The sequence below is a fragment of the Pipistrellus kuhlii genome, unplaced genomic scaffold, assembly GCF_014108245.1.
Source record: "Pipistrellus kuhlii isolate mPipKuh1 unplaced genomic scaffold, mPipKuh1.p scaffold_m20_p_75, whole genome shotgun sequence".
In the NCBI taxonomy this organism is placed as follows: Eukaryota; Metazoa; Chordata; class Mammalia; order Chiroptera; family Vespertilionidae; genus Pipistrellus; species Pipistrellus kuhlii.
In genome coordinates, this window is record NW_023425579.1 from 1 (window position 1) to 65,965 (window position 65,965).

The 65,965-nt window shown below is 66.8% G+C and overlaps 4 protein-coding genes across 6 annotated transcripts; all 4 read left to right on the forward strand.

The window, feature by feature from the left end:
* The first annotated feature begins 6 nt into the window (after positions 1–6).
* Positions 7–4,033, forward strand: TIMM17A (translocase of inner mitochondrial membrane 17A). Its single transcript, XM_045576145.1, has 6 exons — positions 7–100; positions 2,233–2,332; positions 2,442–2,505; positions 2,691–2,819; positions 3,307–3,417; positions 3,752–4,033. The coding sequence occupies exons 1-6, from the start codon at positions 75–77 to the stop codon at positions 3,835–3,837; spliced, it is 516 nt and encodes a 171-aa protein (XP_045432101.1). The 5' UTR covers positions 7–74; the 3' UTR covers positions 3,838–4,033.
* Positions 4,034–6,212: 2,179 nt separating this feature from the next.
* LOC118710533 (arginyl aminopeptidase) lies at positions 6,213–20,367 on the forward strand. 2 transcript variants are annotated; one of them, XM_036423072.2, is made up of 11 exons: positions 6,213–6,683; positions 10,097–10,237; positions 11,316–11,464; positions 12,297–12,413; positions 13,568–13,803; positions 14,943–15,056; positions 16,178–16,290; positions 16,777–16,885; positions 18,051–18,275; positions 18,537–18,679; positions 19,973–20,367. In XM_036423072.2, exons 1-11 carry the CDS (start codon positions 6,252–6,254, stop codon positions 20,129–20,131), a joined length of 1,938 nt encoding a protein of 645 aa, XP_036278965.1. In that variant the 5' UTR covers positions 6,213–6,251; the 3' UTR covers positions 20,132–20,367. The 2 variants fall into 2 exon arrangements, with proteins under 2 accessions (XP_036278965.1, XP_036278966.1); XM_036423073.2 differs by having other exon boundaries at positions 11,316–11,459; positions 12,292–12,413.
* A 2,168-nt stretch (positions 20,368–22,535) lies between these two features.
* ELF3 (E74 like ETS transcription factor 3) lies at positions 22,536–32,632 on the forward strand. Its single transcript, XM_045576144.1, has 9 exons — positions 22,536–22,551; positions 25,536–25,689; positions 26,614–26,835; positions 28,406–28,507; positions 28,774–28,902; positions 29,503–29,589; positions 29,673–29,789; positions 31,329–31,524; positions 32,012–32,632. Exons 1-9 carry the CDS (start codon positions 22,540–22,542, stop codon positions 32,127–32,129), a joined length of 1,137 nt encoding a protein of 378 aa, XP_045432100.1. The 5' UTR covers positions 22,536–22,539; the 3' UTR covers positions 32,130–32,632.
* A 25,178-nt stretch (positions 32,633–57,810) lies between these two features.
* GPR37L1 (G protein-coupled receptor 37 like 1) lies at positions 57,811–62,287 on the forward strand. 2 transcript variants are annotated; one of them, XM_045576149.1, is made up of 3 exons: positions 57,811–58,040; positions 58,071–58,563; positions 61,037–62,287. In XM_045576149.1, exons 1-3 carry the CDS (start codon positions 57,826–57,828, stop codon positions 61,817–61,819), a joined length of 1,491 nt encoding a protein of 496 aa, XP_045432105.1. In that variant the 5' UTR covers positions 57,811–57,825; the 3' UTR covers positions 61,820–62,287. The 2 variants fall into 2 exon arrangements, with proteins under 2 accessions (XP_045432105.1, XP_036278973.2); XM_036423080.2 differs by having other exon boundaries at positions 57,811–58,563.
* Positions 62,288–65,965: the final 3,678 nt, after the last annotated feature.

Sequence of the window (65,965 nt, forward strand, 5' to 3'; positions counted from 1 at the left end):
CCGCTGGGGGCACTTCCGCTTCCGGTTCACGGCTCGCCCCGCTCTCCCGGCGTCGCTCGCGCGCCCGAGTCAAGATGGAGGAGTACGCGCGGGAGCCCTGGTGAGTGGACCGGCGTCCTCCTCGCCGGGCCCTGCCGGTCGCCCGCCGCCCTCCTCGGCCTCCCAGGCCCCCAGGGCGACGACGCCGGCCCGGGAGCCGCGGGCGGAAGCGGCCCCTCGGGTCCCCCCACGCGGGCCTCCCGCACGCCGCGCCCCGCCCCCGTGACCTTGCGGTGGCCGGGGCCGCGGTCCGGGCTCCGGCGGGAGGGAGCCCCGGAGCCCCGCTCCCACCCCGGGCCGCGCCGGCCTTGTGTGTGGGGGTCACACCGGCCCGCCGCCGGCCCAGGTCACCCCGGGCGCGTGTCTGGTCTCCGGGCGCCGTTCCCGGGCTTTGGTGTCGCGATGCCTGCCCGCCGGGCGGGGCGTTTCCCACGATTTTACCCCAAAGGGAGATTCTCTCATTCCCTCACTCACTCTCTCACTGATTCATTCATTCATTCACTCATTCATTCACTCATTCACTTATTCATTTACTCACTCATTCACTTATTCACTCACCCATTCACTCACTCATTCACACACTCACTGATTCACACACTCACTGATTCACTCATTCACTCATTCACTTATTCATTTACTCATTCACCCATTCATTTACTCATTCACCCATTCACTCACTCATTCACTCATTCATTCACTCACTCATTCACTCACTCATTCATTCCCTCACTCATTCACTCACTCATTCATTCCCTCACTCACTCATTCACTCACTCATTCACTCACTCATTCACTCACTCATTCACTCATTCACTCACTCATTCATTCCCTCATTCACTTACTCATTCATTCCCTCACTCATTCACTCATTCATTCCCTCATTCACTCATTCACTCACTCATTCATTCCCTCATTCACTCACTCATTCATTCCCTCACTCATTCACTCACTCATTCCCTCACTCATTCACTCATTCATTCCCTCACTCATTCATTCACTCACTCATTCACTCATTCACTCACCCATTCACTCACTCACTCACCCATTCACTCACTCACTCATTCACTCATTCATCCATTCGGCAGTCACGGAGGGAGGGGTTTTGTTAGGCTCAGGATGAGAGCAGGAGGAAGGCAGGCACACGGGGCGGTCACCGCAGAGGGGGCGATCGCCTTCCCGGGTTGCCCGCGTTGAAGGCTCCTGGGGTCCTGAGTGAGAAACCCCCTTGTTTGGGGTGACTCTCCTGCCCCCTGTCAGGGCAGGGAGGGGTCACCTTCCTGAGAGTAATATGACCTCTCCCCGGCGTTACTTACATTGTACAGGGTCTACTGGCTTTGGCAGGGGCTCCCCCTCACCCCGACTTCTGTTGAATGAATGAGGACTAGGTGTACCAGTTAATAATACGGGTTTTGTCATCAGAGAAGACACGAGAATTCCAAGAGAGACATCCAAAGTGCTCTGTTCGCCCTGGCTGGTTTGGCTCGGTGGATAGCCCGTCCCTGATTGTCAGAGGCAATGACCATAATGGACACCCTTGGCCCAGCCGGTGTGGCTCAGTGGATAGAGCATCGGCCTGCGGACAGAAGGGTCCCGGGTTCGATTCCTGTCAAGGGCATGTACCTAGTAGCTCTCTATCCCTTTCTCTTCCTCTCTGTAAAAAAAGTCAAGAAAATAGATATTTTAAAAAAGAAAAAGAAATGCTTTTTTTTTTTCTTTTTTTTTTTTAAGTGCTTTGTTCAAAGTAATGTCCGTCGCTAGCTATATGATTTCCCCATCTTCCAGGTCATTTGTGGGTACCGTCCCAATAGAACTTTTCTTGTTTTGAGGCAGACCACTCAATTTTCAACTTAGTAAGTTTTGAAGGGCTGCTCAGAAAGTGCGTGTGCCACTTGGAACAAGGGGTCATCCGAAGGAGCAATACAACAAAGCAGCACACACGTCAAATCGCACACATGTCAACATGCGTGCGACTCCATCTATTGGGAAAAATCCGCATCACCAACGGGCACACCTCGCAAAGCGTGAGCCGGCTCCGTGGCTCCCGGCTCCGGGGACTCGGGGCCGGATACGTAAGACTACGCATTGGTCGCAGAGGACCCTGCGGTGTTAGTTAGCAAAGACGCTGTGAGGTTTATGAGTGAGAATGAGAGGTAAGATCTCTCCTTTTCCTCCTTCCCTCTCCCCCGCCCCCAGCCCCTGGCGGATCGTGGACGACTGTGGCGGGGCCTTCACCATGGGCACCATCGGCGGCGGCATCTTCCAGGCGGTCAAAGGCTTTCGCAATTCTCCCGCGGTGAGCCGGGGTCCCGTGTTGTCTCTGCCGTCACTGCTGCCGGAGGCCTGGGCTTGCTGCCCGGGTCACGGACGGCCCTTGGAATACACGTGTGTCTGCTTCTCCGCAGGGAGTGAGCCACAGGCTGCGGGGGAGCTTGACGGCCATTAAAACCAGGGCCCCGCCGCTGGGAGGTAAGGAGGCAGGTGTCCCCTGTGGGCCCCAGACGGTTCCGCTTACGAGAAGGTGGAGCTCTGCCCACTGAGCCACACAGGCGAGGGCGGAACGTGTTGGTTTGTTTGTTTGTTTGTTTGTTTTTTTGTGATGACACTTTAAGATGAAAAGTGAGACCTGGGTGGTTCTGTTTGGACGTGAACAGGCAGCTTTGCGGTGTGGGGCGGCCTGTTCTCCATGATCGACTGCAGCCTGGTGCAGGTGCGAGGCAAGGAGGACCCCTGGAACTCCATCAGCAGCGGGGCCCTGACGGGGGCCATCCTGGCCGCCAGAAGTAAGCGCTGGCGGACACGGCTGGGGGTGCCCCTCTGTGCCCGCTTCACTGACACACACACACACACACACACACACGCATTGCTTGAGTCGGCACAGCACAGCCCAGACTCCCGTGGGCTCCACAGTTCAAGCCAGGCGTTGGGAGTTGGCACACTGCCTGTGGAGTCGGGTAGTAAACGTTTTAGGCTTTGTGGCTCTCGGGGGGGGGGGGGGGGGGGGGCGTAGGGGTGTCTCTGCCACGACTGTGCAGCTCGGCCATCGCCGTGTGACAGCAGCCCCCACCGCACAAACGGGGGGCACAGGGTCCGGAGGAGAGGGAGCGGTCGTTGACACGGACGGGCAGGGAGCTGGTGGGGCAGTTGGCCCGGCCGGGGTGGTGAGAGGGCGAGGGCAGGGGCGGTGGGCGGGCCGTGGACTGCTCTGTCCTTCGCCGCCTCTGCCGTGAGCCCGCGCTCCGCTGACGTGGCCTCTCGCCCGTGTTCCAGACGGGCCGGTGGCCATGGTGGGCTCGGCCGCGATGGGCGGCATCCTCCTGGCCCTCATCGAGGGAGCGGGCATCCTGCTGACGCGCTTCGCCTCCGCGCAGTTCCCCAACGGTGAGCGTCCTCCCCCGTCGGTCCGGGCGCTGGGAACGGCCCCCGGCGCTTAAAGGAAAGGCGCGCTTAAAGGAAAGGCGTTAAAACACGCGCTGTTGGCTGTGCCTGGCTTTGGGGGGCGGGGGCAGTGACTCCCGTCCGAGGCCCCGTGGTTCTCAGGGGAAGGGTTTTCTGAGGGACGGATGGGGGGAGTGACCCTGTGTCAGGGAACGCGTGCCTGGCTGTGAGCGTGATGCGCACACGTGTCGGTCGGCGCACGGGGGGCTTCCCTTCCCGGGGGCTTGTTCCTCGCCGTGCGAGCTCACGGGTTAACGCTCCCCTCTCTGCCCTGCAGGCCCTCCGTTTGCCGAGGACCCCTCCCAGCTGCCCGCCGCCCCGCTGCCGTCCTCGCCGTTCGGAGACTACCGGCAGTTCCAGTAGGACGTCCCCGCCGGGGCGCGGGCAGGAGCGGCTCGGCACGCCCGTTCCCGGCCGGAGGCGGGCCAGCTGCGGCCGGCGGCCTCGAAGAGACAGTAGCGTTTCCCTATTTAAAGGAACTTGGGGTGGGGGAGCGATGATCCACTATTTATTCGCCCTGGAGAGCGCTGGTGATCACAGTAGGCGTCTGATCCCTTTACGAAGAGGCAGGACCACGGGGCTCAGCGGCCAGCGGGGCCACCATCTGTCTCCTCGGGGACGGGTGCTCTCTGTCCAACAATAAACCCCGGAGCTTGCTCCTCCTTCGTAAGCCCCCGACTCTGCCTTCCCCCTCCAACTCGCCCGTGACACAGAGCCTGCGGGGGCCGCGGTCTGGTCGGCGTCTCCCTGGGCGCACGTGTGTGTGTGTGTGTGTGTGTGTGTGTGTGTGTGTGAGAGAGAGGAGGCCCTGCAGGCCGCCGGGTCCTTCCGCAGCCGGTCCCCTGGCCGGCCGGCCGAGGCCACGCCCCCCCGGGAGGCTGCTGACACACACACACACACACACACCCCCGCAGCTGGCCTCCTCCCGGCCAGCCCGGCGCAGGAGCAGGTTTCCCGGCCCCTATTCACGGGAAGAACCACTGCGTCCCCACAGCGGCTGCCGGCCGCTTTCCCAGCAGCTACGCCGGGGGCTCCAGTTTTCACCTCTTTGCCAGCACTTTCTCTCCTTTTCCAGAAGGGTAGCCAGCCAGAGGGGCGAGGGGCTGACTCTTGCTTTTGGTCTGCGTCCTCGTGGCTGCGGGTCTGTGCTTGCTGGCGTGTCTGTTGTCCGTCTGTAGCTCTTTGCATTCCGAGGGGGTGCCGAGGGGCCGGTGCGGAGGAGAGCGGTTTAAAGACGAGGGCGGGAATTCGGAGCTGGTCCAGGCCTAACCCCTGACGGCCACTGATGGTCAGACGTGCGTTCCCTCGGAGTGGATCCTGGCGCGGGGGAGGGAGGCGGGGGATGCGCAGGTTTTCCCATTTTACTGGTTAACTGCATCTTCAGTTCTGCGTGTCTGAGCCGTCCTTGGGCACAAGTGAGTTTCCTGGTTTGAGGGCGGGTGGGAGAAAAGCCGGAAAAGGAGGAAGACCAGCGCTTTCTGCGCGAGCCGGACACCGGCCTGTGGGTTCCTTGCTCAGGAGCAGAGCCTGAAATTGAGCTGTAGCCCGTCGGGGCGGGGGAGGGAGGATGGGCGGGCAGGAGGGAGCTGTGCTGGGCCGATGCTGGAGCAGGTGACACAGGTGCTCAGTGAACTGTGAATCGGGGGCCGCTGTGGCTTCTGCCTGTCCAGCCACCCTTTCCCCGCGGTCACTGCAGTAGGTTTGGGAATTGGGCAGCGGAGCCCTCCCTCTGCCCGTGTTCTCTCTCAGCTGTGGCTCTTCCTTCCCGATCCTCACAGATTTCACCGTGAGCTCGTCAGTGTCTACAGAAAACCTGCTGGGATTCTGTTGGAATTAGGTTTTGTCAGCGTGTCGTCATTTTTAGCACAGACATCCCGCCCACAACATTTTATTAGGTTTACACCTAGGCGTTTCATGTTTGAGGGTGCCGTTTGAAGAGTGCTTTTCAGATTTCGTTAAGTAGAAGTACCGTTGGTTACTACGATTGATTTTCTGCATTGTACCCCGTGACCTCGATGAACTCGTGCTTTTCATCGGTTCTGGACGGTCTCCAGCCCTTCCTTGTGAAATGTTCGAGGTGTGTGACGTGCTGGGCGTTTACAGGTACAGAGCAATGAGGCCGTTTGGGGAGAGGCGGGGTCTGTCCCTGGGGCCCACACAGTGCCCTGTCCCCCCCGGGCGCTGCCCAGCCCCGGGGGCACCGGCACGGCCTTTTCCTATCGAGCCCAGGCCGCGGGCTGTGGGGGGTCAGGAGCCTGGTCCCCAGCACCGGCCTCGGGGCTGCGGGCGGTGCGTGTGCACAGAAGCGCTTTGCCTCGGAGAAGGGGTCGTTTCCAGGCGGGTGTTGAACGCCTGGTGGGCACCAAGCTCTGTGATCAACGCCACAGCCTTCCGAAGCCACTAACCACCCCAAAAGAGAGAAATTGGCCTTATATGGAGTTTTTAAAAAGCCAACAAGCATTGCATAAAATTAAAACTATTTTGACATTGGGAAACATGATGGAATACTGTTTCCTTTTATGAAAAACTCCGGCCTGGGGTGTGGTCCCGGCTCAGATTGCTGGAGGGGGCGTGGCCAGCCGGTCCCGGGGCGTGGCCTGCGCGGGAGGTGTGGCCGCGGCTGCGCAGTGCGCTCGGGGTGGGGCCCGCGGGGGAGGTGTGGTCCGGGCGGGGCCTTGTGGGGGCGTGGCCGCGGCTGCGCAGTGCGCGCGGGGCGGGGCCGCGGGCTCCGGTCGGGTCGGGGCCGGCTTTCCCCGCAGGCAGTCGGCGCCGGCACCATGGCGACCGGCGGGGCTTCGGACGGCGGCGCGGCCCGGCGGGCGCTGCACTCGGCGCGGGTGGAGGACGTGGCCTCGGCGTCCAGCTTCCGGGACTTCGAGGTCCTGCACCTGCACCTGGACCTGCGGGCCGAGCTCGCCAGCCGCACGCTGAGCGGCACGGCGGTGCTGGACCTGCGCTGCCGGGCGCCCGCGGGCGCCGCCGAGCTGCGGCTGGACTCGCACCCGAGCCTGGAGGTGACGGCGGCGGCGCTGCGGCGGGGGCCGCCGGGCCCCGGGGAGCCGCCGGGCCCCGAGGAGCCCGTGGGCTTCCACACGCGGCCCTTCGCGCGCTACGGCTGCGCGCTGTGCCTGCGCCTCCCGCGGCCGCTGCCGGCCGGCGAGCGCCTCCAGGTGCTGCTCACCTACCGCGTGGGCGACGCCGGGCCCGGGGTGAGTTCCCGGGGGCCCCCCGGAGGGGGAGAGGGGAGGCCCACCGTCCAGCCCCCTCGCGCCGCCGCGTCCCCCTCCCTCCGCCGCCTCCTCCAGGCAGGCCGCCCTGGTTTCCTCCCCGGTAGCCCCTCCCGGGACCTGCGTGTCCAGTTCCGTTTCTGCGGGAGGGAGGAACCCTGTCGTGTGGGTTCCAAACGGAACTGGGTGTCCCGGGGCGCTGGGCCCGTTGGTTTCTGCCTGGGGGGCGGCTGGTGACCAGCCCCCGATCCGTGCTGACTCGGGTGGTCAGGGCCTCAGGGGGGCCATGACCTGCGTGGACTTCTGGGAAGTCCTGGTTTCCCTTAACGAAAGGATTTCAAAGTCAGACTTAGAGGGTGAATACCGCGGCCTTCTCGCTGTTGGTTGGCTCCTAAATCTTAAAGGGAGAGGGAGGGGACGAGCTTTGGGACTGAGAGATGGGAGTTGTGTGGCCGGCACCCGTCGGGGCAGGAAAACCAGTGGGCTCTCCGGAGAAGGGGGGCGGGTGTGGGCTCCCCAGGAGGCTGGCTGCCTGGGACCGAGTGGTTTCTCTGCGTCCCCGTCGTTTGCCCTTTGCCCTTTGCCCTTGGAGCAGTTCTGTGTCCCTCTCTCCCCACTCGGGGAATAAATGGGCCTTTAGGGTAGGATGTTAGGCACCTGAGGATGATAGTTTCACATACTTCCCCCCACACTAGCAGTTCCACTGGGGAGCCTTTCACACGGAGATATTATACATTGTAGCAGCCGGAGCCCAGTGCCGATACATTGTATCCGCTGACGCTGCAGTTTCGGGTGGTGATAGAGATGCTCGCTCTGCAGCTTGTCCTTTGCCCCGGGAAGGGCTCCCCAGAGGGCACTGATGTTCGCTCCTCCTCACGGCCCCCCCGTCCGGGAGAGGCCTCGCACCTTAATCCCAGAGGCTGTGCCTCTCCTGGACTGCGGACTCCTTCTGTGGTGTAGTCATCACCTGCCTGCTCCTCCGTTCTCTTTTCTTTTTTTAAATATATATTTTATTGATTTGTACAGAGAGGAAGGGAGAGGGATAGAGAGTTAGAAACACCGATGAGTGAGAGTCATCGATCAGCTGCCTCTTGCACACCCCCCACTGGGGATGTGCCCGAAACCAAGGTACATGCCCCTGACCTGAATCGAACCCGGGACCCTTCAATCCCCAAGCCGATGCTCTATCCATTGAGCCAAACGGGTTCGATTCCGATCCAGGGCAGGCACCTCGGTTGCAGGCTCCTCCCCGGCCCGGGTCCTGATGGGGGCATGCAGGAGGCAACCCACCCATGCATCTCTCTGTCTCTCCCTCTCCCTTCCGCTCTCTGAAAATCACAGGGAACAAGATCCCTCCGGCGAGGATGCAAACACAACCAGAAGCAGAGGTGATGAGTAAGGACTTAGCGCCAGTGCTTGTCAGGACGTGCCGGCGACGAGTCTGTGCTTGAGGGAAGCTCAGTGAGTTGCCTGGATCTGAGCCAGATACAGTGCCTGGTACCCACGGAGTACTCAGTGTGAGCACTTATGGTCAACGCCTTCATTTTTAAAAATATATATATTTTATTGATTTTTTTACAGAGAGGAAGAGAGAGGGATAGAGAGTTAGAAACATCGATGAGAGAGAAACATCAACCAGCTGCCTCCTACACACCCCCCAGTGGGGATGTGCCTGCCACCAAGGTCCATGCCCTTGACCGGAATCCAACCTGGGACCCTTCAGTCTGCAGGCCGGTGCTCTATCCACTGAGCCACACCTGTTTTGGCAACGCCTTCATTTTTTTTTTTTTTTTTCATGAATAGCATTTATTTTTTAAGTTTAGATGAACAGAAAAGCTGAGCAGATGGTAGTTTTCACATACCTCCCCCCCCCCCACACACATACATATACACACACACACACATACACTAGCAGTTCCACCTGGGAGCCTTTCACACGGAGTTACATTGTAGCAGCCGGAGCTCCGTGCCGATACATTGTATCCGCCAGCGGCTGCAGCTTGCTCAGACTTCCTGATCCGTTACTTAGTGTCCAGCCCATGGAGCTGCCCTCTCCCCCGTGCCGTTTCCCAGACGCGCCTTGCTTTTGGCGACCCGGACGGCATTGAGGAGTGCCGGTCAGGTGTGTCGAAGGAGGTCCCTCCGCTGGGATTTGCCTCAGGTTCTTCTCATCACCAGGCTGGGGTCTGGGGTTTTGACAGCCGTTGCAGGTTTATGGCAGAATCGAGTCTAAAGGGCCATGTTGTCCCGTCCCATGGAGGATCTGTGGTGTTGGTGGGAACGTGGCTGTTTGGTGCTGAGCCGTCGCCAAAAGGCTGAGGCAGGGCTGTCTGCCTTCTCCGCTGCTTCTGCTCTCTCCATCTCTGCCGGGGTCTCGTTAAACACTCACAAACACCCAGCACATCCATGGGTGTCCCTGGGCCTCTCTGAAATAGGCCCCCAGTGCCTCTGTGTCCAGAGCCCTCTGGCACCTGCCCAGGCCCCCCCCCCTCCCTCCCTCCCTCCCTCCCTCCCTCCCTTCCTCTCCGCCCTCCAAATCTTGCTGAGCCAAGGCCCATCCACAAAATTTCACTTTCTCTTGACACTTCCTAGAACTCGGTCCTTTCCCGAATTCCCCGTGGCATTGGGCGCCAGCGTGCCCGCCACCCTCCCCATGGCGCTGGCTGGGACGCCCGGGGACTTCCTGCTGCAGGTGGAGACGGGGCTTGCGGGGTGTGTGTGTGTGTGTGTGTGTGTGTGTGTGTGTGTGTCATTCCTGTCAGCCCAGGCTGAAGGCTGAGCGGAAAACAATGCAGAATCGGGTGAAGTGCACTCAGAACGGAGACTCACAGACTCCTTCCCGAGTACTAACTAGCCTCTGCTTTTCGGTCCCGAGTTCAAGTACAGCTGCTATTGTTTTCGTTTTTTTAAGGATACTTTAAATATATATATATATATTTTAATTGACTTCAGAGAGGAAGGGAGAAGGAGAGAGAGGGGACCATCGATGATGAGAATCATGGATCGGCTGCCTCCTGCACGCCCCCTACTGGGGATCGAGCCTGCAACCCGGGCCTGTGCCCTTGACGGGAATCGAACCCGGGTCCCTTTGGTCCGCAGGCCCATGAGAAGGACATGGGAGGAGACAGGGCGACAGGGGCAGAGGCCAGGCCTGGGGTTCTGGAGGTGACCCGTGGGGGGCGGGGAGAGGTGCCTGCCCGGGGAAGCGGGTGCTGCGCCGGGGTGTGGGTGCCAGGGTGGGTGGGACCCGCAGGAGGAGAGGGGGTCCCAGCCAGAGCCCTCAGCCTCCTGGGGGATGGCTGGGACCTCTCTCCCCCACCCCTCCGCCCTGGCCGGGCAGAGCCGGGGGAGGGAGTAAGAGGGGGTCAGTTCTGAAGCGCCCGGCCCTCCCGCAGGTGTGCTGGCTGGCCCCCGAGCAGACGGCGGGCAAGGAGAAGCCGTTCCTGTACACGCAGGGCCAGGCCGTGCTGAACCGCGCCTTCTTCCCCTGCTTCGACACGCCCGCCGCCAAGTGCCCCTACTCCGCCCTCATCCAGGTGAGGGCGCCGGGCCGCGGGCTCTGAGTCCGACACCGTCCAGGAGGGCCCACCGGGCCGCGGGCTCTGAGTCCGACACCGTCCAGGAGGGCCCACCGGGCCGCGGGCTCTGAGTCCGACACCGTCCAGGAGGGCCCACCGGGCCGCGGGCTCTGAGCCCCACACCCCCAGGTGGGCCCACAGGCTCTGAGCCTGACACCCCCAGGAGAGGCTCCCCACCTCAGGAACTTCCCTGCCCCGTCCCCTCATCTAACTCTCCTTACTGATTCCAGAGAGAGAGAGAGGGAGGGAGAGAGAGGGAGAGAGAGGGAGAGAGAGGGGAACATCGTGATGAGCGAGGATCACGGACAGGCTGCCTCCTGCACCCCCCCCACTGGGGATGGAGCCCGAATCCGGGGCCTGTGCTCTGACCGGGAATTGAACCCTGACCTCCGGGGTCCTAGGGGCCAGACTGGCCGGGCTGAATCCCCTTAGTGTAGAGTGAGCAGGATGGGGGTGGGGGTGGGGACGGGGGGTGGGGAAGGGGATGGGGGTGGGGACGGGGGTGGGGAAGGGGAGGGGGTGGGGACGGGGGTGGGACGGGGATGGGGGTGGGGACGGGGGTGGGGACGGGGACGGGGGTGGGGATGGGGTGGGGATGGGGGTGAGGATGGGGGTGGGGGTGGGAAAGGGGATGGGGGGTGGGGATGGGGTGGGGAAGGGGAAGCGGGTGGGGACGGGGGTGGGGACGGGGAAGGGGATGGGGAGGGGGATGGGGGTGGGGATGGGGTGGGGATGGGGGTGGGGACCGGGTGGGGACGGGGGGTGGGGAAGGGCATGGGGATGGGGGTAGGGAAGGGGACGGGGGTGGGGATGGGGTGGGGTGGGGTGGGCGGGTGGGGACGGGGTGGGACGGGGGTGAGAACGGGGTGACGACGGGGGTGGGGACGGGGGTGGGGGGGGGGACGGGGGTGAGAACGGGGGTGAGGACGGGGGTGGGGACGGGGTGGGGACGGGGTGGGGACGGGGTCCAGAAGGACTCGGGGCGCTGCGGGCCTGTAGGTGGCCGGTCCCTCAGCGACGGCCCCTCCGCCCCCAGGTCCCCGAGGGCTTCACCGCGGTGATGAGCGCGGACGTGTGGGAGCGGCGAGGGCCAGAGGCCTTCTTCTTCCGCATGAGCCACCCCCTCCCCTCCTACCTCGTGGCGCTGGCCATCGGGGACCTGGTCTCCGCCGAGGTGGGGCCCAGGTAGGAGCCCGCCCCCTCGTTCCCGTTCCCCGTACCCCGTACCCCGTTCCCCGTTCCCCGTTCCCCGTACCCTGTACCCCCGTACCCCGTACCCCGTACCCCCGTACCCCGTACCCCGTACCCCGTTCCCTGTACCCCGTACCCCCGTTCCCCGTTCCCCGTTCCCCGTGCCCCCGTACCCTGTACCCCCGTACCCCGTGCCCTGTACCCCCGTTCCCCGTACCCCGTTACCCCCGTTCCCCGTACCCCCGTTCCCCGTACCCCCGTACCCCGTTCCCCCGTACCCTGTACCCCCGTTCCCCCGTACCCTGTACCCCCGTTCCCCCGTACCCTGTACCCCCGTACCCCGTACCCCGTACCCCCGTACCCCGTACCCCGTTCCCCGTGCCCCCGTTCCCCGTACCCCCGTACCCTGTACCCCCGTACCCCGTGCCCCGTACCCCCGTTCCCCGTACCCCCGTTCCCCGTACCCCGTACCCCCGTACCCTGTACCCCCGTACCCCGTGCCCTGTACCCCCGTTCCCCGTACCCCGTACCCCCGTTCCCCGTACCCCCGTTCCCCGTACCCCCGTACCCCGTTCCCCCGTACCCCGTACCCCCATACCCTGTACCCCCGTTCCCCCGTACCCTGTACCCCCGTTCCCCCGTACCCTGTACCCCCGTTCCCCGTACCCCCGTTCCCCGTACCCCGTTCCCCCGTTCCCGGCAGGCTGGGGTGCCTGAGCCCTCGCTGGGCCCGGGGGCTCGCTCTGCCTCCCCCTGTTCTGTGTCGGCCACGAGGCCGGCTGGGCAGCCGGCAGGCCTGTGAGCCCGCCCGCCCGCCCGTCCCCAGGAGCCGGGTGTGGGCGGAGCCCTGTGTGGTGGAGGCCGCCCGGAGGGAGTACGACGGGGTGATCGAGCAGTTCCTGGCCGCCGGGGAGGCGCTCTTCGGCCCCTACGTGTGGGGCAGGTGAGGCCTGGGCCGGCCCGCCCGGCTCCCCAGCCCCCCCCCGCCCCGGCTCCCCAGCCCCCCCCGCCCCGGCTCCCCAGCCCCCCCCCGCCCCGGCTCCCCAGCCCCCCCCGCCCCGGCTCCCCAGCCCCCCCCGCCCCGGCTCCCCAGCCCCCCCCCGCCCCGGCTCCCCAGCCCCCCCCCCGCCCCGGCTCCCCAGCCCCCCCCCGCCCCGGCTCCCCAGCCCCCTCTGCCCCGGCTCCCCAGCCCCCCCGCCCCGGCTCCCCAGCCCCCCCGCCCCGGCTCCCCAGCCCCCTCTGCCCCGGCTCCCCAGCCCCCTCTGCCCCGGCTCCCCAGCCCCCCCTGCCCCGGCTCCCCAGCCCCCCCCGCCCCGGCTCCCCAGCCCCCTCTGCCCCGGCTCCCCAGCCCCCCCCGCCCCGGCTCCCCAGCCCCCTCTGCCCCGGCTCCCCAGCCCCCCCCGCCCCGGCTCCCCCCCCCCCCGCCCTGGCTCCCCAGCCCCCCCGCCCCGGCTCCCCAGCCCCCCCCCGCCCTGGCTCCCCAGCCCCCCCGCCCCCCGCCCCGGCCCCCCCGCCCCCCCCCGCCCCGGCCCCCCACCCCCCCCCGCCCCGGCTCCCCAGCCCCCCCCCCCGCCCCGGCTCCCCAGCCCCCCCTGCCCCCCCTGTCCCTGGAGCAGAGCGCCCGTCCGGGGGGGGGGGGGGGGCTGGGGAGCCGGGCCAGACCCTGTCCCTGTGCAGAGCAGTGACTGTCCCGGTGAGTTTAGATGTCAGGACCTTTGCCAGCTCCCCCCCTCCGGTCCCCCCCTAGACCCCCCCCATCTGCTGGAAGCTGCTGGCACCCAGTCCCCCACCCACCCCCACCCCCATCTGCTGGCAGCTGCCGGCACCAGGGCTCCTCAGAACAGCTTTCCAGCCGCCGGCCTGGCTCAGAGGCTGAGCACCCGCCTATGAAATCAGTGAAGACATTTTAGATTAAGAAAGAGAGGGCGATGGCTCCGAGGCCCCCGGCGAGCCTGGGGGTGCTGCTTGGGGGAAGCAGAAGAGGGGACCGGTTCGGGGGCATTTGGGGGGGTCCCAGCGAGCCCTCTGAGGAGGGGGGGAGAGGGGGGAGGAGGGGAGGCGGAGGGAGCCGGGCCGGCCTCACCCCCGCCCCTGCAGGTACGACGTGCTCTTCATGCCGCCCTCCTTCCCCTTCGGGGGCATGGAGAACCCCTGCCTCACCTTCGTCACGCCCTGCCTGCTGGCCGGCGACCGCTCGCTGGCCGACGTCATCATCCACGAGGTGGCCCACAGCTGGTTCGGGAACCTGGTCACCAACGCCAGCTGGAGCGAGTTCTGGCTCAACGAGGGCTTCACCATGTACGCCCAGCGGCGCATCTCCTCCCGGCTCTACGGTGAGGGGGACACACACGCACACACATACACATACACACACATGCACATACACACACACACACACACACACACACACCATGTAGGCCCAGCGGCGCGTCTCCTCCCGGCTCTACGGTGAGGGGGACACACACGCACACACATACACACACACATACACACACACAGACACACACATGCACATACACACACACACACACACACACACACACCATGTAGGCCCAGCGGCGCGTCTTCTCCCGGCTCTACGGTGAGCGGCGGGGACACACACACACACACACACACTCACACACACACACACACACCACACACACACAATACACCACACACCACACACACACACACACACACACACACACACACACACACACGACCTCCCCGCTTCCGGATCCTCCTGCCAGCAGGACCACCGGCCTGAGGGCTGACTGTGTGCTCCGTCCCCACTCTCCCTGCCTGAGGGCTGACTGTGTGCTTTCCCCACTCTCCCTGCCTGAGGGCTGACTGTGTGCTGGTCCCCACTCTCCCTGCCTGAGGGCTGACTGTGTGCTGGTCCCCACTCTCCCTGCCTGAGGGCTGACTGTGTGCTGGTCCCCGCCCTCCCGGCCTGAGGGCTGACTATGTGCTGGTCCCCGCCCTCCCGGCCTGAGGGCTGACTGTGTGCTCGGTCCCCACTCTCCCTGCCTGAGGGCTGACTGTGTGCTGGTCCCCACTCTCCCTGCCTGAGGGCTGACTGTGTGCCGGTCCCCGCCCTCCCGGCCTGCGGGCTGACTGTGTGCTCGGTCCCCACTCTCCCTGCCTGAGGGCTGACTGTGTGCTGGTCCCCACTCTCCCTGCCTGAGGGCTGACTGTGTGCTGGTCCCCACTCTCCCTGCCTGAGGGCTGACTGTGTGCTGGTCCCCACTCTCCCTGCCTGAGGGCTGACTGTGTGCTGGCCCCCGCCCTCCCGGCCTGCGGGCTGACTGTGTGCCGGTCCCCGCCCTCCCGGCCTGAGGGCTGACTGTGTGCTGGTCCCCGCCCTCCCGGCCTGCGGGCTGACTGTGTGCCGGTCCCCGCCCTCCCGGCCTGCGGGCTGACTGTGTGCCGGTCCCCGCCCTCCCGGCCGGAAGGGCTGACCCGGGCCCGGGGTCCCCCTCTCCCGCAGGCGCCGCCTACACCTGCCTGGAGGCCGCGGCGGGCCGCGCGCTGCTCCGCCAGCACATGGACGTCACCGGGGAGCAGCACCCGCTCAACAAGCTGCGGGTGAAGATCGAGCCAGGTCCAGGCCCCGCCCCCGACACCCTCCCCGACGGGATGGCCCCCAGGACTCGCCCCCGGGGCGGGGCCGAGCCCTGCAGCCCGGCCTAGTCCTGGGGGTCCCCCCGACTGTCCCGCCGCCTGGGCGGGCGTGGGGTCAGGCCCGTGGGCTCCTGGACGGCGCGCAGGTGGGGCCAGCGGGGCTGGTCTCTGTTTTTATTTTTTTTTTAATAGGTTTATTGATTTTTCACAGAGAGGAAGAGAGAGGGACAGAGAGTTAGAAACATCCATGAGAGAGAAACATCCATCAGCTGCCTCCTGCACACCGCTCACTGGGGATGTGCCCGCATCCAGGGTATGTGGCCTTGATCGGAATCGAACCCGGGACCCTTCAGTCCGCAGGCCGATGCTCTATCCACTGAGCCGAACCGGTCAAGGCAACTCTTTTCATTAAATTGTTGTTTTATTGATGTCAGAGAGGAAGGGAGAAGGAGAGAGAGAAACACCCATGATGGGAGAGAATCGTGGATCGGCTGCCTCCTGCACGTCTGCCCTCCACTGGGGATCAGGCTCCAACCGGAACACATGCCCTGACCGGGAATTGGCCGTGACCACCTGGTTCAGAGGTCAACCCTCAACCATGGAGCCACGCTGGGCAGGACTGATGTTTTTAAAATATTTTTTTCATTGATTTCAGAAAGGAAGGGAGATAGAAACATCAACAATGAGAGAATCATTGATGGGCTGCCTCCTGCACGTCCTCACCTGGGAGGGAAAGGGAGGCGCGGGGGAATCCAGCCCGCACCCCGGGCAAGCGCCCTTGGCGGGAATCGAACCCGGGACCCTTCCTTCTGCCGCCCGACGCTCTGTCCACGGAGCCGGAGCCACGCCGGCCGGGCAGGGCCGACTGCTTTGTTCTCCTCTTGGCTCCATGGTCATGGGCCCCTTAGGGTGCCTCTGAGGGGCCTGCGGAGGCCTGGGGGTCCGGGTCCTGTCTCGCTGTCCCTGGGGCGGGGAGGGGGCGGGGTCTCTCCCGTCGGCGCCGAGCCTGGAGCCCGGGGGCCACCACGGAAGGGACGGCGAAGGGGACGGTGGGGTGGGGGCTGGGAGGGCTCAGACCCGCCCCGCTGCCCCCCCCGCCAGGCGTGGACCCGGACGACACCTACAACGAGACGCCCTACGAGAAGGGCTTCTGCTTCGTGTCCTACCTGGCCCACCTGGCGGGCGGCCCCGACCAGTTCGACGCCTTCCTCAAGGTGCTGGGGGGCAGGGGGGCCGGGAGGGAGCTGATGGGGGGCCGGGGGGCCAGGAGGGCCGGGCGGGAGCTGATGGGGGGCCAGGGGGCGGAGGGGAGGGCGGGCTCGGGCTGGGGGTCGGGGGGGCCGGGCGGGAGCTGGCCGGGGGGCTGGGGGGGGGGAGGAGGAGGACCAGGGCCTGGGGGCCGAGGGGAGGGTGGGCGCTGGCGGGAGGCCAGGGAGGCCGGGCGGGAGCTGGCCGGGGGGGCCGGGGGGAGGGCCGGGGGGCCGAGGGGAGGGCGGGCTCGGGCTGGGGGTCAGGGGGCCAGGCGGGAGCTGGCGGGGGGCTGGGGGAGGGGAGGAGGAGGACCAGGGCCTGGGGGCCGAGGGGAGGGTGGGTGCTGGCTGGGGGTCGGGGGGCAGGGCGGGAGCTGGCCGGGGGGCTGGGGGGCTCGGGCACAGGGCACCTCCTGGGACTCAGGCCCATCCCCCCGCCCCCGCCCCCAGGCCTACGTCAGTGAGTTTAAGTTCCAGAGCATCGTGGCCGAGGACCTGCTGGACTTCTACCTGGAGTACTTCCCGGAGCTGAAGCAGAGGAAGGTGGACGCCATCCCAGGTGGGCAGCCCGGCCCCTCCCCGCCCCCCGCCCCCGGCAGCAGGGCTGTCTGACCACCCACTGTCCTGCCAGATGCTGCACCAGGCTACCCGGCAGGTGGCGCTGGGGAGCAGACCAGGCCCCAGGCCCCAGGCTCTCTCTAGGTTCCTCCCTCCTCCTTTTCCTGGAACCGGACCACTGCTCACGCACACCCTGGGCTGGGCCCGGGGCCCTGGGGGGAGGAGTGGGGGGGGAGGGGCCGCAGCCCTGCCTGGGAGTGGAGCTGGGAGCTGCCTCCTGCAGGGGGGAAGGCCCAGTGCTGCCCCAGAGAGGGGGGCCCTCCCATCGCAGAGGGGGTGCTGATGGGGGCTGGACCCGGGCCCTGCAGCTGGAACCTGGAGCCCCCCGTCGCGCCAAGCACCCACGTCTGCCCCCGGGTCATGAGCCCCCACGGCCGGTGAGGGTTAGTCACGCTGCCGGCCACAGGCAGAGCGCCCCTGTGCCAGCGTGTTCGGTCCTCACCGCCGCCCGAGGCTCACATGGGACAGGCGTGGAGGCGAAGCACAGCTCAGCTCCCGCGGTGGATGGCCGGGCCGGGATGGGGCCAAGCCGGAATGGGGCGGCCGGGCCAGGAGGGGGCGGCCGGGCCGGGAGGGGGGCTGGTGGATGGCCGGGCCGGGAGGGGGGCTGGTGGATGGCCGGGCCGGGAGGGGGCGGTCGGGCCGGGAGGGGGGCTGGTGGATGGCCGAGCCGGGAGGGGGCGGCCGAGCCGGGAGGAGGCGGCCGAGCTGGGATGGGGCGGCCGGGCCGGGATGGGGGCTGGTGGACGGCCGGGCCGGGATGGGGCGGCCGGGCTGGGCGGGGGGCTGGTGGGTGGCTGGGCCGGGAGGGGGCGGCTGAGCCGGGAGGAGGCGGCCAAGCTGGGATCGGGTGGCCGGGCCGGGATGGGGGCTGGTGGACGGCCGGGCCGGGATGGGGCGGCCAGGCTGGGAGGGGGGCTGGTGGGTGGCTGGGCCGGGAGGGGGCGGCCGGGCCGGGAGGGGGGCTGGTGGGTGGCTGGGCCGGGAGGGGGCGGCCGAGCCGGGCCAGGATGGGGCGGCCGGCCAGGAGGGGGTGGCCGAGGTGGGCCGGGATGGGGCGGCAGGAGCCAGGGGGTCAGCACCTCCTGACGCCGCCCGGTCCACAGGCTTGGAGTTTGACCGCTGGCTGAACGTGCCCGGCTGGCCGCCGTACCTGCCGGACCTGTCTGCCGGCGACGCCCTCATGAAGCCGGCGGAGGAGCTGGCCCGGCTGTGGGCGGCCCCGGAGCTGGACATGCCGGCCATCGAGGCCACGGACATCGCCTCCTGGAGGACCTACCAGCTGGTGTACTTCCTGGACCAGATCCTGCAGAAGTCCCCCCTGCCGCCCGGTGAGGGGGGGGTCGAGGGACCCGCTCCCCCAAACACATCTTTATTGATTGCGGAGGGAGATGGTTGACAATGAGAGAGACTCACGGACCGGCTGCCTCCTGCACACCCTGCACTGGGGATCCAGCCGGCAGGATCACCGGTCGGCGCTCACCACGCCCCTCCCTCCCCGCCCTCTCCCCGCCCTCTGACCTCGGTGAGAAGCACAGGAGGGTGAGTAACGCCCGCAGTTACTCAGGAAGACACGCCCCCTCTCCCCCCAGGGAACGCGAGGACCCTGGGGGCCACGTACCCCCAGCTGTCGGGCGCCCGCAACGCGGAGCTGCGGCTGCGCTGGGGCCAGATCGTGCTCAGGAACGACCTCCGGGAGGACTTTGGGAAGGTCCGGGACTTCCTGCAGAGCCAGGTGGGTCCGCGCCGCCCGGCCCAAGCCCGCACTGCACTCCCGGGGTCCGCGCCCCCGCCCCCCGTCCGCGCCCCGGGGTCCGTGCCCCGCGCCCCCCGGGGTCCGTGCCCCCGTGCTCCCCGGGTCCGCGCCCCGCACTCCCCCCTCCCCGCCCCCCGTCCGCGCCCCGCACTCCCCGGGTCCGCGCCCCCGCCCGGAGCCGGAGGGGAGGTCTGCCCTCAGCCAAGGGCAGGGCGGCAGGGAGGGAGGCTGTCTCCCTGCCCGCGGGCCTGTGACAGGGGAGGGCTCAGCCCTGCTGCCTCCCAGCCCCCGGGGCCGCCCGCTGGGCACGGCCAGCGCCTCTGCTGCCCCTGAGCCCAGGTGGGAGGCCCAGCCCCTGTGGCTCTGGGTCCGGGGACTCGGGGACTCACACTGTGTGCGTTTGGGTCCTGGGTTTTCTTTGTTTTGTTTTTTGCTTTTTAATACATTTTATTGATTTTGTACAGAGAGGAAGGGAGAGGGATAGAGAGTCATCGATCAGCTGCCTCTTGCACACCCCCTACTGGGGATGTGCCCGCAACTAAGGTCCATGCCCTTGACCAGAATCGAACCCGGGACCCTTCAGTCCCCAAGCCGACACTCTATCCATTGAGCCAAACCGGTTTCGGCTGTTTTTTGTTTTTGTTTTAATATATTTTATTGACTTTTTACAGAGAGGAAGGGAGAGAGATAGAGAGTTAGAAACATCGATGAGAGAGAATCACCGATCAGCTGCCTCTTGCACACCCCCTACTGGGGATGTGCCCGCAACCAAGGTCGATGCCCTTGACCGGAATCGAACCCGGGACCCTTCAGTCCGCAGGCTGACGCTCTATCCACTGAGCCACACTGGTTTCGGCAGGCTCCTGGGTTGTTTTTGTTTTTGCTTTTTTTTCTTCTTCTTTTTGGTTAATCCTCACCCAAGGATATTTTTACATTGTTTTTAGAGAACACGGTAGGGAAGGGGAGGGACCGAGAGGAACCTGGGATGTGAGATAGAGGAGAGACACGTGGATGTGTTGGGTGACCTCCCGGGCCCTGCAGAGCTGTGTCCCCGGGCTCTCCCCTCTGCCCCCCTCTTTGCTCTGAGCCTCTGGGGGACCCCCTGCTGCCCCGATGGCGGGGGCGGCGCCTCCATGGTGCCCTGGGACCCTGAGAGGATGCCATGTCTGGGACGCCCCCCACTGGCTGGCCTGTGGGCACCGGCCCGGGCGACCCCAGAGCCGGCCACACGGCCACGCCCACGCGTGCACACATGTGTCCGTGTGTCCGCAGGGGAAGCAGAAGTACACGCTGCCGCTGTACCACGCCATGATGGCCGGCAGCGAGGCCGCCCGGGCCCTCGCCAAGGAGACCTTCGCGGCCACGGCCGCCCAGCTCCACAGCAACGTGGTCCACTACGTGCAGCAGATCCTGGGGTCCCAGGCCAGCTAGGGGCTGTCCTGTCCCGCCCCGCGCCGCCCCTGCCGGCTTCCGGAACACTCCGCCCGGCCCGGCCGCCTCCAGCCCCTCGGAGGTGCGCTCCCTCGGCGGTCTGGTGTCCGGCCCGAGTCTGTGACTCGTGGGGGCCGCTCTGGACCCCGAGACCAGAGACCCCCACGGCCTCAGTGTGGGCTGCTCCGTGGGGCTGGGGGAGAGCAGAGGATCTGTTCCCCGTTGGCTGATTTTTTTAAAAAAGAATATGTTTTTAAACGATTTTTTTAAAGAGAGAGAGAGGAAGGGAGAGGGAGAGAGGAAGATCCACGGTGAGAGAGAAGCATCATGGACGGGCTGCCTCCCGCACCGCACTCCGCTCCCCCCTCCCCCAGGGGGTGGAGCCCGCACCCCGGGCCCGTGCCCTTGACCGGGCATCGAACCCTGACCGCCTGGTCCCTAGGTCGACGCTCCGCCAGGGAGCCCGCGGCCGGGCCCGCGTGCCGGCTCTCGGCACTCAGTTCTCAGGGCGAAGCTGCGTTTCAATAAACCTTTCTACGCAACGGGCGTGTGAGTTGGAGTTGTGGGTCCAGGGGCTTCGAGATTCCTTCTCTTCCGTGCCCCCCCTCCCACCACCACCGTGCAGGTATCCCGGACGGTCCCTGGGGCGCCCTCGAGGGCCAGGGTCCCCGTCCTGGGGGAGCTCCCGCTGCAGCCCCTCGTCCCCTCGTCCCCTCGTCCGTCCGTCCGGGCTGACGTGTGGACGTGCCTGTTTGTCCTTCGGCGCCGCCTCCCGCCCCGGGGCCTCGCCGCTGACCTCACGGCTGGTGACCAGGCTCTGGCCCCCGGCCTCCACCTGGGATCTAGCCTCTAGCGAGTCCATCTGGGGGCGAGGAGGGGAGGGAAGGGCTGCAGATAAGTGTCTGAATGCTTTTTCTCGCTAATCCTCGCCGGAGGATGTTTTCCCGTTGATGTGGTGGGAGAGGCGGAGAGAAACATCTACTTGAGAGAAACAGCTCGATGGGCCCCGGGCTGGGGAGGAGCCTGCCGCGAGGTCCACACCCTTGGCCAGAATTGTGCCGGGAGCCTTTGGGCCGCAGGCCGACGCTCTGTCCACTGAGCAACCTCGGCCGGGGCTAAATACATGTTTAAGTTGCCTTTCTCACATGCAGGGCACCCCTGAGCCTGAGCCTGAGCCTGAGCCTGCTCTGCCCAGCTGCGGCTCTGGCTGTGGCTCTGCCGGCTCTGGCTCTGCCAGCTGTGGCTCTGCCGGCTCTGGCTCTGCCGGCTGTGGCTCTGCCAGCTGTGGCTCTGCCCGGCTCTGGCTCTGCCCGGCTCTGGCTCTGCCAGCTGTGGCTGTGCCGGCTCTGGCTCTGCCGGCTGTGGCTCTGCCCGGCTCTGGCTCTGCCCGGCTCTGGCTCTGCCAGCTGTGGCTCTGCCGGCTCTGGCTCTGCCGGCTGTGGCTCTGACCAGCTGTGGCTCTGCCGGCTGTGGCTGTGCCCGGCTGTGGCTCTGTCCGGCTCTGGCTCTGCCGGCTCTGGCTCTGACCAGCTGTGGCTCTGCCGGCTGTGGCTGTGGCTCTGCCCGGCTCTGGCTCTGCCAGCTGTGGCTCTGCCAGCTGTGGCTGTGCCCGGCTGTGGCTCTGCCGGCTGTGGCTCTGTCCGGCTCTGGCTCTGCCGGCTCTGGCTCTGTCCTTGGGGAGGTGGTCAGCTCAGGTCTCCCCCGTCCTGCCTGGGCTTGGGAGGAGCCAGTGCGGCAGGGAAGAGACTTGTTCGGACTACGACCAGGTCACCAGCCGGAGCATCGGGTGGTCTGTCCACACGGACCTCACAGTGCAAGGCCGCTGGTCTCCGGGCTGCAGGTCGGACGTCCGGGCTGTCCTGACGCTCTGCACCTGCTCATTGGCCCGGACCCATGTGGCTCTTTCATCAGGAAGCCCCATCCCCACCTCACAGCCCCCCTGACCTCTGTTCTGGAAGCTTCTCCCCCCCCCCCAACCCTCCCTCCAAGGCTCTGTCCTGGGCCTTTCCACCATTTCACAGCATCACCGTCTACGAAGGCATAAATCCAGGGCCCTAGGAACCAGGAGGGCACGGCTCAGGGCACAGGCCCGGGTGGCGGGCTCCGTCCCCAGTGGAACCCGGCAGGAGGCAGCCTGTCCATGATTCCCTCTCCTCGTGGATGTTTCTCTCTCTCCCTCTCCCTCTCTGACGTCAATAAAAACATTAAAAAAATAGTCCTTGGAGGGGAGGGGCAGCCCCAGGAGGGCCAGGGCCCTGAGCCCCGGGCGCCCTCCCCTCAGTCGGGCGGGAGCTGGTTCTGCCACATTCCTGGTGACGTGGAGGGTGAGCCGCCTCCGGCTCTGCTCAGGGAGGCCCCCCAGGCGCTGGGAAAGTCCAGAGCCTGGCTCCCCGCCCGCCCGCCCGGCCATGGGGAGACCCCGGACTGAGCCCCCTCTCCTGCCCGGCAGCTCCCAGCACAAGGGGGGGAGCCGGGTCCTGGGCTGGACTCGGTCCTTGGGCTGTGAGTCCGAGGGCAGCCGGGGGCGGGCGGGGCCCTCCCCTCTGAGGAAGGCTGCACCCTGCACCCTCCGGCCGCACTCGGCCCTGGGCGCCGGGGCTGGGCTGGGCTGGGCGGTGACGGAGGAGCCGAAGGAGCCGAGGGCGAGAGCCGGGCCACGTCACAGCTCCTTCAGGAGGCGGGCGCTGGAGTCCAAACCACCTTGTTTTCATTTTTATTTATTTCTTAAATATTTTTATTGATTTCAAAGCGGAAGGGAGAGAGAGAGAAACATCAATGAGGGAATCATGGATTGGCTGCCTCCTGCAGGCTCCCCCCCACTGGGGATGTGCCCACAACCAAGGTACTACATGCCCTCGACGGGGAATCGAACCTGCTATTCTGGTGTGGTCAGGCCGACGCTAACCACTGAGCAAACCAGCTCAGGCAGGGCCTAGAGAGAACCACAGGCTCGAGGACATCACGGAGCGGGGGGGCGGGGCCTGGAGCCGGTCCGTGGCCTGAGCTCTCGGTCCCACCACTTCCCCAGCCCCGTGTGGCCTGGGTTCTGAGCCGCAAAGGGGGGGTAACCGGGCGGCTGAGCGGGTGGCCGTGAGCCAGGCGATCACAGTTCAGGCCCCATCGGGGCGCCTGCCCGGCTTACGGGCTCCATCCCCAGCAGGGGGGGAGGGGGGCGAGCAGGAGGCAGCGGGTCCATGATTCTCCCTCATCATGGATGTTTCTCCCTCTTCCTCCCCCTCCTCCCTGCTCCTCTCCCGCTCCCTCCCCCTCTGCTCTGAAATCAATAAAAATACATTTACAAAAACAGCCTACAGAATGGGGACAAGGGGAGACGAACGGGGACTGGGTTCAAGGTAAACGCGAGGAATGAATCCTCCTCTGGCTTTTGAACAGCGGGCACCACCCTGGTAGCGGGGCTCCGGCCGGTAGCCGGCAGGGACACCGTACGGGGGCTCCGGCCAGTAGCCGGCAGGGACACCGGTATCGGCGATCTGGCCAGGAGAGGGCAGCAGAGGTGCTGTGATCGGCAGGGGAACCGCACCGAAGAGACTGCAGACCGGGTGACGCGGTGACGGTGACGGCGACGGTGGAGGGGGACTGAATGCAGCCCGCGGTTCCTGCCGTCCGCGCCCGGACTGCGGGCTGGGGGCGGGCCGCGGGGCTGGCCTGGGCAGACGGCTACTCTGGTTCTGCTGCCTGGAGGGTTCTGGCCGGCGGGGAAAACGGTGTCGGCAAACGGGCCCTCGGGCTCCTGGGGAGCCTGTCCCGGGCGCCTGAGCCCCGGGTCCTCTCCCCACGGCCCCCCAGACCCCCAGAGGCTGCCCCTCGCAGCCCCTCCCCCCGAGGCCCGGGGTCTGGGCCGTGGCCCCTCCCCGCCCTCCGGCCGCCGCTGCCCAGTGCCCGTGCCAGCCGGGGGGCGCGGGCGGCCGCCTGGCAATCATTAAACCGGCCCGGCCTGACTTCCCAGCATCCCGGGTCGGGGCCGGGCCGAGTGGCACCGAGTATGCAAATCCCCGGGTGCCGGTCCAATGAGCGCGGCCGGCGGCCCTCGCCGGAGGCGCGGGGCGGGGCTCCGGCCTATTTAGGTGCCGCGCCCGCCCCACCTGCCCAGGTCGCTCAGTCCTGCCTCCTCCACCGTCGGCGCCCGCGCCCGCCAGCTGTGCCCGTACCGCCCGCCGCCCCGGTACCGCCCGCCACCTCGGTAGGTCCCACCTGGGCCTGGGCCGGGAGAGCCCGGCGGCCTGCAGGTCCGGGTCCGAGAGCTGGAGGGAGGGGTGGCCGGGGTACGGGAGCCATGACATTGTCAGCCCCACACAAGCGCCCAGGTGACCGGGGACTGGTGACCGGGGACGGGGACGGGGACGGGGACGGGGACGGGGTCGGGGACGGGGGGGGGGGGGGACAGGGACGGGGGGGGGGGACGGGGGGGGGACGGGGACGGGGACGGGGGACGGGGACGGGGGACGGGGACAGGGATGGGGTGGGGGGGTGACCGGGACGGGGGACGGGGACGGGGTGAGGGGGGACAGGGACGGGGACGGGGACGGGGTGAGGGGGGACAGGGACGGGGACGGGACGGGGACGGGACGGGGACGGGGTGGGGGGGGACGGGGACGGGGACGGGGGACGGGGGACGGGGTCGGGGACGGGGACGGGGTCGGGGTCGGGGACGGGGACGGGGACGGGGACGGGGACGGGGGACGGGGACGGGGACGGGGGACGGGGACAGGGATGGGGTGGGGGGGTGACCGGGACGGGGGACGGGGACGGGGGGGGGGACAGGGACGGGGACGGGGGGAGGGGGACAGGGACGGGGACAGGGACGGGGGGGGGGACAGGGACGGGGACGGGGTGAGGGGGGACAGGGACGGGGACGGGGACACTGACGGGGACGGGGACAGGGACGGGGACGGGGTCGGGGGCGGGACGGGGACGGGGACGGGGGGGGGGCGACAGGGACAGGGACGGGGGACGGGGTCGGGGACGGGGGTCGGGGACGGGGTGGGGGGTTACCGGGACGGGGGACGGGGACGGGGACGGGGTGGGGGGTGACCGGGATGGGGGACGGGGACGGGGATGTGGGACGGGGATGGGGACGGGGGATGGGGACGGGGACGGGGACGGGGGGGTGACCGGGACTGGGGACGGGGACGGGGGACAGGGACGGGGATGGGGGACGGGGACGGGGACGGGGACGGGGGGGTGACCGGGACTGGGGTCAGGGACGGGGATGGGGACGGGGATGGGGGACGGGGACGGGGACGGGGACGGGGACAGGGATAGGGTCGGGGCCGGGGGCCGGGGCCGGGGGACAGGGACGGGGACGGGGACGGGGGATGGGGACAGGACCCCGGACCGGGGACAGGGACAGGCCCGCCCTCACCGCCCACGCCCCCAGGAGCTCATGGCCGCAGCCTGTGAGATCAGCAACGTGTTCAGCAACTACTTCAGCGCCATGTACAGCCCGGACGAGCCCGCCCCGGCCCCGGCCCCGGCCCCCCTGCCGCCCGCCGACCTCGCAGAGCCCCTGAGCCCCCCGATGCCGCCCGAGGGCCCAGGTGGGTCTGGAGGGGGCGCTGTGGAGCGGGGACCCCTGAGGCCGGGTGGCGTGGGGTCGGCAGAGGGAGCTGCTCCTGCTGGGGCGTGGCGGCTGCTCAAGGCGCAAACCCCTGTCCCGGGAGGGGCTCCTCATGGCCCTGCCCCGTGAGGGCGCACCCGTCCTGTCCCCCTCCTGTCCGGGGTGGGGGGTCCGTGTGGCGGGGGGGGACCCGCTGGAGGTGGTGGTGCCCGGTGAGGGCGCACCCGTCCTGCCCCCCTCCTGTCCGGGGTGGGGGGTCCGTGGGGCGGGGGGGGGACCTGCTGGAGGTGACGGTGCCGGGTGAGAGTTCACACCCGTCCTGCCCCCCTCCTGTCCGGGGTGGGGGGTCTGCGTGGTGGTGGGAGACCCGCTGGAGGTGACGGTGCCCCGTGAGGGCGCACCCCGTCCTGTCCCCCTCCTGTCCGGGGTGGGGGGTCCGTGTGGTGGTGGGAGACCCGCTGGAGGTGGTGGTGCCGGGTGAGGGCGCACACCCGTCCTGTCCCCCTCCTGTCCGGGGTGGGGGGGTCCGTGGGGCGGGGGGAGACCCGCTGGAGGTGACGGTGCCGGGTGAGGGTGCACACCCGTCCTGTCCCCCTCCTGTCCGGGGTGGGGGGTCCGTGGGGCGGGGGGGGACCCGCTGGAGGTGGTGGTGCCCGGTGAGGGTGCACACCCGTCCTGTCCCCCTCCTGTCCGGGGTGGGGGGGTCCGTGTGGCCGGGGGGGACCCGTTGGAGGTGACGGTGCCGGGTGGGGGTGCACACCCGTCCTGTCCCCCTCCTGTCCGGGGTGGGGGGTCCGTGGGGCGGGGGGGGACCCGCTGGAGGTGGTGGTGCCGGGTGAGGGCGTGCACCCCATCCTGTCCTGGGGTCCGGGGTGGCGGCTGACCCTCGCCCCCCATCCCCCAGAGAAGGCCAGCTGGTCGCGGGAGCAGCCCCAGTTCTGGTCGCAGGCGCAGGTGCTGGACTGGGTCAGCTACCAGGTGGAGAAGCACCAGCTGGACGCCAGCACCATCGACTTCTCTCGCTGCAACATGGATGGGGCCACGCTCTGCCGCTGCGCGCCCGAGGACCTACGGTGCGCCTTCGGGCCGCTGGGCGACCAGCTGTACGCCCAGCTCTGGGACCTCAGTGAGTGCGCGGGCCGGGGGGGGGGACCTCAGTGAGTGCGCGGGCCGGGGGGACCCCAGTGAGTGCGGGGGCCGGGGGGGACCCCAGTGAGTGTGCGGGGGCCGGGGGGGACCCCAGTGAGTGCGGGGGCCGGGGGGGACCCCAGTGAGTGTGCGGGCCGGGGGGACCCCCAGAGAGTGTGCGGGGGCCGGGGGGACCCCAGTGAGTGTGCGGGCCGGGGGGACCCCCAGTGAGTGTGCGGGGGCCGGGGGGGACCCCAGTGAGTGTGCGGGGGCCGGGGGGACCCCAGTGAGTGCGCGGGGGCCGGGGGGACCCCAGTGAGTGTGCGGGGGCCGGGGGGGGACCTCAGTGAGTGCGGGGGCCGGGGGGACCCCAGTGAGTGTGCGGGCCGGGGGGACCCCAGTGAGTGCGGGGGCCGGGGGGACCCCAGTGAGTGTGCGGGGGCCGGGGGGGACCCCAGTGAGTGTGCGGGGGCCGGGGGGGACCCCAGTGAGTGCGGGGGCCGGGGGGGACCCCAGTGAGTGTGCGGGGGCCGGGGGGACCCCAGTGAGTGCGGGGGCCAGGGGGGACCCCAGTGAGTGCGCGGGGGCCGGGGGGACCCCAGTGAGTGCGCGGGCCGGGGGGGACCCCAGTGAGTGTGCGGGGGCCGGGGGGGACCCCAGTGAGTGTGTGGGGGCCGGGGGGGACCCCAGTGAGTGCGGGGGCCGGGGGGACCTCAGTGAGTGCGGGGGCCGGGGGGACCTCAGTGAGTGCGGGGGCCGGGGGGGACCCCAGTGAGTGTGCGGGGGCCGGGGGGGACCCCAGTGAGTGTGCGGGCTGGGGGGGACCCCAGTGAGTGTGCGGGGGCCGGGGGGGACCCCAGTGAGTGTGCGGGGGCCGGGGGGGACCTCAGTGAGTGCGGGGGCCGGGGTACCCCAGTGAGTGTGCGGGGGCCGGGGGGGACCTCAGTGAGTGTGCGGGGGCCGGGGGGGACCCCAGTGAGTGTGCGGGGGCCGGGAGGACCCCAGTGAGTGTGCGGGGGCCGGGGGGGGGACCCCAGTGAGTGTGCGGGGGCCGGGGGGGGGACCCCAGTGAGTGTGCGGGGGCCGGGGGGACCCCAGTGAGTGTGCGGGGGCCGGGGGGGACCCCAGTGAGTGTGCGGGGGCCGGGGGGGGGACCCCAGTCAGTGTGCGGGGGCCGGGGGGGACCTCAGTGAGTGTGCGGGGGCCGGGGGGGACCTCAGTGAGTGTGCGGGGGCCGGGGGGGGGTCCCCGGGCTGGGGCCACGGGAGGGGGGCTGCTCTCAGTCTGGGAGGCTGGGGGGGGTGTCCCTGAGTCCGGGCCCCAGGGGATTGTGGGTGCCGGGATCGGGGGTGCTGGGATCGGGGGTGCCGGGATCGAGGGTGCCGGGATCGGGGGTGCTGGGATCGGGGGTGCCGGGATCGGGGGTGCCGGGATTGGGGGTGCCGGGATCGGGGGTGCCGGGATAGAGGGTGCCAGAATCGGGGGTGCCGGGATCGAGGGCATGGGCGGCCCCATGGAGCCCCCAGGGGAGGGAGGGGCAGCGGGGCCCTGACCTGCCTCCCCCTCAGTGTCCAGCCCCAGCCTCCCGGACGAGCTCAGCTGGATCATCGACCTCCTGGAGCAGGACAGCCCCTCCTTCCAGGACTCGCTGGTGGACCCCGGCCCCTTCGGTGAGCGCCCGCCGTCTCCCCGCCCCCCACCCCCTTCGGTGAGCCCGTCTCCCGGCCGACCTCCCCACTGACCTCTCTGCCCGCCCCGCCCCGCCCTGCCCCTGCCCCCCGGCCCTTCGGTGAGTGCCCTCCGGTCTCCCTGCCCGCCCGCCCCCGGCCCTGTCCCCCGCCGGCCGGCCGGCCGGTCAGCGGGTCACTGGTCAGCGGCCCCGCCCGCCCCGCCCGCTCCTCCCCGGCCTGAGCCCTCCTCCTCCTCCTCCTCCCAGACCAGGGCAGCCCCTTCGGCCCGGAGACGCCGGAGGACGGCCGGCAGCCCAGCCCCTGCCTCTCGGGCGGCTACGGCGCGGGCACCCCCTCCCCGGGCAGCTCGGACGGCTCCCCCGGCTCCACCGCAGGTGAGGGTCCCCCCGTGTCCCCGTGTCCCCCCTTTACCCCCCCGTGTCCCCTCTTTACCCCCCGTGTCCCCGTGTCCCCCCCTTTACCCCCCGTGTCCCCGTGTCCCCCCCTTTACCCCCCGTGTTCCCCCCTTTACCCCCCCGTGTCCCCGTGTCCCCCTCTTTACCCTCCCGTGTCCCCGTGTCCCCCCCTTTACCCCCTGTGTCCCCGTGTCCCCCCCTTTACCCCCCGTGTCCCCGTGTCCCCCCCTTTACCCCCCCGTGTCCCCATGTCCCCCCCCTGTGTCCCCGTGTCCCCCCCTTTACCCCCACGTGTCCCCGTGTCCCCCCCCGTGTCCCTGTGTCCCCCCCTTTACCCCCCGTGTCCCCCCCTTTACTCCCCCGTGTCCCTGTGTCCCCCCCTTTACCCCCCGTGTCCCCGTGTCCCCCTCTTTACCCCCGTGTCCCCCCCTTTACCCCCCCATGTCCCCCCTTTACCTCCCCCGTGTCCCCGCCCTCGGCTCCCGGCTCCCGGCTCTGCCAGGGCCCGGCTGGCTGGGCAGCGTGTCCGCGGCCGCGGAGCGAGTGGGCGAGCGGGACTCACTCGGACCCCCCCCCCAGGGACCTGCGCCTCCGGGTGCTCCCCCTCCGACTCGGGGGGCAGCGACATGGACCTGGACTCCAGGGACAGCAGGCTCTTCGCCAGGGGTGAGCGCGGCCGGAACCCGGGGCTGCCCGACCCCCGCCCCCCCGCCCCCGCCTCCCTCCTGACCCGCCGCCCCTTCCCCCAGCCGACCTCCCCGACTACAAGCAGGGGGACCCCAAGCACGGGAAGCGGAAGCGGGGCCGGCCCCGCAAGCTGCGCCAGGAGCCCCGGGACAGCACCGACGGGCGCAAGAGCAAGCACGGTGCGCGCGGCGCCGAGCGGGCGCGGGCGGGACGGGGCGCGGGGGCTCGGGGCGCGGGCGGGACGGGGCGCGGGGGACTCGGGGCGCGGGCGGGGCGCGGGGGGCTCGGGGAGCGGGCGGGACAGGGCGCGGGCGGGACGGGGCTCGGGGGGCTCGGGGCGCGGGCGGGACGGGGCGCGGGGAGCTCGGGGAGCGGGCGGGACGGGGCGCGGGGGGCTCGGGGAGCGGGCGGGACGGGGCGCGGGGAGCTCGGGGAGCGGGCGGGACGGGGCGCGGGGAGCTCGGGGAGCGGGCGGGACGGGGCGCGGGGGGCTCGGGGAGCGGGCGGGACGGGGCGCGGGGGGCTCGGGGAGCGGGCGGGACGGGGCGCGGGGAGCTCGGGGAGCGGGCGGGACGGGGCGCGGGGGGCTCGGGGAGCGGGCGGGACGGGGCGCGGGGGGCTCGGGGAGCGGGCGGGACGGGGCGCGGGGGGCTCGGGGAGCGGGCGGGACGGGGCGCGGGGGGCTCGGGGAGCGGGCGGGACGGGGCGCGGGGGGCTCGGGGAGCGGGCGGGACAGGGCGCGGGCGGGACGGGGCGCGGGGGGCTCGGGGCGCGGGCGGGACGGTGCGCGGGGGGGCTCGGGGCGCGGGCGGGGGGCGCGGGCGGGAGGGGGTGCGTGGGGCTCGGGGAGCGGGCGGGACAGGGTGCGGGGGGCTCGGGCCGCGGGGACACCAATGGCAGGGCCGGGCCTGGTGCCCGGGAGGAGGGAAACATGCCGGGAGGACGGCCCGGCCACGCCCGGTGCCCCCGCCCCAGCTCCGGGCGGCCTCAGGGGACCCTGGGTCACTCCGTCCGCGTCCGTGGGGGGCTGTTCCCGCCGCCTTCCTTTCTGGGGTCCCTGAGCTGCTGACCGTCAGCTGTCGGGGGCCACGTGTGTCGGCCCCTCTTGTATCTAGAACTGGAGCGGGAACAACCCTGTCCGAGGGGTCGGGGGGCTGGTCACGGGGGGCCTGTGCGGGTCGCCGGCCCGGCAGGCGGGTCGGGGGGATGGGGGGGATTGGGGGGATCAGGGAGGCAGGGTCCCCCGGGTCCAGCAGGCGGGTGAGATCAGGGGGGGTCGGTGGGGGACATGTGCAGGTCGTGGGTCCAGTAGGGGGGATTGGGGGGATCAGGGGGGGACTGGGGGATCGGGGGGGGGATCAGGGGGGGATAAGGGGATCGGGGGGGTGTTGGGGGATCGGGGGGGGTTGGGGGGATCAGGGGGGGTTGGGGGGTCGGGGGGATCAGGGGGGCATTGGGGGGATCAGGGGGATCTGGGGGGGACTGGGCGGATCGGGGGGGGGACTGGGGGATCGGGGGGTGTTGGGGGGGGTGTTGGGGGATCGGGGGGGGTTGGGGGGGGTGGGTTGGGGGATCGGGGGGGGGGTTGGGGGATCGGGGGGGGGTTGGGGGGATTGGGGGGGATTGGGGGATGGGGGGGGTTGGGGGATGGGGGGGATTGGGGCATCAGGGGGAGGCGGCCCCCCCCCCACCGCCATGCTGACGCCGTGGCCCCGCAGCGCCCCGGGGCACCCACCTGTGGGAGTTTATCCGGGACATCCTGCTGCACCCCGAGCTGCACGACGGGCTGATGCGCTGGGAGGACCGGCGCGAAGGCGTCTTCAAGTTCCTGCGCTCGGAGGCCGTGGCCCAGCTCTGGGGCCAGAAGAAGAAGAATAGCAGCATGACCTACGAGAAGCTCAGCCGCGCCATGAGGTGGGCGCCGGCACCGCGGGGCAGGGAGGCACGGCGGGGGGGGGGGATGGTGGGCACCGCGGGGGGATGGGGGCACCGTGGGGGGACGGGGCGCAGCGGGGGGGGCGGGGGCACAGCGGGGGGATGGGGGGCACTGTGGGAGGGACGGGGGCACCACGGAAGGTCAGGGGGCACAGCGGGGGGGGGACGGAGGCACAGCGGGGGGGGGGACGGGGACAGGGACCCTGGGCCGGAATCCAGCCCCGACCTCCCGGTTCTTCGTCGATGCTCAGCCCCGGAGCGCCCCCAGCTGGGCCTCCGTGGCCATTGCTCCACCCGCCCCCCACCCGTGCCCAGTTAGCGGCCGCGGTGCTGGTCTGTGGGCCTGAGTGCGGGCTCCTGGCCAGCCCCAGGCACGGCCGTTCTAAGCTCCGGCCGGGGGCCGGGCTCTCGGGGCGCCCCCGGCCCGGCCCCCCTGACCCTCGCGCCCGCGCCCGCGCCCGCCCAGGTACTACTACAAACGGGAGATCCTGGAGCGGGTGGACGGCCGGCGGCTGGTCTACAAGTTCGGCAAGAACTCAAGCGGCTGGAGGGAGGAGGAGGAGGAGGCCGGGAGCCGGCACTGAGGGTCCGAGCAGACCGAGCCTGACGCGGGACGCGGACCGCGGCCGCGGCCCCGACCGACCGGCCGGCCGGCCGGCGGGAGGACCGTGCAGAGGAGGCAGAGGCCCGGGTCTCCCCGCCGACGCCGACGCCGACGCCGACGCCATCTCGTGGAATGACAAGCCCCGGGAGTGACGGGATTTGCCCTCACTGACCTCGGTGCACGTGTGGCTCCGCCCGGACCAGGCCCCGAGGCGCCCGGACGGGTGCGGGACGGAGGCGGGGAGGCCCAGGGCGCCGGCCAGCCCCTCGCCCAGTGTGTGGCTCCGCGGGCGGGGGTCAGCACGCCCTATTTATGTGCCTTCGATGCCAGCTGTACATAGAGATGTATTTTTTCTAAGACGTCGTCCCCCTGACTGACCGCTCTCGGCCCCGGGGGGCGGGGGAGCCGGACGCTCAGGACGGTCCGGCTCCTGAGCCGGGGGGCTCAGACACCCCCAATAAAGTGCCCTCTGGGCTTTTTGTAGCCGCTGTCTCACTCCCTGTGCGCGATGCGGACGGGGACACGGGCGTGGTGGGCGGAGGAGGGGGGCAGAGGCAGGCGTGGGGGGTGGGGGTGTCCCAGTCCAGGGGGACGTGCCGGCGGGGGCGGGGGGGCGGAGGGAAGGAAAGAGGACCCCGTGCAGGGGGACGAGGTCGAGCTGGGCCTGGTGCTGCCGGGACACGGTGGGCCCCTTCGGGCGCCGGGAGGCGGGTTCAGCAGACGCGGTAGGAGTTCGTGAGGAGGAGGCGGGTCTGCATTCCCATCACGCTGCCGGCCGCTGGCCCTCCCGCTCCTCATGGGCTCGGGGACAGGCTCACGGAGACGTGATCTGAGGAGCGGGGACAGCCGCTGGGAATCCCAGGTGCTGCTGGGCCCATTTCACAGATGCGGAGGGTGAGGCTCTGTGCTCCGGGGACGGCCGCGGGGCTGGGCCTCTGACCTCGTGCTCAGCAGGTCCCTGGCTGTTGCGTCTGCACAGGGACGGCGCCTGGGGCTGCCCACAGGCTGGTCCCCGGCACGTAGCTCCCCTGGGAAGGCCCCTGAGGAGGAGGAGGAGGAGGAGGAGGAGGAGGGGGCGGATTCCAGGGCCGCTGTCAGCCGGTCGGATGCCTGCGAGGCTGTTTTGTCTTGGAAACAGGATTGGCCGGAGGGATGTGGGGCAGGAAGGCCAGGCTGGAGGGGAAGGTGCGGGTGGGTGTGCGTGTGCGTGTGCGTGTGTGTGTGCGTGGGGAGTGTGTTCCAGTGTGTGCGTGTGTGTGGAGGGCAGGGGGGCCTGGCTAGGCCTATGGCAGTGGTCAGCAAACTCATCAGCCAACAGAGCCAAATACCAGCAGCACCACGATTGAAATTTCTTTGGAGAGCCATTTTATCTTATAGATATTTTATTGATTTTTTTTTTCTTTTTTCAGAGAGGAAGAGAGAGGGATAGAGAGTTAGAAACATCGGTGAGAGAGAAACATCAACCAGCTGCCTCCTGCACCCCCCCCCCCCCACTGGGGATGTGTCCACAAACAAGGCGCATGCCCTTGATGGGAATCGAACCCGGGACCCATCAGTCTGCAGGCCGGCACTCTATCCACTGAGCCACACCGGTTTCGGCGAGAGTCACATTTTTTTTTTTTTTAAACGTCTTCTAACGCCATTTCTTCGACATAGACTCGCCAGGGCCGTGGTATTCTGTGGAAGAGCCACACTCACTCAAGGGGCCGAAGACCCGCCGACCACCGGCTGTGGAAATAGGACGGGGGGAAGGGAAGCGGGGTGGGGGGGCTGGACAGAGGGCGGCTGTGTGAACCCCAGGACCCCCTGCAGCCCTCAGAGGGCATGTGAGGCCTCTGAGTGTGCAACCGACTCCCGAGGTGATGGCTTTGGCCCGGGCTCCGGGGACTCCTCAGCAGCGCCCCCCGGGGGCTGGCACCGAGCTCCTGTCTGCACCCACCTCACCCTGGGGTCACCCTTGTGGCCCAGACAGACAGGAGGACGCCCCGGGGACGCGGGCACAGGCACCCGCCCGCCTCCAGCCCCCCCTGCACCCGGGGCGAACGGTGCGCGGGAAATGGGCCGAGGGAGGCCCCGCCCGGCTCCACGCCGACCTTCGACCCCTTTCGGTTTACGAGGTGCTTTCCTCGCCCCAATATCACGGGCGTCCTGCACCCCAGCCCGGAGGAGACGGGCAGGCCCAGGTCACGGCAGGTGAGGGGACCGGAGCCCCGGAGCCGGCTGCCGCCTGCAGCGGGGGGGGGGGGGGGGGGGGGGCAGGGGCAGTGCCCACACCCCCCCCGCCCCCCTCGCTCTGGCCCCCGGAGGGCAGGGGGTCCCCAGCTCCCCCAGAGGCACATGTTTCTTCTCTTCAGTCCTCCCCCAGAGGGTATCTTCCCACTGATTTTTTTTTTTATTTATTTTAAAAAATAATATATATATTTTATTTATTTTTTTTTTTTTTTTTTTACAGAGAGGAAGGGAGAGGGATAGACAGAAACATCCATGAGAGAGAAACATCGACCAGCTGCCTCCTGCACGCCCCCCACTGGGGATGTGCCTGCCACCAAGGTACTGTACATGCCCTTGACCGGAATCGAACCCGGGACCCTTCAGTCCGCAGGCCGACGCTCTATCCACTGAGCCACACCAGGAAAGGCTCCCATTCGTTTTTAGAGAGAGAGAGTGGGGGAGAGAGAAGCATCACCGATGTGAGAGACATCCATTGATAGGCTGCCCCATGCTCACGCTCGGACCAGGGCCCCAGGCCCAGACCAGGGCGGAGCCCAGCCCGGGACCCTTTGGGCTGCAGGCCAGGGCTCTGTCCACTGGGCCACACCGGCCGGGGTGGGACCTGTTTCTTAAGATGCCTCTGCCCTCTCGTCCCCCTCGCCCTGCAGAGCCGGGCAGCACCCTCCCCCTCTGGCCCAGCTCAGCAGGCTCTGCAGGCCCCTCTCCCGGGTGTGGCCGGGCTGTTTCGGTCCCGCCCCAGCAGCTGGTCAGCTCTTATCTGCTCCGGTGAGATCTGGTGCTGCCGGGCAGGTCGCCCGGAGGTCACCGCTCCGCCCTTGGGCGTGGCTGCCCGGGGGCCTCCTCCGGGGAGGATTCCCGGATTCTCTCTCCACCCAGCTCGGCGGAACCAGCCTGACCTGCTCGTGGCCGGTGGGTCCTTCTGGGCTGGGTTCTGAGGGTTCGTGTCAGTCTGCGTCCATCCCGGTCACGTGTGTCCACGCCCCTCCCGCCCCGTCGGCAGCACCTGCCTGGGCCAGGACCGGCTCACGTCCCTCAGCCCCCAGAGCCGGTGCCGGCAGAGACTCAGACAGCCCGTGGCTCTCTGCCCGCCCCCCCAGTGCACTCACACATGCACATGCACAGTCACACACATGACAGTTATAACACGGGCACACACCAGTCCCATCCCCAGCCATACACAGTCGCACATAGTAGTGCACACACGTGCACACTCACACGTAATTATAGTGTGTGCACACACCAGTGCACACGCATGCACACTCGCGCACGCACACTCACACTATAGTTCTAGCATGTGCGTGCACCAGTCACATTCCCAGCCATGCACACTCACACACGTGTGCACACAAATGCACACTCACACACATGCACACTCACACACATACACGTTATAGCGTGTGCACACACCAGTCGCACTCACAGCTGTGCACAGTCGCACACACGTGTGCACATACATGCACACTCCCTCCAGCCCGGCCCAGCCTCGGGGGACAAGGCCACGGAGGAGGGGGGGCCAGGTTTTGAAATCTCTGCCGGGTCTGAGGCGTCTCTGGAGGAACCGGAGGCCGTGGCGGGTCTCCCCGGCCTGGGCCCCGGGCAGCCCCGGCCCCGGGGCAGCTGCGAGGGTTACCGCCTGCGGAGGCCGCCCTGGCCCGCAGCCTGGTCCGTCTGGGTCCCGCTCGGCCTGGCAGCGCCCGCCCACCACGCACCAGCTCTTCCTGTGTGTCTTCCCCGAGCCGGTCTCTGCAGGGAGAACAGACCCTCAACTAGTCCTTCACCATCGAACCCAGGGCCGGGCGGCTCAGGCTCCCAGGCCCAGGCACACAAGCCCATTTTACAGACGGGCAGACCGAGGCTCAGAGAGGGGAGGGGACTTGTTCATCATCACACAGCAGCTCCCCCCTCCCCCCAATTAATTAAAAAAAAAAAAAAATATATATATATATATATATATATATATATATATATATATATATATAGCTGAGACCTGTGTGGCTCAGTGGATAGAGCGTCAACCTGCAGACGGAAGGGTCCCGGGTTCGATTCCGGTCAAGGGCATGGACCTTGGTTGCGGGCACATCCTCGGTGGGGGGCGTGCAGGAGGCAGCTGATGGGTGTTTCTCTCTCATCGATGTTTCTAACTCTGTCCCTCTCCCTTCCTCTCTGTGAAAAATCAATTAAAAATATATATATATTTTAAAAATCACCTGTTAGGAGTGATCATGCACCCCCTTCTCCCTGCCTCCCCCTCCTCTCTTCTCCTCTTCTGTTTCCCCCTCCCCCCTCCCCTCCCTGCCCTCCCCCTCCTGCCCCTGCTACGTGCGGGGCCGGGCCAGGGCGGCAGCCGCAATTAGCCCAGCTCAGCGCCCGTTACTGGAACCTTCCCATCCACTCTGGCGCGGGTCCAAGCGGCCACGCCCAGGCCCCTCGTGACTGACTCAGCCTCACCTGCCGGCCCCACACCTGCCAGCCGCCGGGCCAGGGACAGTCCCCATCCTTTGTGCTCCCTCCTCCTCCCCGGTGCCTGCAAGGCATGCTGGGATGCGGCGCCCTGGCCTCAGGGGCCCAGAGGGGTGCTGGCAAGGCATGCTGGGATGCGGCGCCCTGGCCTCAGGGGCCCGGAGGGACGGTGGGTGCTGGCTGGCTGGGGAGGGCTGGGTCTGAGGAACGGGGCACCCCGAAGGGGACCTGTTTGAGATGTGAGCCGATGCCGAGCCTGGAATAATCTGGCCACTCAGTGTGTGCGAGTGTGTGTGTGTGTGTGTGTGTGTGTGTATTTTAATATATTTTATTGAGTTTTTACAGAGAGGAAGAGAGAGGGATAGAGAGTTAGAAACATCGATGAGAGAGAATCATCGATCAGCTGCCTCCTGCACTCCCCCCACTGGGGATGTGCCCGCCACCAAGGTCCATGCCCTTGACCGGAATCGAACCCAGGACCCTTCAGTGCGCAGGCTGATGCTCTATCCACTGAGCCAAACCTGTTTCGGCTATCTATATCTATATATCTATATCTATATCTATATCTATATCTATATCTATATCTATATCATCTATATCATCTATATCTATATCTATATCTATATATAATATATCAGAGGCCCGGTGCATGAATCCGTGCATGGGTGGGGTCCGGCCAGCCTGGCCAGGGGGAGGGGACGTGGGCGGTCGGCCGGCCTGCCTGCTGGTCGCACTCCTGGTTGGGGGACCATTTGCATAGGAGCCTTTTATTCTACAGGATGGACACGGAGCGGCCGGATGATTACGCGTTCAGGGACCATCGTCAGCCGGCCACTCCGTGTCAGCGGGTCAGCAGCGGGTGGCCGGCCCTGGAGGCCATCGCCCAGGCCCTGCCCCGTCGGTCGGACACGCGGGCGAGGGTGGCACCGCGGCTTGGCGAGGGGCCAGGGCCTCCGCTCCGGAGGTGTCGCCCGCCGGCCCAGCCGCCCTGCCCATCGGGCGCTCCCCAAGGGGACGGCCCCCCAGAGTCCAAAGTCCCCGGGAGCCGGAGAGGACACCTGCTGGGCTTGGGGGCGGGGCTTGCGCGGGGCCCTGCCCACCCTGCCCGCCGCTCTGTCCTCCTGGTCCCGCTGGGCAGGGCTCCCCACTCCAGGGCGTCCCGGTTCTGGGCTCTGGGCTTCTCTCTCCCAGACACGGGGTCCCCCGTCCAGCGTCACCGGGAGCCTCTGCGGAGCCCACGCTGTGCTTCCTTCTTTTTCTTTTCTTTTATTTATTTGTTTTTGTTTTTAAAGATTGAACATGTTATTTATTTTTTATTTTTTAAATATATTTTATTGATTTTTTTTTTTTTTTTTTTTTTTTTTTTACAGAAAGGAAGGGAGAGGGAGAGAGAGCGAGAAACGTCGATGAGAGAGAAACATCGACCAGCTGCCCCTTGCACACCCCCGACCGGGGATATGCCCGCAACCAATGTCCATGCCCTTGACCGGAATCGAACCCAGGACCCTTCAGTCCGCAGACCGACGCTCTATCCACTGAGCCACACCGGTTTCAGCTCTTCTTTTTCTTTTAAATCTATTTTTATTATAATCTCAGAGAGGAAAGGCGAGGAGAGGAGGAGAGGAGAGAGAGATCCCTGATGAGAGAGGATCATGGACCGGCTGCCTCCTGCACGCCCCCTACTGGGGATCGAGCCCACACCCCGGGCCTGTGCCCTTGACCGGAATCGAACTCTGACCTTCTGGTTCATAGGTCAACGCTCAACCCCTGGGCATCAGCAGCCCGGCTCGATGCATTTCTTCCTTTTTTTAAAAAATATTTTTTATTTCAGCGAGAAAGTGAGAGATAGAAACATCAGTGATAGAGAGAGAATCATGGATCGGCTGCCTCCTGCATGCCCCCTACTGGGGATGGAGCCTGCAAACCAGGCACGTGCCCCTGACCGGGAACCGAACCCGGGACCCTTCAGTCCTCAGGCCGGTGCTCCATCCACTGAGCCACAGCAGCCGGCTCCATGCACTTCTCTTCATGCCCCTTGTCCCGACCGGGAGGCCTGAGGAGCGGACCCTGGGCTCGGGGTACACGGACCCCCTGCATTTCCTGGGGCCCCGAACAGAGGCCTCTGCAGTGCACGAACCCTGGAGGCAGGGAGACTCCCAGGGAATCATGGCTGAGGGCCCCCCACCCCCGACATTCCGGGCCTCCTGTCCTCCTCCTCCCCCTCCTCCTCCCCCTCCCCCTCCTCCTCCTCCTCCTCCCCCTCCTCCTCCTCCCCCTCCTCCTCCTCTCCCCTCCTCTCCTCTCCTCCTTCCCCTCCTCCTTCTCCATCTCTTCCCCCTCCTCCTCTTCCCTCTCTCCTCCCCCCTCCCTCTCTCCTCCCCCCTCTCCCTTTTCTCCCCTCCCCCTCCCCCTCCTCTCCATCTCCTCCTCCTCCTCCTCCCCCTCCTCCCCCTCCCCCCCTCCTCCTCCCCCTCCTCCTCCCTCTCCTCCTCTTCTTCCCTCTCTCCTCCCCTCCTCCTCCTCCTCCTCCTCCCCCCTCCTCCTTCCCCTCCTCCTTCTCCATCTCTTCCCCCTCCTCCTCTTCCCTCTCTCCCCCTCCTCCTCTTCCCTCTCTCCTCCTCCTTCTCTTCCCTCTCTCCTCCTCCTCCTCCCCCTCTCCCCTCCTCCTTCCCCCCCCTCCTCCTCCTCCCCCTCCTCGTCCCCCTCCCCCTCCTCCTCCTTCCCCTCCCCCTTTTCCTCCATCTCCTTCTCCTCCCCCTCCCCCTCCTCTTCCATCTCCTCCTCCCCCTCCTTCTCCTCCCCCTCCCCCTCCTCCTCCATCTCCTCCTCCTCCATCTCCTCCTCCCCCTCCTCCTCCTCCCCCTCCTCCTCCTCTCGATCCTCCCCATGGAAAACAAACCCTAACCTGCCCCCTCCCCTCCCCTCCCCTCCGGCGGCCCCACGCCCCCTCAGGCCCTGGCTGAGCCCCGGTGCTCTGGGCTGTGTCCTGGCCACAGGCTCTCCCCAGGGCAGAGACCGGCTGGGAGGGGCGGGGGCCGGGCGGCCCAGGCGAGGCGAAGGGGGGTGGGGGCATGGGGAGCTCGGGGCGCTGCGGCTGGGCTCGGGGGGCAGTCCTGTCCCCTGGAGCCGGCTCCCGCGCTGAGAGGGACCAGCTCGGCTGAGCGAGACGCACACACAGACCCGGCCACCTTTGTCCTCCACCTGCCCCTTGTCCTCTGTTTACATCCTTCCTTCCCGTAAGGGAGTTGGCGGCTGGGCCCCGGCTGGCCCCGAGCCAGACACACCTGCCCGACAGGTTGGGCCGAGGCCTGGGGGTGGGGCCGGGAGCCGCTCGCTCGGAGCTTTCCCTGTCAGCTCGGTTCCAGGCAGCAGAGGCCGGGCGCCTCCGGGGGGCCCAGACCTTCTCCTCAGCCGGCCTCTCCGGCCGGGAGACACGGGGTCAGAGTGGGACCCACTGCCCGGCCCACGTGGCTCCGTGGTGGAGTGTCCACCTGTGAACCTGGAGGTCACAGGTTCGGTTCCCGGTCAAGGGCACAGGCCTGGGGTGTGGGCGCCATCCCCAGTTGAGGGCATGCAGGAGGCAGCTGGTCCATGATTCTCTCTCTCCCCCTCTCTCTTCCTCCCTGAGGTCGACAAAAAATACATTTATAAGAAAAAAAAATTTTTTTTAAGAGCCCTGTCTGGTGTAGCTCGGTGGATAGAGCATGGGCCTGCGGACCAAAGGGTCCCGGGTTCGACTCCGGCCAAGGGCACGTGCCTAGGTTTCGGGCTTGGTCCCTATTAGGGGACATGCAGGAGGCGGCCAATCAGTGATTCTCTCTCATCCCTGAGGTTTCTATCTCTGTCTCTTTTCTCCCTTCTTCTCTGAAATCAATGAAGATATATTAGCTCTTCCAGGTGTGGCTCAGTGGACAGAGCGTCGGCCTCTGGACTGAAGGGTCCCGGGTTCGATTCTGGTCAAGGGCATGGACCTTGGTGGCGGGCACATCCCCAGTGGGGGGTGTGCAGGAGGCGGCTGATGGATGTTTCTCTCTCATGGATGTTTCTAACTCTCCCTCCTTCTCCCTTCCTCTCTGTAAAAAATCAATAAAATATATTTAAGAATAAATAAATAAAAAGCAATGGGAACATGTCCTCGGGGAAGGATTAAAATAAAGGGGAGTGGGGTCCGCCGGCCCCCTGATGAGAGACTCATTGGGACGCCCTGCCGGGCCGGTGGCTGCACTGGCCGGGGCGCTGGGGGTGACAGTGACCTTGCCGTCCGCAGGCAGCCGTGCTGGGAGCCGGGGCAGAAGGGGAGCAGAGCCGGGAGGCAGAGCCTCTGGCCACCCCGGCCGCCCCGGGCAGGCCTGGGTGGGTCAGGGCCGGGGCCGGTGACTCAGTCACCATGGATGCCTCTTCCTCTCCAGGATCCGCGGCCGAGTTCACCGAAGGCGTGTTGTCCGTCCGGCATGGGAGGCTGGACACGCAGTCACCACGGGTCTGCTGACGGGTGCTGCTGACCGCCCGCTGCGCGCCCAGCCCTCGCCTGGGGCCTGGACCTCCCGTGTTCGCCGTCCGTCATCCGCCTGACCTCCCGGAGGCCGGCCCCCGGTCCCAGGCACTCCGAGGCTCCGCCTGACCTCCCGGAGGCCGGCCCCCGGTCCCAGGCGCTCCGAGGCTCCGCCTGACCTCCCGGAGGCCGGCCCCCGGTCCCAGGCGCTCCGAGGCTCCGCCTGACCTCCCGGAGGCCGGCCCCCGGTCCCAGGCGCTCCGAGGCTCCGCCTGACCTCCCGGAGGCCGGCCCCCGGTCCCAGGCGCTCCGAGGCTCCGCCTGACCTCCCGGAGGCCGGCCCCCGGTCCCAGGCGCTCCGAGGCTCCGCCTGACCTCCCGGAGGCCGGCCCCCGGTCCCAGGCGCTCCGAGGCTCCGCCTGACCTCCCGGAGGCCGGCCCCCGGTCCCAGGCGCTCCGAGGCTCCGCCTGACCTCCCGGAGGCCGGCCCCCGGTCCCAGGCGCTCCGAGGCTCCGCCTGACCTCCCGGAGGCCGGCCCCTGGTCCCAGGCGCTCCGAGGCTGGTGACCGCCCGGAGGCCGGCCCCTGGTCCCAGGCGCTCCGAGGCTGGTGACTGCCCGGTGATTCGGCCACGAGACCGTCCGGTCAGAACCCGTCTCTGCCGTGCCGCCCATCCGTCCCCCGTCTCCCACAACGCGGTTCCTGACAGCTGCTCCCCGCAAACACACCTCCCTGCAAACCCGGGTTTGTTTTTTAAAAAATGTATATTTTATTGAGAAAAAAACAAGGTTTAAAATCATTAGATTTTAAAATTTATTCTTCAAAATATAAAAGTTTATTAATTAAAAAAAACACACCAAAGAAATTAAAAAAACCTGATGAACAATATTAACTTGATTATAATAGAATCAGAGATACAGGAGGGGAGTGGACTGACGATTCTGGGGGGGGGGGGAGTGGTGGATGTGGGAAGAGACTGAACATAAACTGTGCACCTATGGACGAGGACAATGGGGGGTGGGGAAAGGGCAGAGGGTGGGGTGGGAACCTGGTGGAGGGGGCAAGAAATGAGGAACCTCTGTAATAATATGATTTAAAAAAAAAGATAAAATATGTATTTTATTGATTTTTTTCACAGAGAGAAAGAGAGAGGGATGGAGAGAAACATCCATCAGCCACCTCCTGCATGCCCCCCACTGGGGATGTGCCCGCAACCAAGGTCCACGGCCGAAGCTCTATCCTCAGAGCCAAACCCGGTGAGAGCTAATCTATCTTAATTGATTTCAGAGAGGAAGGGAGAAGGGGAGAGAGAGAGAAACATCAGTAATGGGAGAGAATCGTTGATGGCACGTCCCTAATGGGGATCCAGCCCGAAACCTCGGCCGGTGCCCTTGACGGGAATCGAGCCTGGGACCCTTCAGTCGCAGGACAGCGCTCTGTCCACGGAGCCACACTGGCTAAGGATAATCCCAGGTTTTTTGGGTTTTTTTGTTTTTAAATATATTTTATTGATTTTGTACAGAGAGGAAGGGAGAGGGATAGAGAGTTAGAAACATCGATGGGAGAGAGTCATCGATCAGCTGCCTCTTGCACACCCCCCACTGGGGATATGCCCGCAACCAAGGTCCATGCCCTTGACCGGAATTGAACCCGGGACCCTTCAGTCCCCAAGCCGAGGCTCTATCCACTGAGCCACACCGGTTTCGGCAATCCCAGGTTTTTTAAAGGACTTGCCCCCCAGCCAGGGTCACCTTTGCATGACAAACCCAACACTTCCCAACAAACAAAAGGAGACAAAAGCGTTGTTGCTGGGGGATTAGCATACTTTTAAAACAGAAAGAGGTGGGTCTGGGATGCTAATGCGGCCGAGGGTGTGGAAGATCTAGTGATCACAGACGATGGGAGAGGTCCGCAGCCCTGGAGCCAGCTTTGACCTGTGACCCAGGAGGTCACCGTCCCAGGAGGTCACCGTCTGGTTCCCAGGCGGGGCGCATGCCTGGGCTGAGGGCTTGGTCCCCCAGTGTGGGGCGCGGTGCGGTGCACAGGAGGGAGCCGATCCATGGTTCTCTCTCATCTTTGACGTTTCTCTCTCTCCCTCTCCCTTCCTCTCTGACATCAATTTTTTATATTTTTTTTATTAAGAGAGAGCCAGTCAAGGGCATGGACCTTGGCTGCAGGCACATCCCCAGTGGGGGGTGTGCAGGAGGCAGCTGATGGGTGTTTCTCTCTCATCCATGTTCCTAACTCTCTCTCCCTCCTCTCCCTTCCTCTCTGTAAAAAATCAATAGTTAGAAACATCGATGAGAGATAGACATCGATCAGATGCCTCTTGCACACCCCCCACTGGGGATGTGCCTGCAGCCAAGGACCATGCCCTTGACTGGAATCGAACCCGGGACCTTTCAGTCCCCAAGCCAACGCTCTATCCACTGAGCCACACCGGTCTTGGCAATAAAATACATTTTTAAAAAATAAAGAAACACCCATGATGAGAGGGAGTCACTGGCCGGCTGCCTCCTGCATGCCCCCCACTGGGGATGGAGTCCGCAGTGATTCATAGGTCAAGGCTCAACCACCCAGCCCTGCTGGCTGGGCCGTTGCCATGACTCCTGATCGGGGAAAAATGATTCGTTGTTTTTTAAAAAATATATATTTTATTGATTGTTTATTTTATTTTTTTTACAGAGAGGAAGAGAGGGATAGAGAGTTAGAAACATCGATGAGAGAGAATCATCCATCAGCTGCCTCCTGCACACCCCCTAATGGGGATGTGCCCTCCACCAAGGTCCATGCCCTTAACAAGAATCGAACCCGGGACCTTCAGTCTGCAGGCCGGGCGCTCTATCCGCTGAGCCACACCGGTTTCGGCTGACCCGGTGTTTGAACCGGCGGCTGCTCGAACGGCGAATGACGTCTGGGCTCCGAGCTTCCACGGGGCTTCTCCCGAGAGGCTGGAGCGTGGCGTGTTCCCCCCCGTGTGGGTCTGACACGCATGTGGCCGTGAGGGAGCCGGCCCAGGCCCCCGGCCCTCCTGCCCCGCTGGCCGGACTGATAAGCCGGTGGAAAAGGACACGGGATGGGACAGGGGACAGGCATGCGCCCCTGGAGGCGGGCGTGTCCGGCCGGCCTGTGTCCAGACGGGCTGGCGGAGGCCTGTGTGCGGGAGGGAGGCCGGGGCTGGGCCCCGTGGGGAGGGGTCTGAGGCCGGGCCTGGACGAAGGGGAGGCTGGGTGCTGGGAGCTAAGGGCAGCAGGGGGAAGGGTGAGGTCCCAGGGGAGGAGACAGCCTGCTGGCCTGGGGTGGGCTGTCATTTAAAACGTTTCTTCTGCCGAAACCGGTGTGGCTCTGTGGGTAGAGCGTCGGCCTGCGGACTGAAGGGTCCCGGGTTCGATTCCGGTCAAGGGCCTGGACCTTGGTGGCGGGCACATCCCCGGTGGGGGGTGTGCAGGAGGCAGCTGATCGATGTTTCTCTTTCATTGATGTTTCTAACTATGTCTCTCCCTTCCTCTCGTAAAAAATCAATAAAATGTATTTAAAACAAAACAAAAAACATATATATATCATGTTTTTTTTCCAGAGAGGAAGAGAGAGGGATAGAGAGCTAGAAGCATCGATGAGAGAGAATCATCATCAATCAGCTGCCTCCTGCACCCCCCCACTGGGGATGTGCCCGCAACCAAGGTCCATGCCCCTGACCGGAATCGAACCCGGGGCCCTTCAGTCCGCAGGCCGACGCTCTATCCGCGGAGCCACACCGGTTTCGGCTAAAACGTGTTCTTATTGATCTCACATGGAAGGGAGAGAGAGACATCAGCGACGTCTCCAGGTGGGAGCGGAAACTGAGGCCGCCCCGGGGCTGGCAGGTGGGGTTTGCCGAGTCCCCGCTGGCTGCCGAGGGCGGAGCGGGGGGCGGGGGGGGGCGCGGAGGGCGGGGGACCGAGCAGAACTGGCCTCTGGGGATCAGAGGGGACGGAGGGTTCTGCGCAGCGTCCCCCCCCTCCATGAGCGCCCTCGGAGCCCAGCACGGGCTCAGGGCCGGCCGGGGACTCCGGCCCCCGGTGGGGGGCGGGGGGGACACGACACACAGTCTGGGTGGAGACGGCAAACGCTCAGGTCACCGCGCAACCGGCTGCTGCGTGCCGGGCAGAGGCGCGCCCTCCGGCCCTGGCAGCCGCCGGGCGTGTAAACGCACCGCGTGTAAAGCAAACAGGCTGACGGGGAGGGTGCCCTGGGCCAGGCTGGGAGGGAGGGGCCGCGTCCCGGGCGGCTGCACAGACTCATGGGGGGTGGGGGGTGCTCCCCGTGGAGCCGGAGGCCTGCCGGTCTTTGGGGGGCAAAGGAGGGGGGATGTAGACCCTTCTCCCCTCAAAAAACAAAAACAAAAAAAACTTGCCCTAACCGGTTTGGCTCAGCGGTTAGAGCGTCGGCCTGCGGACTGAAGGGTCCCGGGTTCGATTCCGGTCAAGGGCATCCATCTGGATTGCGGGCACATGCCCAGTGGGGGGCGAGCAGGAGGCAGCCGGCCCGTGGTTCTCTCTCACCAACGATGTTTCTCTCTCTCTCTCCCTCTCCCTTCCTCTCTGACATCCATACAAACATATTTTAAAAAATAATAATGAAGAAAATGGACATTTTAGCTCAGAGGTGGCCTCCCGGGGTCCCCGTCTCTCCTGGCTCTTTCCCAGATGGGGACCAGGGGCTCCTGCCGGCCGGGGCGCGTGGGCCTGGCTGAGGGCGGGCCGGGCAGACACATACACACACACACACACACACACACACACACACGCCTCCCCTCGCCGGCCGCCCCGGCTCCGGGCGCCTGGAGAGCAGTTACTCTCGGACCTGATAGAGGCCGGGCGGGGCGGGGAGCGCAGCCGAGCGGCTGTGAGTCCAGGGAGATAAGGGCTTCCGAGGAACCCGATAACGGACTGAGATGCCCTGGGCCAGGCCGCCCGTCCGGCCTGGGTGTCTGCTGCCGGCGTCCGCGGCTCTGCTCCCCACGCTGGTCCCCGGGCCCCTGTCGCCGGCAGCCTGGGCCTGCGCCCCGACCGGGAACTGCACCTGACCTCCCCAGTCCAGGGTCAAGGCTTCACCGCTGAGCCGCACGGCCCGGCTGGTGGATTCTTTAGGAAGTTGCATGGGATCGGCTGGTGGAGGCGCAGGGAACCCCTGGTCTGGAGCCTGTGTGTCCCGGAGCCTCGGACAGGCCCCCTGGAGGCCGGGTCCCCTGTGGACCCCGGCGGGGGGAGAGAGGGGAGCTGGGGAGACCCCAGGGGACAGGAGGTGGGCCGGGCAGGGGCTGCGGGGGCCCCTGATCTCCGGGCAGAGACTCCCTGTGCCAGAGCCGATGGGAGAGCCGGCCGGGCGTCGGAGGGCTTGGTGCCCCCTCACCCCTCTTCCCCCTGCCCCCTCCCCGTCCCCCCCAGAGGCCCTGGGAGGAGGGTGGCCCGGGGCCAGAGCAGGCTCTACCTTTGTCACCAGGCAGTGCCTCCCGGCACGTTCACACCCAGTGCCGCGCTGGCAGGCTGTAAACCGAGCCGGTGCCAGGCTGGGGCACCCCCGGCTCCTGGCTCCCTTCCCTGTGTGGCTCCCAGCTCCCGGGGCCCAGCCTGGGGCGCGGGGGGGGGGCGGGCGCCCGGGGCCCAGCCTGGGGCGGGGGGGGGGCGGGCGCCCGGGGACCAGCGGATGAGGATCGGGTCCGGGACCGGCTGTCAGCGCCGGGGGTGGGGGTGGGGGTGGGGGTGGGGGTGGCCCCCCATTCGGCGCCCGCCCAGGCCCGCCCCCCCCCGCCCCCCTTGTGGTGCCAGCCCGGCCCCCGGCCCACAGGGCCCCACCCCGGAGAGGACAGCCATTGCAGCCCAGACAAAGGGCCCTTTGTGCCACCGCCGCCTGCCGCCCGCGGGACTGGGCACCGGGAGGGGGCGGGAGGACAGCCCCGCCCAGACGGGGGTCAGGCAGGGCTGGGCGAGGCAGCTGCTGGCCCCCCTCAGCCCGCCCCCCCACCTGGGCAAAGGGCACTGGTAATGCCGTCCCACCGGCCGCCGAGCAGGGGCAGCCCAGGACAGGAGGGGTGAAGGGGGACCCCCTTGTGAACTGCCCGAATGCAGGAGGCGTCCTCCCTGTGAGGGCTGCCTGGGGGGGCTCCGTGGGGGCCCCCCTCAGTGTGGGCCAAAGGCTGGTTCCTCAGGACCAGGTCCCCACCCTGAGCAAACAGGCTCAGCCAGGGAGGAGGGGTGTGGGGTGCAGAGCGTGGAGGGGGGGGAATGGGGGAACTCGGGGGACTTTTGGGAGAGGGAAGGGCGAGGGGCACGCTGCAGGAGGTGGTGACCCTGAACGCGGAGCCCTGGCCAGTGTGGCTCAGTGGATAGAGCGTCGGACTGCAGACTCAAGGGTCCTAGGTTCGATTCCGGCCATGGTTTCGGTGGAGGGTGTGCAGGAGGCAGCAGATCGGTGTTTCTCTCTCATCGATGTTTCTGACGCTCACTCCCTCTCCCTTCCTCTCTGTAAGAAATCGATAAAATATATAAAATTAAAAAAAAAAAAAGAGAGAAAGAAAAGAAAGCGGAGTCTGTCCGGTGGTGGGAGGGCCGGCCGCCCCTCCCCTGCCCTCCTCCTCTGGGGCGGGAAACTCCTTCTGATTTTGCAAAACAAAGCAGGCCCCCTCCACAGCCAGGTGGGGACTGGGGGGGTCTGCCGGGCCCGGCACCCTGCACCCATCTGCTAGTTAAGTCCTCCGCCCGCCTGGGGGGCGCGGATCTTTTTTAAAATATATTTTTATGGATTTCAGAGCGGAAGGGAGAGGGAGAGAGAGAGAATCATGGAGCGGCTGCCTCCCGGACGCCCCCCACTGGGCATGGAGCCCGCCACCCGAGCCTGTGCCCTGACCGGGAATCGAACCCTGACCTCCTGGTATCCAGGGGGACGCTCCGCCACGGAGCCACGCCGGCCGGGCAGGGCGAGGGGTCTCATGGAGACCCGGGTGGGGGTGACGTACCCCAGGTTTCGGGGGGCTGGCGGAGGAGGGGCGGTGGGTTAAAGGTCGTGTGCCTTGTGGGGAGCAGTCATGCCTCCACGCCCCCAGCAGGCCAGCGTGGCCGCCACGCGTGTGTGGTGTGTGTTCGGCGGTTTCTGTCCTCAGGGCAGGATCGGCGGGCGGTGACTCCTCTGGGGTTTGGGGGCGACACGGGGGGGGCGGGGGGCAGGTGTGTGGTCCCGAAGGGCAGTGACCAGGCTGTGGGATGCAGACTGAGAACCGGGGGGGAGAGAGAGAGAAACGGCAGCAGAGGCAGGAGCGGCCGGAACCCGGGCCTGTGGGCTGGGCACCCGCCTGCAGGTGCCAGGTCAGTCCCTGCCCACGGAGACGGCTGTTGACATTGGCAATGACCTCAGCCTGGCCCCCCTCCCGCCAGGCTTCCCGCCCCCCCAGAAGGGGCTGAAACTGACCTCTCCCTGCCCCATCCTGCTTCACCCGGCTCCCTGCTGGGTGTGTTCCCGGGAGGGCCGGGTGGGGCCCGGGCTGTCACTCCCCGGGGGCCTGAGAGCCCCCCCTCCTCCCTCCCTCCCTCCCTCCCTCCCTCCCAGCTCGGCACCTCCCCTCTGTCTGCCACCTCCTTCTGGTAACTTGGCCTCATTTTTAAAAAAATATTTTCATTATTGTTAATCCTCCCCTGAGGATATTTTCCCATCGATATACACGGAGTGGACAGATTATTGTTATGGAATCCGTGCATGGGTGGGGTCCGGCCAGCCTGGCCAGGGGGAGGGGACGTGGGCGGTCGGCCGGCCTGCCTGCTGGCCGAACTCCTGGTCAAGGGGACCGTTTGCATATGAGCCTTTTATTCTACAGGATGGACACAGAGTGGCCAGATGATGATGCGTTCAGGGATCATCTTCCATCTGGCCGCTCCGTGTATATTTTCATTGATTTCAGAGAGGAAGGGAGAGGGAGAGAGAGAGAGAGAAACATCAATGATGAGCCCTAACCGGTTTGGCTCCGTGAATGGGGTGTCGGCCCAGGGACTGAATCAATGATTCTCGCTCATGCAGGCTTCTAACTCTCTATCCCTCTCCCTTCCTCTCTGTAAAATCAACAAAAATATATTTAAAAGAAAAAAGAAGAAAAAAAAGCCGAAACCGGTTTAAGCTCAGTGGATAGAACACCGGCCTGCGGACTGAAGGGTCCCGGGTTCGATCCCGGTCAGGGGCATGGACCTTGGTTGCGGGCACATCCCCGGTGGGGGGTGTGCAGGAGGCAGCTGGTCGATGTTTCTCTCTCATAGACATTTCTAGCTCTCTGTCCTTTTCCCTTCCTCTCTGTAAAAAATCAATAAAACATATATTAAAAAATCAATAAAACATATATTAAAAGCAAAAACAAAAAAAACCCCACACACATCCATGAGGAGCGAGAATCATGGACCGGCTGCCTCCTGCAAGCCTCCCCCTGGGAATGGAGCCCCCAACCCAGGCCTGTGCCCCGCCCGGGAATCGAACCCTGACCGCCTGGTTCACAGGTCAGCGCTCGGCCACGGAGCCGCGCCGGCCGGTCAGCCTCCCTGCCTGCCTCTAACCTCCCAGGAATCCAGCCCACGGGGCCCCGGCCAGCTCTTCACGGGGACCCTGGAGGCCCCGGGCTCAGGGAGTCCCCCCCACGTTTCAGAGGAGGCTGAGGGAGCCGGGAAACCTGCCCGGTCCCGGCCTGCCCCCGGGTGACCTGAAACACGGCATTCTGCGAATTCCACCCCAACCACAGCGCCGGCGCTGACTCAGTGCCCCGGCTGGGTGGGCACGGACCCTGGTTTCAGGGGGCGGCACCTGAGTTTCTGCCCCCCCCTTCGCCCCCCTCGGGCGGCCCTGCTGGCCTCCTCGCCCTCCTCGCCCCGCCGGCCCCCGGATGTCTGCCCTTCCCGCCGATGCTGACACCCAGGCTGACGTCAGGGAGGCGTGGGGGGCCTCACGTCCGCCCCCTGCCCCCGGGGCAGCTCGGGGCCTGACTGGGCCGCCTGCCTCTCTCTGTAGCAACGTCTGTGATTACAGATCTTGTTCGGCGGTGGACGGGGGGCAGGACAGGGCCGGGCCGGGCCGGGCAGGCCCGCTGGGAATTCTATTCTTGGCTCCCAGGATGGAACCTGCGGCCGGGGAGTTCCCCCCCCCCATGCGCCCCAGGGCGATGATGCTGTGCTGTGTGTCTCCAGGCCTCTCTGGGCCGTCCCTAAGGCGTGGCGATTCCTAGCAACTCAGTCCGAGGAAGAGGCGGGCGGGCGGTGAGGCCTCCCAGGACCTCTCGGGGAGTCCCGGACGACCGAGGAGGGGTGTGGGGCCCGGGATCGGCCTATCCCCCCTCCCCCCGCCCCCACCTTCCCCTCCCCCCTCCGTCACGGCCACCGAGCGAGAATGTGACTCACCTGCTCCGGGCACCCAGTTTCAGCCCCGCCCCTGCCCCGGGGCCGCCCGTTTTCTGTTTACTCCCCTGAGAGCAGGTGCTGGCACTGCAGACGCTGCGGGCGCCGTGACCTCAGACCCACAGGGCCCCGAGGCCCGGCCAGGGTTCTGGGGGGGGGGGGTCCCCGGCCTGCAAGGCCAGTGATCTGGGGGCCAGGGGGCCTCCCTCCCCCTGCCCCGGGCTCCGGCCCTCTCTGGAGGCCCCCGTCTCAGCACCCCCTGCCCTGCTGTCCAGTCTCTGGTCTCCTCCTGGGGGGCGGAGGGAGGGGCCGTGCAGGGTTGCGAGCTCAGCCGGCCTGGGGTGACGGGGAGGGGGGCACCCTGAGGGTGGTGGGGGCCCCCCACGCTGCTGGTCACGCACACAAGGAGGCCCGGAGGGCTGGCCGGGCTCACAGACTCCGGGAAAGCGAGGCCAGGGGGAGAGGGTTAGGGTCGGGGCTGGGAGAGAGGCGGGGGGCGGGGGGAGGGAGCGGGAAGGTGGTCTGGGCGGGACCTGGGCCCTGAGCCTGGACACTCAGCCCCGCGTCCCTCTGTGACCTGGGTGGGGCGTGTCTGTCGCTCTCTGTCCCCGTCCGGATGAGGCGGGGTTCCCGTGGATGAGCCAAGATCTACCCCCTTTTTTATTTATTTTTATTAATATATTTTACTGATTTCTTACAGAGAGGAAGGGAGAGGGACAGAGAGCTAGAAACGTTGATGAGAGAGAGGCATCGACCAGCTTCCTCCTGCACACCCCCCACCGGGGATGTGCCCGCCACCAAGGTACCTGCCCTTGACCAGAATCGAACCCGGGACCCTTCAGTCCGCAGGGTGGCGCTCTATCCGCTGAGCCACGCCGGTTTCAACTCAAATATATTTTAATGGATGTCAGCGAGGAAAGGAGAGGGAGAGAGAGAAACAGCAATCACGGACCGGCTGCCTCCTGCTCGCCCCACCCCGGGGGTGGAGCCCGCCCCCCGGGCCTGTGCCCTGACCGGGAATCGAACCCCGAGCTCCTGGGTCCTGGGTGGACGCTCAGCCGCGGAGCCTCCTCCCCCACCTTGCTCACCCAGGTGGGCTGCCCTCTGAAGGGGAAAAGGGAGGCCGGGGCTGGCCGTTCCCGAGGGAGGCAGCCGTACCCCAAGGGGCCGCCCTTCCCCAGGCCTCGCTCCAGACCACGGAGCAGGGAGCAGGGCGGCAGGTGGAAAATTCCCCCTGGCCCTCTGCCCAGCACCCGGTGCAGCCGCCCCAGGCCGGCGGGCGGGCGGGGGCTCAGAGTCCAGGGTGCTCAGACAGCCTGGCAGCCCCAGGAAGCTGGCAGGGCCTGCCCAGGTCCCCCCTCGGCGGCCCCCACAGCCCAGACACGAAACCTGTATTCTGCCCAGACCGGTGTGGCTCAGCGGATAGAGCGTCGGTCTGCGGACTGAAAGGTCCCGGGTTCGATTCCGGTCAAGGGCATGGACCTTGGTGGTGGGCACATCCCCGGTGGGGGTGTGTGTGCAGGAGGCAGCTGGTCGATGTTTCTCTCTCATCGACGTTTCTAGCTCTCTGTCCCTCTCCCTTCCTCTCTGTGAAAAACCAATAAAATATATTTTTTTAAAAAACGTGGCTCTCCAGAGACATGTCCGTGGTGGTGCTGTTGGCATGGGGCTCTGCGGACGGATGAGTTTGCTGACCGTGGGCCTGGGACTCGCCCACAGCTCTCCGGGCCCCCCTGTGGCACCAGGATCCACGCGTGTGTGGAAGCCCTGGACCCAGGGTGCCCGGCCCCTCCCTCCTCTCTCTGCCGGACCCTCCGAAGCTTGCTAAGTCCCCGTGGCAACCGTGTCCCCCGGCCAGGTCCCCAGGGCCCCTCCCAGCCTGGGACTCGGTTTCCAGAAGGTCCTCCCGCCATCATGTGTGGGCTGCCGGTCCGAGGGGGCGGCTCCCGGTCCCTCCCGGTGCGCCGGCCGCGGGCGGGCGGGCGGGCGGAGGCGCCCAGAGCACGGAGGTCAGGGCGATGCTGGGAAAAGCCGCCCAGCGGACTCGTCCCACTGACCCAGAGTCGGCCGCCGCCGATGGCGTCAGTGCTGCCCGCGTGCGGGAGCAGGGTCCGTCCGGCGGGCGGGCCTCTGAGATAACGCTCAGCCTGACTCAGCCACCGCCCCGGGCCGGCCGCCCTCCCATCGGGTGCTCCCTGGCGGCCCCTGCTGGCCGCACCCGCCCGCCTGGCCTGCCCGGCCGTCCCAGAGAGAAGCCAACGCTCAAAGCTCCCCTTCAGCCCAGGTGCCCAGCTCCGGACCCCTCCTCATGGGGAGGGGCACCCGTCTGCACCCCGGGCTGCGTGGACACAGACACACAGACACACACGCACGGACACGCACACACATGCACAGGCCGCCTCCTCCCCCAGCTTGGGTCAGAAATGGGCAAAAGAGCTGAAACCGGTTTGGCTCAGTGGATAGAGCGTCGGTCTGTGGACTGAAAGGTCCTGGGTTCGATGCTGGTCAAGGGCAGGTACCTTGGTTGCAGGCACATCCCCGGTAGAGGGTGTGCAAGAGGCAGCTGGTCGATGTTTCTCTCTCATCGACGTTTCTAGCTCTCTCTCCCTCTCCCTTCCTCTCTGTAAAAAAATCAATAAAATATATTTTTAAAGAAAGAAAAAGAAAAGAGAAATGGGCAAAAGAGAAGGGACCCTGAGGTTGCAATAGATCCACCTGAGGGGTGAGTTCATTAAGTGTTTGGCCAAAGAGAGCAGGCTGGTTTTTTAATTTAAAAAATGTATATTTTATTGATTTTTTTTTTTACAGAGAGGAAGGGAGAGGGATAGAAAGTCAGAAACATCGATGAGAGAGAAACATCCATCCGCTGCCTCCTGCACCCCCCCCACCGGGGATGTGCCCGCAACCAAGGTCCATGCCCTTGACCGGCATCGTACCCGGGACCCTTCAGTCCGCAGGCCGACGCTCTATCCACTGAGCCACACCGGTGAGGGCGGATATTATTTCCCTACTTTATGTTTTTATAAAAGGCGTGTTTCACTGATGTCACACAGGAAGGGAGAGGGAGAGAGAGAGAGAGAAACATCTGTGATGAGATGAGAGAGGATCATGGGTCTGCTGCCTCCTGCTGGGGATGGAGCCTGCCGCCCAGGCCTGTGCCCTGACCGTGACCTCCTGGATTCTAGGTCGATGATCAACCACGGAGCCGTACGGAGCCCCGAGGCCCGGCCTCGCTGGACCCGCCCGCCCGCCCAGCCCTGCAGATGCAACGGCTGTGCCAACCGGTGCATGCACTCGGCCGGGGCTGGACAGCCTGGACACTCCTAGAGCAGCTTTGGAGCAAGCAGCCCAGCGGGCCCTGCAGGCAGGCAGGAGGCCAGGGGGCCGGCCTCGGACCACAACCCCTGCCCCTCCCCCAGGGCCAGCGCCCGGTGACCGGGCCAGTTCCAAGGAACCAGCCTTGGGGCGGGTCCCCGAGGGCAGCTATCTTTAGCTCCGGTGCCTCTGGGAAATTCCCGCCTCCACCCCTGGGCTGTGGCCCTGACGTCACACCCCGTCCGCCCCGTCCGGCCCAGCCTGTCCGGCAGCCGGGAGAGGACGGGGTGGACGGAGGTGGGACCTGACCGGAGACGGACGGACCCCGTGGGGTCTGAGGTCCAGGGCGTCTGCTCGGGGCCCTCTGCCTGCCTCCTTTTTAAAAAATTATTGTTATTGTTTATTATTATTTAATTTTTAATTTTTTTACATTTTTTAAATATATTTTATTGATATTACACAGAGAGGAATTGAGAGGGACAGAGAGTCAGAAACGTCGATGAGAAAGAAATATTGACCAGGTGCCTCTTGCACACCCCCCACTGGGAATGTGCCTGCAACCAAGGTACATGCCCTTGACCGGAATCGAACCCGGGACCTTTCAGTCCGCAGGCCGACGCTCTATCCACTGAGCCAAACCGGTCCCGGCTTTTTTACATTTTTTATTAAATTATTACCTGTGTACATATATTATGTTTTATAATTTTTTAAATATATTTTTTTTACTTTATTTTATTATTATTATTATTTAGATGTAATGGTATATGACATATGTATTAAGGTCCGCTGTTTTGACTTGTTGTTCGATTTTTCACTTGCAATTCTTCTTTTAATACTTTTAAAAAATATGTATATTTTATTGATTTTTTTTTTTTTTTTTTACAGAGAGGAAGGGAGAGGGAGAGAGAGCTAGAAACATCGATGAGAGAGAAACGTCCATCAGCTGCCTCCTGCACACCCTCCACTGGGGATGTGCCTGCAGCCAAGGTCCACGCCCTGGACCGGAATCGAACCCGGGACCCTTCCGTCCAGTCTGGCGCTCTCTCCACTGAGCCGCACCGGTTTCGGCTCTGCCCACCTCCCTCCTGAGCACAGGGACCCTCCAAGCATTGCCTCCCCCATCCCGTCCGTGCACCTCCCCCCCCCCCCGTGAGGAGGGAGGAGGGGCCCCACCAGGACGCACACCCCGGGGGTCTGCACTGCCTCGGGTGTCCAGCCGCTCCGAACAGCCACCACCCCACCCGGCCTCTGGGACTGTCTTGCTCGCCCTCCTGAGCTCTGGGGTCAGGCAGGCCGTGTGACCCAGGGACCCGCCCACAGCCACACAGCTGGGAGGGGAGGAGATGTGTGTGAATTCTTTAAAATAATAATAATAATAATAATAATAATAATAATAATAATATAGATATACAGATATATTTTTTATTGATTTCAGAGAAGAAGGGGTAGAAACATCATCCGGGATGAGAGGGAATCATGGACCGGCTGCCTCCTGCACCCGGGCCTGTGCCCCGACCGGGAATCGAACCCTGACCTCCTGGTTCCCAGGTCCACGCTGAGCTGGATGCTGTGCGGTGCCCAGGGAGGACTCACCAGCCCGAGGGGGGGCGGTGCCCAGGGAGGACTCACCAGCCGAGGGCGGGTGGGGACAGCCGTGCCCCTCATGGCCAGGGACCCTGAGAGGAGGCGGTGGCCCCCTCGCCTGGTGCCCGGGAAGGGTTAACCCTCTGCCCGCCCTCCTTTCCCGCCTCCCCCTCCCAGCATTCCTCTGTGCTGAGCTAGCCGCCTGCGTCCGGGCACCGGGCACCAGAATGAGTAATCCGCTGTCCCAGGGGCTGCCAGGCGGGGCACCAGCACCAGAGGGCGGGGCGGGGGTGTGGGGGGGCTGGAGGGCAGGACCCTGGCACGCCCCCACCTCCCTCCCGGGAACCCGGGGCTGGCTCCCCGCCCCTCCCCCAGCCCCGGCTCCGGCTTCAGGGCCAGGTCCGGCCCAGAGGGGGCGCCCTCGGTGGGAGTGAGCTCCCCGTCCGCCGAGGGGTGCAAACATCAGAGGGACACCGGCTCCTGGGCCTCCATCCATGCCGGGCGCCTGACGTGTCTGGCAAACGTTTTTCCTACAAACACACCAGCCCCCGACCCCGGCCCAGCCCGGCCTCTGTCCCACCCCGGCCCAGCCCGGCCCGGCCCACCTACATACCCTTTCCCCCGAGGGAGGAGGACGGGGAATCCCGGGATCCCACAGACATTCCCGCGGCCAGGAGTCCTGCCTCCCGGAGCCGGCCTCGGACCAGGGACCGGCCTGCCCCCCGCCTGCCCCCGGCCTGCAGGGAGGGGTGGTCCTCGCAGCAGCCGCTGGGACAGGAGCAGAGCCGGGGGGGGGCATGTGGGGCGCCCTCGGGGGGGTGAGACATGGGGGGCACAGAGGCCTGGGGGTCGGCCAGGGGGAGGTGATGATGGGGAACAAGGCCCTGGTTACTGGACATCTGCCTCCCCCTAGTGGCCACTGCCGGTCCAGCCGTCCCCACAGACCCAAGGGGTCAGAGTTCACCCAGCACCCGCCCCCCCCTTCCCCCCCCCTCCCCCGGGCAACGAGGGGTGACTGGGGCTCAGTGATGAGAGCAAAGGAGGAGCAGAGGGGCTCGGCCTGGGCCCAGGTCCACCCCTCGTGGCACATGCCCGGCTGCAGCTCTATTCCTGTCTGGACCGGATTCCACTTTAAAAAATTTATTTTTTATTCATTTATTTATTTATTTATTTTATTTCAGAGAGGAAGGGAGATGGAGAGAGAGAAACATCGATGAGAGAGAAACATCTGTCAGCTGCCTCCTGCACGCCCCCCACCGGGGACGTGCCCGCAACCAAGGCCCATGCCCTTGGCCGGCATCGAACCCGGGACCCTTCCGTCCGCAGGCCGACGCTCCGTCCACTGAGCCAAATTGGTTTCGGCTGTTTCCACTTTAAAAAAAATTTTTTTAAATTGATTTTAGAGAGGAAGGGAGAAGGAAGAGAGAGATGGAAACCTCTCTCATCATTTTTTAAAAACTGACTTCAGAGAGGAAGGGAAACAGAGAAATAGAAACATCTGCGACGAGAATCATGCATCGGCTGCCTCTTGTGCGCCCCCTGCTGCGGGGGGGGGGAATCGAGCCTGCAACCTGGGCGTGTGCCCTGGACCGGAATCGAGCCTGGGACTCTTCTTCAGTCCGCAGGCCGCTGCTCTACCCACTGAGCCACACTGGCCGGCCGGGCGAGGTGTTTGACGGCCGCTGCTTCCCAGGGCGTCGGTGCGGCCGGGGGCCGACAGGCGTGCCCCTGGATCACGGCGGCGAGGGAAGGGGCTCCGGACGTGGGCCAGGCCCCCGCCTTGCTCTGCAGCCTCGGGGTCTGTGACCCGAACCCTGGCCCTGCTGTCCCTCCCCCCCAGCCCCCCGGGCTGCTGTGAGGGGAGCCGGGACGCCAGCTGAGCGCCCAGGGGCGGACTGTGTGCTGGGGAATGAGGGCGGCAGGCACGGGGGCTGCCTCAGCCCGGTCTGCGGACGGACGGGGTCCCAGCCCCGGTCCCGCCCCCGCTCCCCGTGGGACCCAGGTCCCTTCTGGCTCCGTGGCCGGAGCGGGCGGCCCCCGGGGGCTGCGGGGCGGCCACGCCGAGGAGGCGTGTCCTGCGGGGCAGAGAAGGGAGCTCTGTGTCCAGCAGAGGGCCCAGCCCAGCCCGCGGCCGGCCAGAGGGGCGGGGAGGGCGGGGGAGCGGCCGGAGCCACTGGGGAGAGAGGGCGGCGATGCCAGAAGCCTCCCGGGGGCGGACCGAGCGGCCAGCCGCCTCTCTCCCGTCCTCGGGCACCGGGGCCCCCGCCCGCACCGGCTCTCCCCGGCACAGCTGCCTCTCGCCGTCGGCCATGCGGTGGCTGTGGCCGCTGGCCGTCTCCCTCGCGGTGGCCTCGGCGGCCCCGGGGCCGAGCGGCGGCCCCGGGGACCCCCGTCTGCCCCCCGGGGGGCTCCCGGCCGGGGCCCCGGCCCCCAGGAGCCGGCCCCGGAGGGGCACGGAGGACGAGGAGGCCCGGGGGGTGCAGACGTACGTGCCGGAGGCCTGGGCCGAGGTCCCCCGGCCGCTCCGCCCGCCCGCCGGCCCCCAGCCCACCGCGCCCCGGGCGGCCCCCGGCCCCCGCCCCGGGGCCACGGGGGGCCCTCCCGCGGGGCGCCCTCCGACCGGGGCGCCCGGGCAGCGGCTGCAGATGCAGAACCCGCTGTACCCGGTGACGGAGCGGTCGTACGGGGCCTACGCCGTGCTGCTGCTGGCCCTGGCGCTGTTCGCGGTGGGCGTGGTGGCCAGCCTGGCGGTGCTGTGCGTGGTGGGCCACAGCTACCAGCTGCAGAGCGCCTGGTACGCCATCCTGGCCAGCCTGGCCCTCTGGGACTTCCTGGTGCTGGTGCTCTGCCTGCCCGTGGTGGTCTTCCAGGCGCTGGCCCAGCGGCGGCTGCTGGGGGACGCGTCCTGCCGGGCGGTGCCCTTCCTGGAGGTGAGTGTGTGCGTGGGGGGGGGGCCCGCCGGGCGCGGGAGGGGTGGGGCCCGACCTCACGACCTCACGACCCCGTGACCCGGGGCCTGAGCACAGTCCTTTGTTTTTTATTTTATTTTTAAAAAATATATATTTTATTGATTTTTTTACAGAGAGGAAGAGAGAGGGAGGGATAGGGAGCTAGAAGCATCGACGAGAGAGAGTCATCGATCAGCTGCCCCCTGCACACCCCCCCCCACTGGGGACGTGCCCGCAACCAAGGTCCATGCCCTTGACCGGAATCGAACCCGGGACCCTTCCGTCCGCAGGCCGACGCTCTATCCACTGAGCGACACCGGTTTCGGCACCCATTGCCGTTCAGAGACAGTGGAAGGGATGGGGAGAGAGAGAGAGAAACGTGGATGGGAGAGGGACACATGGATTGGTGTGTTGCCTCCCCCCAGGAGCCCTGACCAGGGCCCCTCTGAACCGGTGACCCAGGGACGCGGGGTCCTTCCTGGGAATCAAACCCATGACCTTTAGGTGCAGGCTCCCCCCCCCCCCCAGGCTCTAACCAGGGACCAACACCAGCCAGGCCTGAAAGAATTCTCGGAGGACTAAGTGGTGCTTAAGATAAAGGGCTCAGAGTGGGAGGAATTCGATAGGGAAGTGGCCTGGGGAGGGGCGCTGATATGCGGAGACCCACCCTGACCCACCCTTTGGCCCCCGGCCTTCTCCAAGCCACCTCTTCCCCTCCAGCCCTCCTCGTGGGAAGGGTGATAGGTGAAGTCCACAACCAAGTTCAAGGGTGGGGGGTGGTGGTGGGGATTGTCTCAGGAATGACTCTATTTTATTTTATTTTTATTTTTTTAAACACATTTTTAAATATATTTTATTGATTTTTAAAAATAATATATTTTATTTATTTTTTACAGAGAGGATGGGAGAAAGGGACAGAGAGCTAGAAAGATCGGCCGGAGAGAAACATGGACCAGCTGCCTCCTGCACGCCCCCCACTGGGGATGTGCCCGCAACCAAGGTCCATGCCCTTGACCGGAATCGAACCCGGGACCTTTCCCTCCGCAGGCCGACTGCTCAATCCACCGAGCCACACCTGTGATGGCTAATATATCTTTATTGATTTCAGAGAGGAAGGGAGAGATAAGAGAGAATCACTGATTGGCTGCCTCCTGCACATCAACTAATGGGGATCGAGCCCAAAACCTTGGCATGTGCCCTTGGCCGGAATCGAACCCGGGACCCTTGCGTCTGCAGGCCGACGCTCTATCCACTGAGCCACACCGGTGAGGGGTGGGTGGGGGGAGGGAGGGGAGAGCCGGTGGCCTGCCCAGCCCTCGGCCGCCCTGCGGGGGGTCGGCCGGCGGCCACACTAAGTGGGGGGCTGTGTCCCCGAGCGGGAGGGACGCGGGTGCGGTCCTGTGTGGTCTCGCCCTCTGTTGGTGGGGGCCCCGGCGGCTTAACCTGGCTCCCAGGCGGCTTTCCCGCCGGCTCAGGGGAGGGTGGCCGGCCCGGCTGCTCCGGACGGGGCCAGGGTGAGCGTGTGCCTGTGTGTGTGTGTGTGTGTGTGTGTGTGTGTGTGTGAGCGTGTGCGAGGCGTGTCCCCCGAGACCATCCATGCGTTTGCACCTGACGGGGGCGGAGCCCAGACCACGGAACCGGTGTGGCTCAGTGGGTAGAGCGTGGGCCTGCGGACCGAGGGGTCCCGGGTTCGATTCCGGTCAAGGGCATGGACCTGGGCTGCGGGCTCCTCCTGGTCGGGGCGCGTGCAGGAGGCAGCCCATCGATGTGTTTCTCTCTGTCTCTCTTCCACTCTCTCTAAAACACCAATGGAGAAATAGCCTCGGGCCCTCACCGGTGTGGCTCAGTGGATAGAGCGTCAGCCTGCGGACGGAAGGGTCCCGGGTTCGATTCCAGCCGAGGGCACAGGCCTGGCTTGCAGGCTCGATCCCCAGAAGGTGGTGTGCAGGATGCAGCTGATCAATGATTCTCACCATTGATGTTTCTCCCTCTCTCTCTCTCTCTCTCGCTCTCCCTTCCTCTCTAAAATCAATAAAATATAGCCGAGGCCGGTTTGGCTCAATGGATAGAGCGTCGGCTTGGGGACTGAAGGGTCCTGGGTTCGATTCCGGTCAAGGGCATGGACCTTGGTTGCAGGCACGTCCCCAGTGGGGGGGGGGGGTGCAGGGGGCAGCTGATCGATGACTCTCTCTCGTCGATGCTTCTAGCTCTCTATCCCTCTCTCTTCCTCTCTGTACAAAATCAATAAAATATTTTTAAAAAAATAAAAATAAAATCAATAAAATATAAATTAAAAAAAAAAAATATATATATATATATATATATCCTGGGGGGGGGGGATGAACAAAAAACACACACCCATAATGCTCCTCCGTGCACATTGTGGGCGGGTCTCGCTGCCCCGCGTCCTCCTGGCCTGACCGTGGCTCCCGCCCCCGTCCGTCTCCCCCGCCAGGTCTCCTCCTTGGGCGTCACGACCTTCAGCCTCTGCGCCCTCGGCATCGACCGCTTCCACGTGGCCACCAGCACGCGGCCCGCGGCCCGCCCCTCCGCGGAGCACTGCCGCTCCATCCTGGCCAAGCTGGCCGTCATCTGGGTGGGCTCCATGACGCTGGCGGTGCCCGAGCTGCTGCTGTGGCAGCTGGTGCCGGCGGCCGGCCCCGCCGACGCCTGCGCCATGCGCCCCTCGGCCGGCCTGCCCGAGTCCCTCTACTCGCTCGTCCTCACCTACCAGCACGCCCGCACCTGGTGGTCCTTCGGCTGCTACTTCTGCCTGCCCGTCCTGTTCACCGTCACCTGCCAGCTGGTCACCTGGCGTGTGCGGGGCGCCCCTCCCGGCGGGCGCAGGCGCGGGGAGGGCGGGGGCCGGCCCAACGCCACGCTGGTGGGGCTGACGGCCGTCTTCGCGCTGTGCACGCTGCCCCAGCACGCGTGCGGCCTGGTGGGCGCCTACCTGGCCGCCGAGCTGAGCCGCCCGACGCTGGGGCTGCTGGGCCTGGTGGCGCAGTTCTCCGCCTTCTTCCAGGCGGCGCTCACGCCCGTGGTGCTGCTGTGCGTGTCGCGGCCGCTGGGCCTGGCCTTCCGGGGCTGCTGCTGCTGCTGCTGCGAGGCCTGCGGGGGGCCCCCGGCCGGCCCCGGCCCCGCCGACGCCAAGCTCAAGACCGAGATGGCGCCCTCCGCCTACTTCCACAAGCCCCGGGGGTCGCCCGGGCTGCTGCCGCTGGGCACGCCCTGCTGAGGCCGGCCCCGGGGGAAGCCTGCCCCGGTGCCCGTCCCCACGGCGCTGGCTGGGACCGCCCGGACGGGGGCCGGGGGGCCTGGCGTGGAAGGTTCCGGTCGTGCCCGGGCCCCTCCCCACGCAGGGCCTTCCTGTCCCGGAGGCCGGGGCTGGCTGGGAAGCGTGTAGAGCCTTAGACACCGCCCCAGGCGCCCCGTCCCGCCCGCCGGGAGCCCCAGTTCCGCCGGTGCCAGCCCCCCGAGCCCCCCATCCGGAATCGGGGGCTCTTGGGGGACCAGCCCGAGGGACGTGGCTCTTCTCTGGACCGGATTCGCCCCAGCCTGGACCCTCCCTCCTCCCGGCACCGGGTCTTCTTCCGGAAGCTTCTCTTCCCTTCCTCTTCCTCCTCCTCCTCCTCCGTGCCCACCCCCTCGGTAGGGGCTCCCCGTAGAAGGCCTTTCTTAAAACACAATAAAGAAGGTAGAACTAGCCCTGTGCCCCCTGCACTTCTTCCGCCTTTCCTGGGGGTGATCGGGGCGCCCCGACTGCCCCCCACCCCCCCGGGGCGGGCAGTGCCCAGGGGGGACTCCTGGCCACCTGTGGCTGACGGGGCTTTATTTTACTTATTTATTTTAAATGTGTTTTTAAAAGTATATAATTTTATTGATTTTTTTTTTTTTTTTTACAGAGAGGAAGGGAGAGGGAGAGAGGGAGAAACATGGATGAGAGAGAAACATCGATCAGCTGCCTCCTGCACGCCCCCCACTGGGGAGGAGGCCCCCAAACAGGATGGCCGGGAATCGAACCCTGACCTCCTGGTTCACAGGTCGGCGCTCACCACTGAGCCACGCTGGCCAGGCTGAGGGCTTCAGAGGGGCAGGAGGATGGAGGGTGCTCAGCCAGGGACCCTACGGAGTCAGTCCGAGGGCTGCCAGCCAGCAGAACCCCCTGAACCCCACCCCGCTCCCCTCTCCACAAAGCCCCATTCGAGGGGCGCCAGCAGCTGCCCCCCCGAACCCCCACCCCGGGAGCCCGGGCTTCCAGCCGCAGCCTCTGAGGCTCCTCTTGTTACTCAGGACGAGGGCCTGCAGCTGCCTTCCCTGGCCTGCCCCTCCCCCCTCCTCCCCCCCTGCCCCCCCCCCCCCCGCCGCCCCCCCAGCTCTCCCTGCTGGTCCGGCCCTGGGGATCCCCCCCACCCCCTCGCCCCGTCCTCCACCCCCTGCCCCCCCCCCACCCCCCCCCAGCTCTCCCTGCTGGTCCGGCCCTGGGCATCCCCCCCCCCCCCCCCCCCCGTCCCCCACCCCCTCCCCCCAGTCCCCCCAGCTCTCCCTGCTGGAACGGCCCTGGGGATCCCCCCCACCCCCTCCCCCCGAGCTCCACCCCCTGCCCCCCCCCCCAGCTCTCCCTGCTGGTCCGGCCCTGGGCATCCCCCCAACCCCCTCCCCCCCTCCTCCCCCCCTGCCCCCTCCCCCGCCGCCCCCCCAGCTCTCCCTGCTGGTCCGGCCCTGGGCATCCCCCCCACCCCCTCCCCCCGAGCTCCACCCCTGCCCCCCCACCCCCCCCAGCTCTCCCTGCTGGTCCGGCCCTGGGGATCCCCCCCACCCCCTCCCCCCGTCCCCCACCCCCTCCCCCCAGTCCCCCCAGCTCTCCCTGCTGGAAACGGCCCTGGGGATCCCCCCCACCCCCTCCCCCCGAGCTCCACCCCCTGCCCCCCCCCCCAGCTCTCCCTGCTGGTCCGGCCCTGGGCATCCCCCCAACCCCCTCCCCCCCTCCTCCACCCCCTGCCCCCTCCCCCACGGCCCCCCCAGCTCTCCCTGCTGGTCCGGCCCTGGGCACCCCCCCTGGGCGTCCGGGCCGTGTGGGCCCAGAACGTTGGCCCGGGGCCCTCACCGGGGACCGTCTGCCCTGCCAGGCCCACGCCGGCCCCGGCCCCGGGGTCAGAACCACAGACCCGCCGGCAGGTCCGCCCGCCGGGCCCCCCAGAGCGTCGGCCTGGGGGCTCCGAGGGCCCCGGGGCCGCCTTCTCCTGGGCCCGCCCTGTCCCCACACCTCCCCTCCCCTCCCCCTCCCCCTCCCCGGCCGGAATCTGAGTGGCCTTGTTCTCCCTCCATCCTGGCAGCCGCCCGGCCCTGGCCCTGCCGCCCGGGAGGAAGGCCGTTGCTAGGTGACCCACCCATCCCTCCAGGACCTGTTGCCGCGGCGATGGCGGCCCGGCTTTGTCTGTGGAGAAGGAAGATTTGGGGGGGGGGGGGGCGGATGGCAGGCCTGCACTTCCTCCACACCCCTCCCCGGTCCCGAGGGAGGAGGGTTCGGGGTGAACCGAGGTGAAGGGGATCTGGGCAGAGCTGAGGATGGAGGGGGGGGGGGCCCTCCGCATCCTGTTTGGGGGCCTCTCTCCCTGGGGCCTGGCCAGCTCCGGGCTGAGTGGGGGGGCGGAGGGGGGTCCCCCAGGCTGTGCCCAGCCTCTGCCCCGCCTGCCAGCGCGAGGCCTGCGTGGCAGCCAGCGGCCGGCGGGGCCTTGGGAACGGGCGGCGTCCTGTGTCCCCGTCCCCCGGCCGGCGGGGACAATGGGCCTTTGTGGCTCCGGGGCCCCCGGCTGGGCTGCGGGGTGGGCGGCGTGAGCTGGACGCTGGCCTCGCTCCCCGGGGCCGGGGGGAGGGCACCCCCAGACCGGGTGGAGGCCAGGAGGGCACCCCCAGACCGGGGCCGGGGGGAGGGCACCCCCAGACCGGGGCCGGGGGGAGGGCACCCCCAGACCGGGGCCGGGGGGAGGGCACCCCCAGACCGGGGCCGGGGGGAGGGCACCCCAGACCGGGTGGAGGCCAGGAGGGCACCCCCAGACCGGGGCCGGGGGGAGGGCACCCCCAGACCGGGGCAGGGGGGAGGGCACCCCAGACCGGGGCCGGGCACCCCCAGACCGGGTGGAGGCCAGGAGGGCATCCCCAGACCGGGGCCGGGGGGAGGGCACCCCCAGACCGGGGCCGGGAGGAGAGCACCCCCAGACCGGGCCGGGGGGAGGGCACCCCCAGACCGGGGCCGGGGGGAGAGCACCCCCAGACCGGGCCGGGGGGAGGGCACCCCCAGACCGGGGCCGGGGGGAGGGCGTGGACCCGTGGATCCCCCAGAGCAGGTGGGCGGGTGGACAGGCGGGTGGGGGGCGGGCACTTGGGGGGCATCGCCCCACTTCGGTCAGCGGGACCCGTCGCTGGAGGTCTCGGCTCAGCTTTGCCATCGGAGTCCGGGGGACACCTCCCTCCCCAAACAGGTGGGAGGAGAACAAGGGGAGCACGGGGCAGGGGCAGGGGGTCGGGGGGTAACCCCGGGCCTGGGCCCCGGACAGGGGGCCAGCGACACGGATGCAGGTCTGTCCCCCCTCCAGTTCCCCCGGGGGCCGTCGGGCACTGCGAGGGCAGGCCCAGCTGCGTGTCCAGCTCCAACCCCCCAAGGCCCCCCAAAGCCCGCCCACCCCCCCGAGGATACAGCCCCAAACAGCCCGCCCGGCTCCGGCCAGGCCAGCACCTGTCGCTGGAGAGGGGACCCCAGCTCCCCCCCCCCCCCCGGGCCCGGGCCCGGGTGCTGTGAGGACGGCCAGGAAGCTGTTTGCCACACGCTGCCCGGCTGTGCCCGAGCTCCCGGCCGGGGGCGCGTCCTCGCCGTCTGCAAACTCATCCGTCCGCAGAGCCAAACAGCCCAGCACCACCACGGCCGCGCTCTGGAGAGCCACATCGTGGAAACGTGAACGTCCCCTGACGCCGCCTCTTCCACACACACAGACGCCCCGGGCCCTGGTGTTCGTGGGAGAGCCGCCCTCCAGGGGCCCGAGAGCCGCCGTTTGCCGGCCACGGGCCCAGGCCACCACGTCTGGGCGGCTCCGGGGACCGGGGGGGCGGCCGGGGCCTGAGCTCACGGGCAGCACCTGGGGGGCAGCTGGGCCGCTCAGGGTCAGGCCTCGGCCCCAGGAGCCCGGCCTGCCTGTGGGGCAGGTGAGGAGGGAGGAGGAGGAGGAGGCTGGGGGAGGCGGGGCCACTGAGAAACTGGGTCAAGATGGCTCAGGATCCCGGTGAGCTGGGCGACCAGGAGGGGCCCGCGGGGAGGAGGGGGGACAGAGGCTGGAGGGGGCGAGGGAGGAGGCCGCCCAGCTCTGCCCTGGGGACGCTCAGAGGCTGC

What these genes read in the sequence shown, in the direction of transcription:
- TIMM17A (XM_045576145.1), top strand. Translation starts at nt 75, where the DNA reads ATGGAGGAGTACGCGCGGGAGCCCTG. An exon ending in CAGGGCCCCGCCGCTGGGAG is followed by an intron (nt 2,506 to 2,690) that starts GTAAGGAGGCAG and finishes GGACGTGAACAG; the next exon opens with GCAGCTTTGCGGTGTGGGGC. An exon ending in CTCCGCGCAGTTCCCCAACG is followed by an intron (nt 3,418 to 3,751) that starts GTGAGCGTCCTC and finishes TCTGCCCTGCAG; the next exon opens with GCCCTCCGTTTGCCGAGGAC.
- LOC118710533 (XM_036423072.2), top strand. Translation starts at nt 6,252, where the DNA reads ATGGCGACCGGCGGGGCTTCGGACGGCGGCGCGGCCCGGCGGGCGCTG. An exon ending in CCTACTCCGCCCTCATCCAG is followed by an intron (nt 10,238 to 11,315) that starts GTGAGGGCGCCG and finishes CTCCGCCCCCAG; the next exon opens with GTCCCCGAGGGCTTCACCGC. An exon ending in TCCGCCGAGGTGGGGCCCAG is followed by an intron (nt 11,465 to 12,296) that starts GTAGGAGCCCGC and finishes GCCCGTCCCCAG; the next exon opens with GAGCCGGGTGTGGGCGGAGC.
- ELF3 (XM_045576144.1), top strand. An exon ending in CTCCCCCGGCTCCACCGCAG is followed by an intron (nt 28,903 to 29,502) that starts GTGAGGGTCCCC and finishes CCCCCCCCCCAG; the next exon opens with GGACCTGCGCCTCCGGGTGC. An exon ending in CAGCAGGCTCTTCGCCAGGG is followed by an intron (nt 29,590 to 29,672) that starts GTGAGCGCGGCC and finishes CCCTTCCCCCAG; the next exon opens with CCGACCTCCCCGACTACAAG.
- GPR37L1 (XM_036423080.2), top strand. Translation starts at nt 57,826, where the DNA reads ATGCCAGAAGCCTCCCGGGGGCGGACCGAGCGGCCAGCCGCCTCTCTC. An exon ending in GGGCGGTGCCCTTCCTGGAG is followed by an intron (nt 58,564 to 61,036) that starts GTGAGTGTGTGC and finishes CTCCCCCGCCAG; the next exon opens with GTCTCCTCCTTGGGCGTCAC.